This window comes from Magnolia sinica, chromosome 4 (assembly GCF_029962835.1).
Source record: "Magnolia sinica isolate HGM2019 chromosome 4, MsV1, whole genome shotgun sequence".
NCBI classification, from domain to species: domain Eukaryota; kingdom Viridiplantae; phylum Streptophyta; class Magnoliopsida; order Magnoliales; family Magnoliaceae; genus Magnolia; species Magnolia sinica.
This window is the reverse complement of record NC_080576.1, coordinates 1202474-1253971: the sequence shown is the minus strand read 5'-3', so window position 1 is coordinate 1253971 and position 51498 is coordinate 1202474. Positions and strand designations below refer to the sequence as shown.

The window sequence follows — 51498 nt, the reverse complement described above, 5'->3', positions numbered from 1 at the left end:
CTGGCCTGAATGTTAGGCCCAATAAATAAATGGGATGGGCGTGTGCTCGAGTCTTCCCAAAGCCCAGATAGTTCGACCCAACCCAAACCGACTTATTTATGCAATTAGACCAACTATTCCACGAGTAGATCCATAATAACCTGGACAGCTCATTGGATTGAAAGCTAGGTTGGCCTGAACTCAGGGCCTTAGATCATGATTTGGGCATGGACAAATTTCAGCCCATTCCGAGATTGTCCTGTTGCAAATCTACTACTTGCAGGCAAAGTTGTTAATGGCCAGGTCCAACGATGACTGACAGGTTTAGCCTGCCATTGATTGAGATCAAGATTTATGATCGTCCGCAGGCCAGGCACAGGCCTAAAAGTATATATGTTGTGCTCTAGCAATGCTTCTTGTAGCTAGGCTCGCCTGAGCATGAATCCGTGCTTGTTTATAGTTGTCATACATTGGCCTGAATTTTAGGCCGAGAGCCAGGCCCCAAAATCATTCCAGTACAAAAAAGTAAACAGGCTTGCCTGATCACAGTCCTACTGATGCAGGGAGGGATGTGATGACGCCAATCACCATCTTTCTCAGGGAATAACTACTCCGAATCCACGGAGCTCTCTAGACTCCTCATCAAGATTTCTCGAACCCACGAGAGATAAAAATAAAAATAATTTCTAATAAATTCGAAATAAATTAATTGAAGAATAAAAAATGAAATTACAATCCTTTAAATAATGAGTTCAAACCTAGGACTAAGTTTTAGACTCAAACTCCCTAAAAATGTGACTTACTATAAATAGTAAACTTACTCTTTATAGTAAAAACGAAAATAAAACAGACTTTTGACCATCGATCTATGGGATGTCGCAAATCCGGCATGGGTAACCCGGCATAGCAGTTGGTTGGCTAAAATAGCTTCTCCTAGCCCAAAATCATATATGATATGTCCAAAAGCTCATTCCAGTTTGCGAGATATGACTATTTTAATGTTCTGATGGTCATGATCATTTCCGCATCCGATCAGGCCTTTTCTAGTTCATCTTTGCCATGAAAGTGTTCGCAACCTTCTCTACATCACCTACTAATTAAGTGCAAGTAAACAGGCTTGCCCGATCAAGCTCACCTTTGCCAACCAAGACAGTTCTACCAAGAGGTGCTATGGAGGCCACGCTCTAGCGAACTGGCTCAAATGGATGCTACTTATTCATGGTGGACATCATGACAATCCACATGCATTGGTGTTTCGCTTACCTCAATGTAATGGAGCGAACACTCCAAGAGGCTGTACCAGCTGCTACTCAGCTAATTATTGCAACACTAGAGGTTTATGAATGGCATATAGCCAAGTTTAGAAAGCAATAGAATAATGTAGACCTTCATGAAGTTTTTAAATTTATCCAGTGGAGTCGTGCAAAAGGAGTTTATTAGAATCATTTAGAAGGCTTCTAGAGTATTTTTGACTGATGGATGATCACTATATGGTTTCATCATAGTCATCATTGTCATCATTCTAAAGTGAGTAGATTGTTTGGATTTCACAGAATCCCAATTTCTGCTTTGACTTACATGATGGATGGCCTAGGTTAATGACTGGACTAAGTTTGTAGTATGACAAATGCCATGTATAGTTTTCAAGTTCCAATTAAACCAAATTCAGGGGTCACAGGTTTCGGGAATCACAATAGCCAACCCCGATTAGGTGATGTTGCCCACACCACCCCTAACAGTGGTGTGGTGATGTGTTAGGCGTTAGGGGGCCACCATGATGCGTGTACCATCCATCCATTTTGCCAACTCATCTTAGGGCATGAAACAAAAACTGAAGCAGATCCAAAGCTCAAGTGGACCACACCACAAGAAACAATGAGAATAATGGCACCCAGTGTTGAAACTGTCCTAGGATCCACCATAATGTTCATTTGCCATCCTAACCTGTTGATAAGCTCACACAGACCTAGATGAAGGGAAAACACAAATATCATCATGATCTAAAACTTTTGTCACCCCCAAGAATCTTTAATGGTGGGCATTCAATCACCATTACTTCTTGTGGTGTGGTCCCCTTAAGCTTCCGATCTACTTGATTTTGAGTTCATTCCCTAAAATGAGTTGTCCAAAGTATAGATAGTGTGGATATAAAAACATACATCACAGTGTGCTTCACAGTGCCTAACACATCACTACATGATGCTGGAAATGACGTGTTGAGTTCATCTTCCTCAAGGGAATAACTACTCCAAATCCATGAAGCTTCTCTAGACTTCTCGTAGAGATATCTCGAATCTACAAGGAAATATAAGAAAATAGAAATAAATTTTAAAAAATTTGAAATTTCATTGGTAGATAATAAAAACAAATTTATAACCTTTTAAATAGTGATACCAAAGTTTCAGAATCAAACTCCAACTCAAACTCCCTAAAATTCATAACTTATTATAAATAGTAAATTAAGTGTCCTATGTGGCTTAACCACGTTATTCTCATATTTTTCTAAGAACTTTTTATGTTGGACACAACTCCTAAAGATCAAAGGATGAAGAGTTATAATCAAATTAAAACTAACTATAAATAGTTAAAATAGAAATAAAATGAATTTTCGCCTGTTAATCTGATGGAATCTCGTAGCTTGTCCTACCACAAAATCATATGTGGTACGTCATGTAACTCATTCTAGTTTGCAAAATATGCCTATTGTAAGGTTCCGGCGGTCCGGATCATCTTTGCCTTCAATCGGGCCTTCTCCGGTCCATCTTGAATATGAAAGTGTTCGCGACCCACTTTGCATCAGTTCCCTTCACTTCAAAAGAACTTGTCCTCAAGTTCTCATCTTGCTTCGGATCATGATACTTAGTCAGGTCTGCGACGTTAAAAGTACGTAAGATCTACATGTCATCCGAAGATCAACAATATAAGCGTTTTCATTGATCTTTCGAGGATTAATACCGGTCAAATCTTCTTGTTCTTCAACTTATTGTAAGTCTTGGTCAAAAAAATTTTCTTGCATAGATAGATCATAGCTTGGTCACCTATCTTGAATACCTTTTGTCCCTAATAGGTTGGGTGCCCCGTAACGATACCCATATCAAAAGTTACGGTCAATTTACTTGTGCGCCGCATAATGATTCCCAAATAAAAAGTTATGGCCAATTTAGGATTCACTTTCTTTTAATCCAACCATGTTAAGAATGTAAGTGCCACTTCCTACATCACTACACCAACAGTGGTGGTGTAGGCACATCACAACAACACCTAATTTGCGTCCCATGGTAATATACTCGAAGATGTCATCCTAGCATAGTAGCAATAATTCCGGCAATTACAATACTCAAGCATTATGATACCTGATTATCAAAATATTTACGTCATCCACATGCCCGTAATAGGAATTCGGCCTAGTTTAAATGAGGGAGAAGTCATCCCGTTTGAGACGTAATTTAGAAAGTAGTGAACTCTTGCGTTCTCTTTTACGGTAAAAGTCTTATCCAAAAACTCTTTATTCTCTCATCTTCAAAGTAAACATGGCTACAGTTATGGTGACAGGCTGACTCATCCACATGGACGGTGGGTGAACATTCAGACAATGACACCAAGCTCTAGACGGTAACGGATTGGCTACTCCCCTGCCACCAGCCCGGTGGCTGATGCTCGGTGATTTGTGGACCCCACCATGATGTATGTGTTTCATCCATTCCGTTTCTCCATTTTTAAAGATCATTTTATGTGTTGATACCAAAAATTATATGGATATAAATCTCAGGTGGACCACACCACAGGAAAACAATAGTGATTCGATATCCACCATTAAAATACTCCTAAGGCCCACTGTACTGTTTATTTGAAATCAAATCTGTTGATTAGGTCATACAGGCCCATATAAAGGGAAAAAACAAAGATCAGCTTGATCCAAAACTTTTATGGCCCCCAAAAGGTTTTTAATGGTCGACGCTCATTCAACACTGTTTCCTGTAATGTGATACACTTGAGATTTGGATATACCTAATTTTTTGTCTCATACCATAAAATGATCTAGAAAAATAGATGGACGGCATGGATGAAGTACATACATCATGTTGGGGCCCACAGAGCACCGACCACAGCCATTGGCTGGTGTCAGGGGGAGTAGCCAATCCGTTCCCGCTCTAGACCATAAGCAAAGGTTCAAACGCTTCAATTTCAATGGTGTGTACGCGGAGGGCCGATCCAAAGTTTCCAATGTGAAAGCACCTTGCTCCCGAAAATAAATAAATAAATAATAAGACAAAACATCAACATCCATCTCACCAACTGGATCCAAACGGTATCCATTTAAAAATCCATTGTGAGTTTTATTTGCGTGTTCCCATTTCTCACCCAAACCTCATACCACATCCAAAACACAATTCAAACGGATATAGAAAAGGTGGTCCACAGGTCCCCGCCCGTCCATCCTGTCTATCTACATTTTTTATTTTTTATTTTTTCAGCAAAGGGTCCACTTTAAAATAATCTGCACTTGGAAACATGTACGCTGCAATATTCACATGATTGGACGGTGCGCGTGAGATGACGTAGAAGTCCACGCCGTGAACTGCCACGGCAACTCGCGGAGAAGACATTGAAACGATGCTCCGAAGTGCAGGTGCCCATATCCATGCCATTCATCAGGTGGTGCCCAACATGAACAAGAGCTGACACAAAAATCAGGCTTGTTCAATTATCAGATTAGGTACATGTAGCTACGTGTGGATGAGAGAAAAAACAAATGATGGTTAGGGAAAAAGATTACCTAAACATTTGCCGGATCTCATGAGTGGATATTCTTCTTTTTTGCTATTTTCTTTTGGCCAGGATATGGTGTTGTTGGGCCCCAGCTGATGAGTGGTCAGACCAGCACAGATGCACCGATTCTTTAGCACGTATGCTGCGAGTTGCCTCTTGCATCTCTCATCCCGCGAATGCCCTCAGTACCACTCAGTTATTTCTCCTCCCCGACCTAAAGAGGATGAAAACTGAAATGAAAGGGAAGAAAAAAAAAAAAAAGAAGCATCCACGCAAGTGCTTCGAATTCGGGACCACCAAATATTAAAAAACAAAATGAGGAAAACTAGTGTACGTCGTCGGACTGCAAAATCAGACAATATTAGCCCTCTATTCTATGCCCACGACTAACATCTCTCCATATTTCTTCGCATCGATGAATGGTCCAACTTACATCAGCTTCGCTGATTAAACGATACGTATGCAAATACAACCTTTTAATCATCACGCCGGCCCACCACCACACGTCGTAGAAATGCGGCCTACCAACTAAGTACACTGAATATGCCCTCCTTGAGTATCCGAGTAAATGGCAAACAGCTCCCCTCATTTCTTCACATAGATGAATGATACACTGCACATCGGCTGAAATTTGCTATATGATGGTGTCGACGTGAACGCCTTGGATGTCATATGGTTTGTCTCAATTGAAAGAATTAGGGATCGTTTGGCACCGTGGATTGGAGAGAATTGGAGGGGGGTTTTAAATCCCCCTAGTTGTTTGGCAACATAAAATAACCCGGGGTTTCAAAACTAGGGATTTCCAATCCCCTCTTTGAGGGAGTTTGCAATCCACGGTGAGAGGTTGGATTACGCCTAAAATCATTTCAATAGATGCAGGTGTGACATGTGTGTCATTGTACACTATCATTCTATTGGGTACATAGCCCACTAATGATGATCAACACCGTCCAAACATTGTTCATGTAAATCAGCACCATCCAAACATTGTCCATATTAATCAATGATTAAAAATCGTTGGTTAGTCACTCTGACATGATCTTGTGCTCGCGGTCCATCCGTAGACTTGGAATTTCGGCATTTTCAAGCAAAGCATATATTTCAGGGGCTATCACAACCATAGTGTCAAAAATTATATATCTCACTAATTAGGAATATTAAAGTTGATTTAATAATTAAATTCAAACACCTGTAAATATACCATGTATGTACAGGTATTTTTGAATTAGTTAATTCACACTCCACGTGCTAAACACACGGGGAGGATTGCCAATCCCGGGGTTCCGAATCCAGGGCCCTTAGGCCAAGTCAGGTAGCCCTGGACGAATCGTGGTGTTGGGTCGGCCCATGTCCAATCAAGTCCCGTTCGACTTAGACAGGTGGTGAGCCTTCAAACCGCGATTAAAGCGACTATTGTCTTACCTAAAACAGCCGTACACATGGGATACATGTTAATCAGACTTTCCAAATCGTGGACCCATGATAAACCAGGCATGAGACAAGAGCCGCTTTCATCATATGATCCAAGCCATCTAATTAATGGCCATTAGACAGACGGTTGAGGACAAGTTCAGTCATCCTAGAATTTGTATAGAATTTTTGGTAACGAACCGTCGGACGCAGACCCGCTAGGAACGAACAGGGTCTTTGAGGGCTACGGTAATGTGTGGGTTTTATCCACACCGGGCATCTATTTTGCCATATTATTTTGGGTAATTTTTTACTATAGACACCACCTTTTATCCACCTTACCATTTACAACCGACCCTAAACTTTCATAACTAAAATAGACCTCCATTTCGGACAAAAATAACCCTAACTTTTCACCTGCTTCTTCCTTAAGAGGAGAGGTATCTTCGTCCGTCCGTACCCTAAAAGACTCGTTGAGTGTTCAAACTTTGCGGCCCTCAAAAAAGGGCGTTGCACAGACTCATCTACAGTGCTAATTTTTTCTATCATTTTAGTTTATAAGCCTAAAAATGAGGTAGATTCAAGAATCAAGTGGACCATAGCACAGGAAGCAGCGGTGATAATAACACCCACCGTTGAAAGCTCCCTAGGGTCGATCATGGTGGTTAATTGTAATCCAAACAGTTCATGAGCCATCCAAACTGGTCATAAGGTCACACGGATCTTAATGAAAGGACAACATAAATATCGACTTCATCCAAAACTTTCATGCCCCCAAAAAATTTTCAATGGTAATTGTTTGATCCCCTAAAGTGGGCCATTGCCTTCGATCTCCCTATTTTTTAGCTTAAAGGACGTGGATTAGCTACTGAACTCAATGTTAGCGGGTTATCCATTCATTTGGAGTGATCAACTCAAGGCAACCAAAAAAATGAAGCATATACATAGCTCAACTAGTTCCCATGCGGAAAGCAGTTGGGATTGAATGTCTACTATTAAAAACTTCTATGGTATAATCAAGCTGATATTGTGTTTTCCCTCATTCTAATGTAGGTGTTAACTTATAAATAAGTTGGATCTCAAATAAACATTATATTGGGCATTAGTAAGGTTTCAACAGTGGTTGTCACTGTTCTTATCGTATTCTACGGTTGATACGCTTGAACTTAGGATATGCTTCGTTGTTTGCTTTTTTCCCTAAATTGATCTCTCTCCAAATGGATGAATGGTGGGGATAGAACATGTACACCATCGTGGGCCCAAAGAACATGGTGACGTCACTTCAGCAGATACTTGCTACTGCTGTGTTTAGTAGCCAATCCGCGTCCGTGGCTTAGGAACCTTAAATAATAGGACGCGGATTAGATACTTAGAAGGTCAGTATACACGTCACTAAGCTCAGTGGGTCCTGACATGATGCATGTGTTAGATCCATACCGTCCATCCATTTGGAGAGATCATTTTATGGCATGATAAAAATAATGAGATAGATGTAAAGTTCAAGTGGACCCAACCATAGAAAACAGTGGGGACAGTGACATCCACCGTTCAAAACTTCTTAGGGGCCATGGAAGTTTTCAATCAAGCTTATATTTTTGTTTTCACTTCATCTATCTCTATGTTAATTTATGAATAGGTTGGATCTAAAAAATACATCATGGTGGACCCTATAAATATTTCAACGGTGGGTGTGACTGATCCCACGGTTTCCTGTGGTGGGACCACTTGAACCTTAGATCTATATCATTCTTTTTCTAATGCAATAAAACAATTTCTACGAATGGTTGGACGGTATGGATACAACACTTGCATCATGGTGGGGTCCACAAAGCTTGGTGACGTCACTTCAGTAGCGATTTCGCTACTGACATTGTCAGTATCTAATATTCCGCGCCCAAAATAATATCGCAAAAATGGATGCAACGTGTGGATGGAACTTATATATTGCGGTGTCCCCCATAAACCCTTCCGTTCGTAGCGAGGGATGAGCGGGGTAGTACCCAATCCGCGTCCAGAACCGTCGACAATGGCCCACTATTAAGGTGGTCTGATCTACGTATTGCCTCTTGACACGTGTATGGTGGAGGTTCACTGGAGCAGTGACTCCTAATTAAATCCCCCGCTACGGTCAGAAACGACTCCCCGGGTAACTCTTACGCCAAAATTTCCACATAAATAGAAAAAGGCAAGGCGACATTCACCGAATGTTCAGCAATACGGCAACATGCATGATAATAACAAAATTCCCTTCAATACTCAGATCCACAGTATGTGCAAGTCAATCCAAACCATTCAACTTGTGGGCCCAATGGTAAATGGGGCACGATCTCAGAATCAGATTGATTAAGCAACCTCATAGTTTGAATTGTGCACATTTTTTTATTGAATTTGGAAATTTTAAAAACAAAAACGTTTTTAGCCGATCAGTTTGATGACCACCCATCTGTTTAGTGGGGATTTTGGGTAATGAAAAGATAGGCAGTGGGCCCATGATTTGGACAGTTTCGATTGAGGTACGTTAATGCAATGTGTAGATTGCCTCCGCTCATACTCTGCCTCTGTATGTACAATAACTCCTCCATGCATACAACGAATATACGGAACAAATCTAGAAATGCCTATAAATACGGCTATTGAGATGGCAACTCCAACCCATCAAAACCCACCCAAAAAAAAAAAAAAAAATCCCAATTCCAAGAGTAAGAAACCATGAAATCCACTGTTGCAATCCCTCTTCGTGTTTTAGTAGCAACCCTTCTTGTATTTCTGTCCAAAGCCCAAGATTTTGATTTCTTCTACTTGGTTCAGCAGGTGATTATTTCCCCTCTGCATTGCATCTTTCCGTATATATATATTAGCTCTCTCTCTCTGCTAGTTCTGTTTTGAATTCTACTGAATACAATGATTTCTCTATTTTTTTTCATTCAGTGGCCTGGATCCTACTGTGACACCCAGCAAAGTTGTTGCTATCCCGCAACCGGAAAACCCGCAGCGGATTTCGGCATTCATGGGCTTTGGCCAAATTACAATGACGGATCATACCCGTCCAATTGCGACCCTGACAGCCCTTTCAATCCATCAGAGGTAATTTTCTAATAAGATCAATTGAAGTAAACATTTTCATTGAGCAAACAGATTCATTATAGAGAGAGAGAGAGAGAGAGAGAGAGAGAGAGAGAGAGAGCTAGCTCATGTCATACAAGATCTCAATATAGATTAATAAACATTTTTCTGTAACTTAAATAAATTTCCAAGGCACTTGGATTCTAAATTTTATCATCCAATATATTTTGAAAAATGTTAGGTGATTTCTTCTTTTGTATTTTTTCTTTTCTTTTCTTTTTTTCCATTTCATCCGAAGTCTAGAAGGATGGTTTTATAGTGAGAGGATGGATTTTTTTATTTTTATTTTTTAATATTAAAATATTGGGAGGAATGATGAGATACAGATATTTTTCCATTTAGTGCGTCGTATGCGAGTAATATGACATCTCTGAAAACCATAGGCCATACCATAACGATCAGCTTATATGAAAATTAGACCGATCCACTCATGGATTGATAAACAACATCAAAATCAGTGGACAGAATGGAATTGCTCAGAACTGGTGTGGCCTGCCCATGAGCCGATCGGCCTGACTTTGGTATCATGTGCCGGCCGCCTGTATGATTCCATATCCTAGATGTGACATGTTGGGGGAGAAAGAAAAGGTTATGCGGAACCTAATTGTTTGAGACGGTTGTGCTGAATCTTGTCATTTCTCGTTTGTTATATAGTGGAAGGAAAACACTTCGTAATTTGCACTAGGTATCACGGCTCCTCCTTACCTCTTTATTTTATTTTACTCATTGAAGGGCTGGTTTTCTAGAGAGGCAATGGAAACGTTGGTTTCCTTCTCCTGAAATGGTGGAGAAAAGTGTCTAAAAATAAAACAGAACCCTTATAAAAAAGGCTTACCACAAAGGCAGGAAAGGATTCCAGTGCCGGGATCTCTGGCCTTCCTTGGCTCGAATTGCTCCTACCGTTGTCACAAAGCGGACTACAGCTTTCATCCAATTCAATCCATCCATATGACCCGTGTTCGGGCCACTTTTGCGCCTGATTCAAACCCTTCCTCTATGCAAAGCTGACTTCAGGTTTACCTCAATCCACTCCGTCCATGAGACACATGTGACACACACGCATGAGATCTAGATTGTTCATGTTTGCCTCCAATCCACTGGGCGCGGATTAGCTACTGACAGGTTGAGTAGCGAGACTCGCTCCTGGAGTGACGTCACTTAGTTCTGTGGGCCCCACCATGATGTATGTTTTGTATCCACACGTTCCATCCATTTGGAGAGATCATTTCAGTGCAATATACAAAGAATCAGTTAAATCCAAAGCTCCTGTGGACCAGCACAGTGGCGTCCACCATTAAAAACTTCTAAAGGCCACAAAAGTTTTAGATCAAGCTGATATTTGTGTTTTCTTTTATTTCATGTCTTTTTTAACTTTTGAATAGGTTGGATTTCAAATAAACATTATGGTGGGCCTTAGGATAGTTTCAACGGTAGGAATCACTCTCCCCACTGTTTTCTGTGGTGGGGTCCATCACAGATTTTTATCTGCCTCATTCTTTGGCTCATGATTTAAAATGATATCTCAAAATGGATGGACGGTGTGGATATAACACATACATCATAGTGGGGCCCACAGAACTTAGTGACGTCACTTCAGTAGCCGACTCGCTACTCAACCTGTCAGTGTCTAATCCGCGTCCCAATCCACTCGTGTCACGACATGAGATTGGTCCACCACACGTGCCCAAGATCCAATTGGAGCATTTATTGAGTTGTGGTCCATCCATCCTCGACGGACAAACACGAGTCCCGACACTCCGGTATATCTGGCTTGTGCCGTGATTGACGGATTGGGCATTCATGCACGCGGTATTGGCACTCGCCAAAATTAGAATTACAGCTGTTTGCCGTTTACGTTCTCTGAATTACCAAAACACCCCCACCCAGCAGCTCTTTAAATTCAGAAAGAAGCGGAATATCCGTTTTCGGGAGAGAATCCAAAGCGACACGGAAAAGGATGCAGATTTTCTGGTGAACCCAACACACCATATCCACTGCGGACGAACCATGCGCAAAGAATCTCACAGATTGGAAAATCGTAGCCACCCATCTTAATTATGTTTTTAAACATTTTTTTAAACATTTTAAATATTTCAGTAGAATGAATAATCTTTGAACTCTTAGATAAGTCTCACCTTAAAATTGCAATAAATTCAAAAGATATTTCGGAAATATAGCAATGATATTCCAATACGACTCACTTGAGTTAACTCAATGACTTGGATGGCTCGACGCTATTAGCCGTAATTCGACAAAGCTTTTGGGTTTTTGAACTATGGGAATAGATACTTTTGTAGTATATACCTGACACACTGACCTGTGGCAACTGATGCTTTCACTGCTGCCTTTTGACCGTAGATCAACGACCTGACTAGTAAGATGCAAACCAACTGGCCCACCCTTGCTTGTCCGAGTGGCAACGGGCTCAAGTTCTGGGAACACGAATGGGAGAAGCATGGAACGTGCTCGGAGTCCGTCCTCGACCAACACGGATACTTCCAGGCAGCACTCACCCTCAAGAAACAAGTGAATCTCCTCCAAATACTAGAGAATGCAGGTAACTTAAGGCCAGACCCGAATTTACCAATATCCGGATCCGACGCAGATTAGATTCTTCCTTCTTAATGATTTCCACTGCTTTTTTCTGACTATCTATACGTCCGTTGTTCAGGGATTCAACCGAACGGTGGATTTTACAGCCTAAGCAGCATAAGCACGGCGATAAGAGAAGCGACTGGTTACACACCAGGGATCGAGTGCAACGTGGATGAAAATCGTAACAGTCAGTTGTATCAGATCTACATGTGTGTGAACACTTCAGCATCGAACTTCATCCAGTGCCCTGTGCTGCCGAATAGCAGGTGTTCCTCACAACGGATCGAATTCCCTTCTTTTTAAGGGGGAAAAATGAAGAACAGATGGAGATGGTCCGCCCATCATAGTTCTCGAACTCTTTACTGTTTTTCTCCTTCGACTTTGTGAAATTGATTAAAAGCATTCGTGTTGCTAATAATAAAAATGAAATTGAAATGCATACAATGTATTGATGCAGTTTTTTGGTCATCCCTTCTAGACCATAGTTTACCAGCAAAACCTAACCACAATGGGGACCGTGGCTGCTAGAGGGGACCATCCAATGCCAAAGTTAGAGTAGACACTCTGCGTCTAGTAGAATTAGGTTTTTTATCCATTTGGTGCTCGTTACGTATATGACAATGCATCTAATTGGTAAATATGTATTATAAAAGGGATTGTCTCCAAGACTTAATGCGTCGTCCTCCTTGGCATGATTCTCAATGAAGATCTCGGGGAGCTGATCCTCCTTGTATAGAAAGGAGATCTCCTGGTGGTCGACCGGCCCCCGAGGATACCATGGTTGACAGTCGAGGCCGACCTCCGAGTTGGGGTGGTTGGCTTCCGAGGATGTCGCGGTCGATAGTTAATGCCGACCTCTAAGTTTGGTAAGTCGAGGCCCTACAAACCGAGACGAACTTTTGGTCGTTGGTTGCGATAATTAGATCTCAGCCAGAACCAAGATCGATGCTTGTAGTTAATGCTCGGGCGGGTTGTGGAGATCGTGCCCAGTGGTTTAAACCAAGCTTCTTATCCAACCTCCTTTTCTAAGCTATTGGCCTTATGTCACTTCCATGCCATCCCAGTTGTCTGGTAAGTCCCTTTTTACCCATAACACAATGTAATTGAGAATGCATTGTAAAAGCAATGATCGTCGACTGTTAAATATTCCTGGTGTACTTGGTTTTCTGTTTGAAAATACTTGGCTCACATGGTTCGTTAATCCAGATAACCATTCCCCCCCAAAAAATAAAATCTCGACAGGACAAACCTAGCCCTCTAGTTTACTTACTGACAAGTGCAGACGAGCAGTTCAGAAATTAAATACTGAAATAAACAGGTTTCACTGTACATGCGGCCCACCTGATAAACAGACCAGTTGTGTTTTTGGGCTTAAGAACATTCGCCGTGAGATTGCCTTACGAATGGCCTGGATCTTGCAAATATGACCAGTTAGCAAATGTGGCTCACATGCATATCGACTTAGAATGTACAGGCATTGGAGCTCAATGCAGACAAACCAAACCATGGAATCGGTAGTTGTCTAATTAATGGTGGAAAACAATTATTATGGTTCAAATTAAACAAGCAAAATTAGTAGCTTAAGAGCATTCTATGGGTCTGCATTCTGGGCTCTGCTTCATCCATGACAAGGCCCATAATTTGGACGGTCGAGACATACTTTTATGTATGATATTTGTGCAGTAGGTCCAGCACCACAAACCATGGAATGGTAGTGAAAAAGCACCCAACTGTATAATTTTATAAATAAAGAAATAAATAAAATCGCACATTGAAATTGTACGAGTGGCATATGTATAATACAATTAGCATGGTCCAAATAGTGGGACCTACATGTGATCCAGCGTGCTTATCTGGGGTCTACTTCGGCATATGTGTTGTCATATAAAAAAGAGGCCCAAGATGTAACGTTTCACCGAGCGGCTCTATACTAGGTGTTCACTAGCACAAAATCAAGGTGGTCCATTTATCAGGTTGGTCGCCTGCACAATGGAATGAAGGTTTGGTAAGATTTAAAATTTAAATTTAAAAATTTTAAAAAAAAAAAAAAAAACAAAAACAAAAACAAAAACAAATGCTATACATTTTTGTTGGCCCCCTGAAGAGTAGAGCTGTACACAAACCAACTCCATACTTCCAAACCAGGTTGGGTTTCTTCGACTTATTACCTCAGATGTGATCGGGGCTAGTACATGATTCAGCAAAGCCCAGCCTGGCCTGGTTAGCACACTAGATCTGCACGAAGGCCACTGGGGCTTGGGCTGACAAGGACCGTGGACCTACTAGACTGGGTTTAATATGAGGCACGTGTATCTCTGCCCAATTCTAAATTTAGGGATGGAATTAACAGGTCACGTGGATTTGCGCTGAAGGTTGATGATAGCAACAGCAACGCATTTTGATGGAACGGAGGCTGTAGGAGTGTCAATGGGCCGGGATCGAGCCTGAAAATTAGAATTTTTGAATAGGCGAGACCCAAAACAGTTCAAAATCCAGGGCGATATCTACCCCAGACTGGCCCATTGACATCCTGCAGGCTGTATGATAGCAACAGCGGCGCCTTTTTGGGTACATCCTTTATGGGAAAACGAGGTGGACTCTGTGAGCTCCATCATAATTTATATGTTTTATCCATGCTGTCCATTCATTTTTTTGAACCATTCCAGAGCATGAACCCAAAAACTGAGGTAGATCCAAAGACAAAGCGGACCACATTGCAAGAAAAAGGTTTCAATGGTTATCTTTCAATTCCCACTGTTTTTCGTGGTGTGGTCCACTTAGAACTTTCAATATACCTCATTTTTTTTTGTGCTCATGCCTTAAAATGATCTAAACTAATGAATGGACGGCAAGGATATAACACATACATCATGGTTGGGCCAATGGAGTTTTGGCTTGGAATCCTGGGATATTATTGAAATAGGTCCGATTTTTCGACGTGGAACTCCTTAGGCCATTTGTCAGCTTCGTCCGAGTCAGCCTCTAACTATCCTTGAAAGATGAGGTTTACAATTCCCGCCAGTAGCTATTCCACCACATTTTTAGAATAAAAATATAAGAAGGCTCCATTGGCCCTACGAACACGTAATAGACACGAGGAAAAGATTTTACTATTCCTATGCGCCGAGTACATGTAATTCAATTCAAACCGTTTCACTTTAAATGTCACACAGCCCTACGATCATATTGATTAAACAATCTTATATATCCTCCGATTTATGTTGAATTTTGGACCATTGAGAAATTTCCATTTTAGCAGTGAAGTTGATGAAACACTTACATAGTTTTACCGTGGATTCGTTACGGACTTATGATTCAGACCGTCTGAACTGCGGTACATTAATGCAATGTGTACATGGTTTCTTTGTTTCTTGGCCAATAATCTGTCTAAGCAAGGGCTCTCTGGGTTTCACCAGGATGTATGGGTTTTGTCGCCTCTATCCATTCATTTTTCCATATCATTCTAGGGTTATGAGCTAAAAAATAGGCAGATCCAAAGCTCAAGTGCATCATACAATTGGAAGCAATCCAATAAGAAGCAAGGGTAATAATGACACCCACCGTTAAAACCTTCTTAACGCCCATGTTATGATTATTTGCCATCCAACCAGTTCATATGGTCATATAGACCTTGATGAAGTTAAACCACAAATATCAGCTTGATCCAAAACTTCTACAGCTCCCAAAAAGTTTTTAATGGTGGGCATTCAATCCCCACTGTGTGGTCCACTTGAGCCTTGGATCTGCCTATTTTTGTGTTAATTCCCCGAATGATCTGGAAAAATGGATGGACGGCATGGATAAAACCCATACATCATGGTGGGCCCCATATAGCCCTGCCTGGTGGAATAATCGTCGAGGCGGGGCAGGACGCAATCTGCTTCCTCAATTTGCATCGACTCAATGAACAGGGAATATGCCAACCAATATCCATCTAATTCTACTTATAAATACAGCGACTGAGATATTGACTCCATACCCTTCGAAGCCAGAAGAAAAACCAACAAGAGAGATCATTTCCAAGGGCAAGGAACCATGAAATCCAATGTTGCAATCCCTCTTCATGTTTTAGTCTCATCCCTTCTTGTAATTCTGTCCAAAGCCCAAGATTTTATAATGCTGCCCAAAGCCCAAGATTTTGATTTATTCTACTTTGTTCAGGAGGTAATTCTTGCATCTTTCCATATGTATAAGCACTCCTTTTCTCCTCTATATTAATCTTTAATCCCACTAAATGTAATAGTTCCTGTAATTTTCAATCAGTGGCACGCGTCTTACTGTGACACCAAGCGAAGTTGTTGCTACCCCACGACAGGGAAGCCCCCTGCGGATTTCGGCATTCATGGGCTTTGGCCAAATTACAATGCCGGATCATACCCATCCGATTGCGACCCTGACAGCCCTTTCAAACCATCTGAGTTAGGTTAACCATCAATCAAGTGAAGGAAATACTTCATTGAGAAAACAGATACATGAGAGAGAGAGAGAGAGAGAGAGAGAGAGAGAGAGAGCAACATTCAAGCAAGTTGATTCCATGTCTTGAAAGATCCGAACGTGGGCTAAGAACACTTTTTGTTGACTCGAGAGCTTGTTTTTGCTCGACTGCAGAAATCAGGGCCAGAGAAACAGAAACATGTACTCTCTCTTTTTCTTTTTCTTTTTTGGTACAATTAAATTTGAAGTCGTTGGGAAGATATATTTTAGTATTTTACTCCAATATATAACTATTGTCTTGGTTTTATATTATCTTAGTATTTTACTCCATTATTTTTCATTTTCATCCAACGGAAGGCTTCAAAGATGTTTGTCAAATGAGAGAATGGGTATTTTTGTTAAATATTGGACAGTTTAATTTTATTATTGTTGCTCTTTTATTTTTCATTTTCATTTTTGGATTTTTACCGTGAGACTCCTTACCTTCAAAATGACTTATTTGGGTATTTCCTACCTAAAAAGACATTCACAGGTACTGTTTTTAATTAGAAAAAGAGTTGGAACTGCCTCACCTAAAATCTGTAGGCTACCATAATGTGTTTGTTTCATCCACACCCTTTATTCAATTTGTCAATCATTTTAGGGCATGAGCCAAAAAATGAGGGGCACTTGAAGATTGTTGTCTAGACCTAATGACCTGTTCCCATGATATTTTCGTTTGTCTTTCACCACAGATCGAAGACCTAATCAGTGAGTTGCAAACGAACTGGCCAACGCTTTCATGTCCAAGTGACAACAGGACTAGGTTTTGGAAACCTGAATGGGAAAAGCATGGGACCTGCTCAGAGTCTGTCCTCGACCAACATGCATACTTCCAGGCAGCACTCAATTTGAAGAAACAAGTGGATCTCCTTCAAATACTAACGAACGCAGGTTCTTTGACAGACCCGAATTTAGCAATACCCAACATGAAGTTGGATCTAATACAAAGCTCCGTTAATTAATCTTAACATGCAAAATGAATTATCTCTAAGCTCATGTAACACGGATGGTCCAAATGCACATAAGAGCATTTAAACATACTTAGATGTGTGTTGTATGTTAAGCTTAATGTACTATGCTTTGTATTCAATCGGGTCTTATCCAATGTAGAAATGTTCTTCTTATTAATGATTTCTACCTTTTATGCAATATCTCTATTCAGGAATCGAACCAGATGGTGCATTTTATAGTCCAACTACATATCTGACACTATAAGGGAAGCAACTGGTTTCACACCAGCAATACAGTGTAACAAGGACGAAGAGCGAAACTCTCGATTGTATCAGATCTACCAGTGTGTGGACACTTCTGGAACGAAATTCATCCAGTGCCCTGTGCTGCCAAAGTATAGGTGCCCCAAGTTGATCGAGTTCCCTGCTTTTTAAGGGGGAAAGATGATGAACGGTTCTTGTTGTGATGGACCTTTGATTGTTGTTCTTAGCATTTGTTTGTTTCTCTACTTTCAAAGTAGCGTAAACCATTGCTGGTGCAGATAAAAAACTGGGGAACTTATTCAAATGCACTCGTTTTGTAATCTACTCTCCTAACAAACCTATTCAATGATCGACAGTAACTACTAACCCTTTTGTTGGTCTTGAATTTCGCCACACAGGACGCGTGTGAAATTTCAGGGCATGCCAAAATCAATTGGGTCCAAACTGTGACCATCGACCCCCTCGGTCATAGCTCAATTGATCGTCTATTCAACCAACTGTCGAGTGTGCTATCTAGCTTGCAGAGGTGGGAGCTCTTTTTCCTATGAGTTCTTTTTTATCTTGAAAATCAATGACTTTTGAATGTATTGCAATTGTATGGTTCCATGACTGGAAAAATCGATGGAAGATGGATTTGCATAAATAAGCAATACTTACCATTACAATGGAATCACCAATCTAACGAAGTGCAACAGTGTACTTTATAGAGCAGCATGTTGATGAGCATGGTTTTGGTGATACCGATAATTATAACTATGGTCAACCCAACATATGAGCATAGGTGGACAGTTACTAAGACTAAAATTTTCCTTCAAATCTGGCACACAAGCTTAGATGGAAAGGAATTACGGCTACCAGCTACCATGAAAGTCAGTCCAACATATGCGCAAGGACAAACTGGACTACTCCTAAAGACTAAACATCCAATGGTTGATGAGTAGTGAGGATGGTGGACTAAACTAAGCTAAGATAAACAGCATTATGTTGGTTTGATTGATTGATTAAGGATCATTTTTCTTGGTATATGCCTTCGTTATTTATAGCCTTCCTTGATGGAGCGCCACGATAATCGTCTATCCATATGGCGCATTCGCATGTAACCAACTGAGAAAGAGTGGTTATCTTTTCTCGATCATGTTCTGCTTTTGCATTCGCTCAGAACGTGCTTCCGCGCTGACCACGATTTCTTTTGCTTCAAACACCTAAAAGATATGCCAATGCTCAGAAATTACGTAAATGCCAAGGCTCTTCAAAAATATGCCTAATCCATTGTATCTCCAGCGTATGCCTAAAAGATATTATGCATGTCACATGGCTTATTCTCCGTCGTTAATCTACTTCTACCAGATTTTGGTACAAACACCTTTCATCCTAGTAAAAAAACATCAAATGAATGAATTGGGTGGGACCCCTTACTATAGAATCCGTGAAGTTTTCAATGGTGGGGATTCAATCATGATTTTTTCTTGCAGTGTGGTCCACCTAAGATTTGCATCAGCTTCATTTTTAGGATCATGCCCTAAAATGACCTTTAAAAATGGTTGGAGGCCGTGGATTTAAGACATATACATCACTGTGAGCCACATTCAGGGGTTCCACCCACCTCAATGGATCTTGAGTCTCACCCAATCCACTCCCCTATTATACAATGCATTGTGGCACCACCATGCTGTTTGTGTTTTATCCACATCGTTTACCCAGTTTGGATCATTATTTTAGTATGCGAGTCCAAATTTTAAGCAGATCTAAATTTCAAAGGACTACACACAAAACAGTGGTAATTGAATGCTCGGAATTAAAAGCTACCTAAAGTCCAATGTAATGATTATTTGCCATCCAACCTGTTGATTAGGTCACACAACTCTAGATGCACAAAGGGAAAACAAAAATATTAGCTTGATCCAAAACTTCCGTGGAACATAAGAAGTTTTCAATAGTGGGCATTCAATCACTGATTCTTTACTGTAATGTGGTTCACCTCCTCATTTTTTGGCTCATTTCCTAAAATGATTTGAATATATATATATATAGCATGGATAAAATAATACATCATGGTTTGCCTCACACAGCTTTGTCCAGCAGAGACTCGCTGCCGGCAAATATAACAATGTAATCCACTTATCAGAAAAGGGGAAACCATAGCATGTACTCCAAAATGTGATTTTAGGAAGGGATTTTGACCAAAGTAACCTAGTGGTAATTCCAAATGCCGTAAAAATTGGGACTACTAAAAAAAATGCCCTTTATGGCCCCTGACAGTTTTTTTTTTTTTTTAATTAGGATGAAATTGCCCATGCTTGGAGCATGGTGCCTGTATGGACCTTCTTCTTCCATTTACGGCGTACGATCATTACTGTCTGCTTTTACAGCATATGGGCACCACCAACAACTTATACGGCCCTAAAAATAAGTGTTGCTTTTGTTCCAACAACCACATCTCTTAAAGATGAAAGTCAATTATAGGTGGAAGACATTTTGAATGAATGAATTTTATTTTATTTTTTTGCATAATAGCATTTTTCAGAGATAGAAGCCATTTTTTATTTTGGACAAAGAGGAATGGCTATGGCTGTTATCATGAGGAGAAGTGATTGTCGAAAGGGATTTGATGTGTAGATGAATGGTTGTAGTTATCATGTAGAAGATAATAAAGGAGATAGAATTTGAATTTTATAATATATTGCCCTGGAAGACAATAAACATATATATATATATATATATATATATATATATATATATATATATAGATATATATATATATATATATATATATATATCATTTGTTAAGGGTCGAGATTGTCATGTGTTTAGGATCTGGATCGTGATTGTCATATATTAAGGGTCAAAGTTGTCATGTGTTAAGGGCATGGGTCATAAGGTTTGGGTCATAGTTGTTATGTGTTAAGGGTTGAGGTTGTTATGTATCAAGGATATGAGTCGTAGTTGTCATACGTTAATGGTTGTCCGGCCTAACATGGGATGTGTCGAATCCACAGTCCATTAGATTCATAATTTAATTTAATGTCATGGGTCAAAGAATGAGTTATATCTAAAAATTCTATAGCCTTAAATAAGTTTTCAATGGTAGGTTTTTAATCTCACTGATTTATATGATGTGGTACGCTTAAGCCTTTGAAATGCCTTATTTTTGGGTTCATCTCCTAAAATGATCTTTTTAAATGGATGGACGGCGTGGATAAATACATACATCATAGTGGGCCTCACAGGACCATCAATCTTTTGCTAGGTCCTCCATCTAACATCATGTTAATGCGGATTTTGAGCAAAAGCCTTTTGTAAGAAGTTCATGCCACCTAATGTTATCTTGGGCCCACCATGATGTTTGTGGGAAATTCACTCCATCCATCAATTTTGGAAGATTGTGTTAAAATTTGAGACCAAAAATTGTAGAGATTTAAAACTCAAGTGGCCACCGGAATGAAAATAGTAGAAAGGGGTTGCTAAGCGTTCAAACCTTCTTGGGCTCCACCATGATATTTATATACAATCCAAACTGTTCATAAAGTGGCACAAATGCTCATAAGGTCTTTATCACGGGGATATACTAAAAGAATAAAAATATTAGCCTGATCAAAAGCTTACACAGCCCTATGAATATTTCAACCATAGGCATATTATCTCCACTATTTTCTATTGCGTGACCCACATAAGCTTTGAATCTACCTTATTCTTGGGCTTATGTCATAAAATAATTTGGCAAAGCATGTAAATGGTGTAGATTTCTCACAAACACCATAGTGGCCCCACAATTTTTATCCTATCTGAATCCCTCCCGTCGTCATATCGAGTGGACACCCGCTCAATGCAAATGCACTTTCATCCCTCTAAAATGTTCAAAAGGTTCTCAGAGACGAGGGAATAAAACAATTAAAAATGATAATTTTTGGTGCGTTTAACAATACCACATGGCCATTTGGGTCAAAATCTCTTTTACGAGCTTATATCTTGAATCATTTTGTATTCATTACCCATCTTCTTTGGATAGCGGGAGAAATGACTAATCGCGGTGCGGGTGGCTTATTGGGATTGTAGCCATATTTTAATAGAGGTCTGCTGGCAATGCCCATATTCAATCAGGTCCGATTTGATGCCGACACGTCTTCCTGTCAACCTGATTATTTGAGATATGGTTCATCTTCGTATATACATGACTCCGACGGCCCTAAATGATTGCCACGTGTACAACCCAGATGCAAGAGATGAGCCACGCACCATCCTTGCTACTGAACCTCATAGGTAAAGAAGGCTAAAAGGTCTTGCACATCAATTAAATCATAATTCTATAATAATCTCTTGCGGTGGCCACATACAAAAATACGTCTCTTCGTTAGATGTAACGGTGATGCTCATTCCTCCACGACAACATCAAACGTTCAGATGAAACATTGCACGGACCTAATCGATTCTTCGAGTGGACCACCGATTTCAGGTTTTTGAATTATGATTCTAACCATCCAAGTAATAGCTATCAAATGCATTGGTAAATGTAAAATAGTGAGTTGTCCGAATTCCAAGAGAAAAGAAAATAGTTAAATAAATATAATCTTCACAGTGCAGTTTTCCCTCCCAGAAAAGAGTGATGATTTCCGGGAGCAAGAAATTCCAAAAAATCCTTCTATTCCTTCCTATAAATCGAACTAATGAGATAGCAACTCCGAATCATCCAAACCCAAAAAGAGAACCCCAGCGAAAGACTCCAAAATCCTTCTATTTCTTTCTGTTAAATAGAGCTATTGAGACAGAAAACTCTGTGACATCCAAACCCAAAGATCATCTCCAAGGGCAAGAAACTTTGAAATCCAATGCTGCAATCCCCCTTCATCTCTTTGTAGCATTACTCCTTGTAATTCTGTCCAAATCCCAAGCTTTCAATTTCTTCTGCTTTGTTCAGCAGGTGATTCATTTCCCTCTACATTACATCTTTCCATGTACAAGTATTCTTTTATGCCTCTAAATTTATCTTGATTTCACTAAATATAATGTCTCCTCTATTTTATTTTATTTTTTTTAATCAGTGGCCTGGTTCCTCCTGTGACACCAAGCAAGGTTGTTGCTACCCCACGTCGGGAAAGCCCACAGCAGATTTCGGCATCCGTGGGCTTTGGCCAAATAACAATAACGGATCCTCTCCCTCAAATTGTAACCCAAACAGCCCTTTCAATCCATCACAGGTATTATTTGTCTAGGATTTGTAATAGTCACCGGATTACAATATAAATGGGCACCACAAATCATCTAAAAATCACCAAATCAAGGGCCCTTCCCTGGGCTTTGAAACCAAAGTATCAAGTGAAAATAAAAATAAAACACATGCTCGGGATCCGACACATTGCACACATGTACGCGGTCTGGGCTATTCTTTCAGTGAGCTCTGCTGATATTTCACACATTGTATTTAAAAACTACATGTGAAGTCAGGAATTGAGGAGAGAGATGCAAGCGAAGTGGCCAATCCTCGCTTGTCCAAGCAGCAATGGGCTCAATTTGTGGTCATATGAATGGAAGAAGCAGGGGACCTGCTCCGAGTCTGTCCTCAGCCAACACGCATACTTCCAGGCTGCGCTCAACCTGAAAAAACAAGCAAATCTCCCCCAAAAACTTAAAAATGCCGGTGAGAAGTAGGCAGACCTGAATTTTGCAATATGGGGCATCAAGAGATTCTTCATTGTCATTGATTTCTTCCATTTGTTGTTCAGGAATCAAGCCGGACGGTAGATTTTACAGTCTAAGCAACATATCTGAGGCCATAAGAATGGCAACCGGTTACCAGCCAGGAATACAGTGCCACGTCGACAAAGGACGAAACCTTCAATTGTATCGGATCTATCAGTGTGGACACTTCTGGATCGAAATTCATTGATTGCCCTGGAATGCCATTGTTTAGGTGTGCCTCGAAGATCAAGTTCCCTTCTTTCTAAGGGTAGAAAAGGAAGAAGAAGGCAACAACCATCCATCCGTCCTCATAAAATTCGTTTCGACTTCTTATTTAGATACTCTGAAATTGAGAAAAAAAAAAAAAAAACTTCTATTCAGCATTTGCTTAAAATCCATTTACTCATTAGAAAAGTATTTGAACTTTTGGTTTGCACCATAGTTCTAAAACCCAAAAATAATTAGAATTAAAAATACAACACAGACCAGGGACGTTTGCTATCAGACCCAATGGATTGCATCTTTTTTCACATGTGGCATCGCACACACTACCTTAGCATTTCTATAGAGAATCTTTGGTACTCTCACAGCATGACAGATAATACACAGGCACTCTGAATTACAAATTGCACATTGGCATACAAGTATTTCAAATTAAACTGTCCAAATTACAAGTCCCAGTTTGAATGTATCATGAACCAAAAATTACTCTTCTTTGATAATCTGAATAGTGCATTGGCAGACATCTATTGGGCCGTAAAAATTGAAAAACATCCGATGGTCCTGTTTCAACAAACAACTCTCTACAACACAGAGGTTAGGATTGCTCAACCAATCTTATTTTGGGACAGAGACTTGGCTACAGTAGGTTCCACAACTTGGTTTGAGTTAATATTTGCCACATGTACAATTTCTGAGTGCCTGCCCACCAACAAACACACTCCGCAGAAATAGGGGGAGCTTGGATACTTGCACTAGAGTTTTCAGTTTTTTCAAGTGGGGCCCGTTATGCAGTAATCCAAACTGTTGACAGTATGGGCTTCAGGTCCATGCACCAAAAATATTGCCAAATGAAAATTCTTCAGCTCTGGCTTCAGGGCCTCTGGAGTCCTTGAACATCAGCTGATAATGATATCACAGCTTCAACACATGGCTTCCCAAGCTTCACCCATGACACAAAGGGGAAGCTCAGTCAGCTCCGACTAGGAGAGGCCACCCTACAAATCTTGCTGCTGCATTTGACATAGACACTGTTGCTGACCCAGCACCTGATTTTGCTGCAACAACCTCTGTCACAGGATTTTGAACTCTCACTGTCAGCTTTTCTAGCACTATATCTGAAAACCTTACCAATAGTTGTCTTCAACAGCAACGCTAAGATAAAGATTCCAGCATTCTCCCCAAAAACTAGGACATCAACATCAACATATTCTTCTGTGCAACAAACGTGTTTGCTCTGGCAATCACTCAGGGTTGTTAACACCAAAAAGCTTCTTTGTACACGCTCTTCTGCTTGAGAACCTCTGTAGTAATTGGAACAGTAGAATTGACTGGGTTACTGATGATGTGGATGAAAGCATCTGGGCAGTTATGTATCTGCAACAGCCTCAAGCAGGGTTCAGACGATGTTTGCATCAATGTTGATGTTGTAATTGATTTTGAAGAGATCGTCATGGGTCATGACTGGCTTTCTCGGAACCCCTGCAGGGATGACGACAACCACAACAAGAGATCATCACAGATCATGAATGGCTTTCTCAAAGCGTGAGAGGAAGAAAATTGATCAACGTATCAGTGCTAGTGATATGTTGATCAAAAAGCAGCAAAATTTGGCTAATGAGATGAAAAGGGATTACAGGTAAGGTTTGGGTTGGGTTCCTATTAATGTAAAAATACTAGTACTTGACCATCTCCCTCTCAGACCATCTTTTAATGGTGCATGTGCACGACGACTGCAGCACTCTTACGCACTGCAGCCGTGCTCTTAGTTAAAATACTCTTTGATAAGGCTTAAATATCTATTTTGCACAAATGGAAGTTCTATGTTCACAAAGTTAATGCCTTTGGCTCGTGATTTGGTGATCCAAACCATTGACCTGATGAAACACAACAAGGATGGAAGATCCAAGGCATACTGGATCTGATTGGCATCACCATGGGTTCACATTCGGTTTATTGTGCATCACTCGCAGATTTTTCTCCTAAATGGCTATTTGCAGACCAACAATTACAGCGTCCTTACAGTTCCATCAGCAATAAGGAGGATTTTTGGGTCATGGTACTTACCATAATGGGGCCCACCAGATGGGAAGTCCGGATCATCAAACCAAAATTACTTGAAATGTGTTCTGTTTGGATTTAAGTGCAAGGTTGGAATCATGGTCAAAGCTTCAAAAAATAGTTCAGGAGTAGACAAAAAGTTGTAATGTGCATGATATTAGGTATATTTATCATACCAGGGATTTCAAAATCTAAACCTAGCATGTTGTCATCTTAGCCTTCTACCAGCAATTTAGGGTTTTAGGACTGGCTGCTGACCAGACTTTAATCTTCCTCTTTTATGCAGGTTCCTGCAAAAATGCCCATTGTTGTCTTGGAAAATTCCTCAACAGTCATGTATCTATCATGGATCGATGACTCGGATAGTTGACTTGTACATAGTTGGAACCGATCCCACTTGACACAACAAGTCGGTTCAGCCAATTCACCACTGACTCGGTTGAGTTGCAACTTGACTCCAAACCGAAAGAGTAGGGATGGGTCACTGGGTCTGAAATCCACAGTTGATATTGATTGCCAGATTATGGTCTTGAGCATCCTCAACCCCTAAAATTTAATATTTTTTAAGAAGATGTTTCAGTTTACACAACATGAAAAATGTTAAACTCAAGTGCATTTAAGAAACTAGTGCCGGCATGCATTTTGATAGATAGTTATGAATTTTTAACAATAATAAGATAGTGAGAATGCGCAGACACGTCATGTTACCAGTTTTTATCGAGTCTAGTGCTTCTCCAATGTCAGTTTTTCTTGATATGTCCAAACCCTAAGATCCCACCTACTATAAATAAAAAAGAGTTTTGGATAGTGATGGAATGAGAAAGAAGATGAACAAGACCGTAGCCATCTTGATGTTTTCCGTTGCAATGACCCTTTCCTTATTTGCTTCTGAGGCCTTGCCTAATACCATTCTCTTTTTTTTCTTTTCTTCTTCTTCTTCTTTTCTTTTCTTTTCTTTTTCTTTCTGTTGCAATGACCCTTTCCTTATTTGCTTCTGACAACAACACAAATCTTGAGTCTGAATTACAACAAAAGATTGCTCACAGAGCAAATTAAATGGAAATAGAGGTCGCGTTCTGTGTGGCTCAAAGAGGGGGACCGGAACACCAAGTTCTTTCATGGTATAGCCCATTCTCGAGCCAGGTGCAATAGGATCTCTTCCTTATGCGTTCATGGTAAGTTCATTGAGAAAAAGGAGCAAATTTGTGCGGCTGCTATAGACTAATTCTTCGGTCTTCTCTCTAAGGTATGTGAGGCTGTGGTTGGATCTTTCGAATTTCGATAAGATCTCTGAAGAAGATGCTCGAGGCCTTGAATTGCCAATCTCAGAAGAGGATGTCAAAGTCGCAGTTATGGATGTTGGGCACAATAAAGCTCTGGACCAGTGTTTTAAATAGTTGCGCTATGTAGCGTGTATCTCATGCCACGTAGCATAACTAAGCCTAAACACTATTTAGCTCATGAAAATAGCTTAAGTTGCGCATAGCCTACGCTGCATGATTAATTTGCATACACTACATGCTACATTGACTACACTACACGCTGTGTAACTCACATTACAAGTTGTTTTTCACTATAACATCAAAATCAATAATGTTTTTAATAATTTGTTACATTTTTCTATTTCAATGAAAATTTGTTAGTCTTTTCAATGCTTTTAGTAAAATAATATAAGAAACAGTTTTAAATCAATTTTTTTGCTCTTTCTTCACTTTTATACTAAATCATTACCCCTTGCTATTACTTTAAGTTGTGTTTGGTTGCACCAAATATCATGAAATTTTGTTAAATTTTATTATTAATAATCTAATTTTATGCAAAATATCATGAAATTGGTGCAACCAAGTGCAACCTTGATTAAACATCTAGAAGTAGCATGTAGCGTAAGCTACATGCTGTGTAGCTTATGACTCATGCTTTAGAGGAGTGAAGGCTACGCTACACGCTATTCGATATTTAAAACACTGCTCCAGGCCTAGATGGTTTCCCGATGGCATTCTTTTAAGTCTTTTGGGAAGCTCTTAAAAGGGATTTGTTGGATTTTGTCTGAATTCCAAGAATCTGGCCTACTGCTGAAAGAAATGGGCAGCTCTTTCATTGTCCTGATTCCTAAGGTGAAGGGAGCTGCTTCTTTTAAAGACTTCAGGCCGATCAGCCTTATTATGGCCCTTAGAAGATGCTGGCAAAGATTTTCTCTCTTCAGCTTCGCTCAGTGCTACCCAAGGCCATCTCCCCTTCCTTAATGCATTCATTGCTCAATAGGAAGATCGTTGATTGTTCTCTCTTGGCTCAAGAGTATATCAACTCTTGTAGCATGTCTAGAGCCAAGGATGTGGTTTGTACGCTAGATTAGGCAAAAGCTTATGGCCACATAGATTGGGATTTCTTAGACTTTATATTGAGCAAATTGGGGTTTAGGGCCAAATGGTGCATGGACGTGAGCTTGCATTTCTGCTATTCACTTACCGGTTATTCTGAACGGGTCTCCCTTTGGGTATTCTCGGGCTTCCGGGGGTCTCCACCAGGGGGATCCCCTCTCCCCTTTTTTGTTCATTGTTGTTTCTAGAGCGCTTAGCAGGATGATGGTTAAAGGTCAAGAAGTGTCCTTTTTAGGGCTTCAAAGTTTCCAATTCCTCATCTACTATTTCCCATCTCCAATTCGCACACGATGCTCATCTTCTGTGAGGCGAAGGTAGACAAGCTTATCAATTTGAATCTCATCTTTCAATGCTTTCAGCTTCTCTGGTCTCAAAGTCAATCTATCCAAAAGTGAACTGCTTGGAGTCAACATGGAAGATGGTATCCTTGCTGGCAGAGGTATTGGGGTGTCGGGCTGGCTCGTTTCCTACAACATATTTGGGTCTACCGTTGTGTCTTGGTAAGTCGGCCTCTTTCCTTTGGGACAGGGTCATAGAAAGAATGGAAAGAAAGATGGACCCTTAGAAAGGAAAACTACTTTCTGTAGGTGGAGGATTACTTTGATCAAATTCGCCCTTTCCAATCAGCCCATCTATTATATGTCCCTCTTTCGTTGCCCCAAGGTCGCCCTATTGAGGATTGATAGACTACGTAGGAATTTTTTATGGCAAGGGGGAGCCTAGAAGTTCAAGTTTCACCTCCTTACGTGGGAAGAGGTCTGCAAACCTTTCAAAGAGGGTGGGGCAGGTATTTAAAAATAAAAAATAAAAATTCCTTGAGCAAGTAAACTATACCTCATTGGGCAAATGGGTGTGGAGGTTTGTCACCAGGGAGAACAGCTTGTGGTGAAAAATCATAGCAAGCAAAAACGGTGTTTCTTTGGGAAGATGGACCAGGAATTCTTCTTTTTATAGGGCATCCTATTGCTGGAAATCTAACTCTTGTATGGCAAGTAAGATACTCTCTCATATTGGCTTTTCTATAGGCAGTGGGGACAAAGTGTTGTTTTGGGACGATATATGGTTGGAGACTCTAGCCTTAGATCCCGATTCCCGCTGGTTGCTGCTTTATGCCTGTGTCGGGAGTTATCGGTTGAGGATCGCCTCTCTTCTTCAGGAGAGGGGGCTCATGGGTTCCCGCTTGTCGCCGCAATCTCCGAAGCTGAAAAAATGATCAGGTTGCTTGCTCTTTTGGAGGGAGTGTCTCCTTTGGATGCTCAATTTTGGCGAGCCAACTAATCAGGATGCTTCTTAGTTTGCTCTTTCCTGAAGGTGATCAAAGGGGCTGAATCCAAGTCTAATTTCCGGGTCTCATTTGGCACTATCAAGCCGCGCCGAAGGTGTTGGTTTTTGTGTGGCTTGTAGGTAGGAAGAAAATTCTGACTGTGGATAACCTGAGGTGTGATCTTACCCAATGTATGACTCCTATGCTATCAAAACGAAGAATCGGTGGACCAGCAATTGGGCTTTCACTCTCTCTTTATTCAAGATTTCCTAGGTCATGCCTTCTTCTATTAGAGAGATGCTTCTTTCTTGGCATGGGGGCTGCCCCTCCTCGAATGTCAGAAAGAAATGACAGCAGTTGTTGCTGGCTGTCCTCTGTGCATAAGGCGGGAAAGAAATGATCGTTGTTCTAGGGACATTGGCGATCCCTTGGGCCATACTTCCTCCAAAGTCTCTTCGATGATTTCATTATGGAACCTTTGACCAGTGAGCTGGTTTGTTGTATTCCTAGCTTTTGCTAGCTCTTTTCTTTTGCTTTTTCTCTCTGGTTGTCTCTCTTCTTTTGGCTTTGTGGCTTTTAGTAAAGCTTATCTTAACAACAAAAAAAAAGTTCACATCAAAGCCATCCACTGTTTCAAAGTGAGAAATGCAAAGGTTACTCTATTTATGTCTATTCACAGACGACGCTCACCCCACTTGTGTGAGATAACTGTCATTTATAAGGCTAGCCCAATGAATATGCACCCAGGCCAAAAACTCATCCCAGTCTCTCCACTCATCAGGTGGGACACATTTTTAAATTAATTGTGATCCATAGGTGTTTTTTTCTCCAGCCCTCTATTTTGTTGGTGAAGTGACTTAGTCAATGAGCAGAGTCAAACACACCACATTGGCACATGTGGGGCATGAAAACAGTTGCCAACATGATGAATGGCCTGGATATCACATCCCTTTGGTGATGAAACCTAAGAAGTAAGTAATCTGCTTGGCCCAGCCTTTGGTGATCCAAAACATTAATATGGCCAGAAATACTCTGAAGTCCCCATCCATCAGATAATTCCAAAAATCCAATAGATGCCCGTCTAACATGGACCATTCAGCAGCAAATGTTCATCCGTAGGTATCATTTGAATGTCGGGGTCTTCTGATAAGGGACAAATTTCACCATGGGCCATCGCCCACCCCGAAACTGGCCCCAAGAGTCGGGCCCCACCTAGGACATCGCTGGGCTGGAAATACAAACCCCAACAGTAAAAATACGGCATGAAGAATTCGTACTGACGCGTAGCAGACGAAGCAGAGAAAGGAAACCCTCGTCGGCACTCTTGAAAAGGGATTGCCGTGGTAGAAGCAGAATTCCTATAAAACAGAATGAGAGAGAGAGAGAGAGAGAGAGAGAACCTGTAGACGTTGAAGTGCTGCCACGTGTAGGGATTGAACTAGGTGATTGCAGAGAAGGCGAACGCTCTAATCCATATGTTAACGAAACGGTCCGAGTCGACGTGCCGAACGCCCGGGTCGCCCCTGTACGGATTCCCGATATACTTCTCCATCTCTCTCCCTCTCTGTCTCTCTCTCTCTCTCTCTCTTTTTCCTCCCCTCCTTCGAGACGGTTCCTTCTCGATTCCTTTTCCTTCTCTAGCATCCTGTGATTTTTGATAGTGTACGGTGGCCAGTACCACAGTTACGATACGAGGCGAGTATTCAGTCATTTGGGGCCTGGCTTGTTCGGTCAAGCCGTGACCGTGGGCCCACCTTGATTCATGTGTCGTACATCCATACCGTCCGTCCATTTTTCCAGTTCATTTGAGGACGTGGCCGAAACTTAAGCAGATCCAAATCTCAAGTAGACCACACCATAGGAAACAGTGGTGATTGACTATTGAAAACTTACTTCGGGCCAAAAGTTTTGGATCAAGTTAATATTTGTGCTTCCCTTCATTCGTTCGAATAAGTTTGAACTTATCAACGAGTTGGACAGAAAATAAACATTACGTGGGCCTTATGAAGTTTTAATTGTAGGTTTTCAATCACTACTATTTTCTGTAGCGTGATCTATCTAAATTTTGGATATGATTCCAATTTGAGGACATGTTCTCAAATGAACTGAAAAAATGGACGGACAACAAGATACATAAGACATGCATCAATTGGCCCATTGTCATGGCCGACATGCCTGAATGCGCTCCGGAGGCAGATTCACACTATAGCCCATAAAGTAAACTTCAAAATTAAAGCTGCCCAAAAGTTCTTCTAAAGTGTATGTTACAATCTTGAGCTCCTGTTTAAAATGAGCTGACGAAAGGGATAGATAGCACGGATAAGATGCGTACATCAGGGTGGTGGGCTCCACAAAGTTTATTCCGTACTCAATCTGCATCCCCTTTGACCCTAGCCCTAGTACTCAATTCACATGGCCCTCTGACGCCTAGCCCTATGGGGTAGTGTGATGTTCCCGTTGTATTCACTTCAGTACATCTGTTTCAGTGGCTTCTAAGTTCCTCCGTTGAGCAGCTACGTGGAGTCCTATGTTTGTGAGAAATTCATTCCATTCATCTGTTCTGCTAGCTCATTTTAGAATATGAGAAAAAATAAATGAGAAGGGTTCATTGAAAAGAAATACACTCACAATTTGGCTTTAGCTCCTAAGACAAATCATCAATGATGCATAGTTGAAAATTTACAAGGAGATAATTTTAGCCATCTGATTTTTCCAGAAACCTTGCTGTTTTACTTCAATTATTCATTTGATGGCTGTTAATTGAATGGTCAGTGTTATAGGAAAATTCGAGCCGTACCCGACAGAGGTCGACTTGGAGAAGTCGACAAGCAGAGCCTTGGACTGATAGTAGTTCATCCGCACCGGCTTAGTCATAACAGTATAGGTTGGGCTGCCAAGTTCTTTTGTAGAGTTTTGGCACCAACCTGGAACCTAGAAGAAACCATTACACACCCAGAAGAAGCCATTACACATCCGATTCGTTGGCTCCGACCAAGATCAGCTTACCAATGAGCTCGGACGGTCGTGAGTGAAGCTTAGATTTCAGGGTCGGCTCGGATGAGAACATGGCCGATGATTACGCTAAGGAGTTAACTCCAGTAATGAATGTCTTGAGCAACATCCTGCACACAATCTCCGGATAACGACCGACATCAGTGCATACGTAGCTCTCGCCTAATGGCAGAAATCGTGCCGAGATTGACGGGCACGTTCACTCCAATCAAAAGGTATAAATAGGGAACATATCGACAGGAACAGGTACGTAATATCTGATACCCTAAGCCTCAGCTACACTGCTTAGACCTAGATTCCTATCCTGACTTTGGCATCGGAGGGTCCCCTGCTCTAGCCAGGGTCTCCTTTGTCTTTCTCCTGTGCATGCTACGGGGCTCAGCTTGAGTGTTCGGAGCTCAGCAAAGGGTAAACCAGATTTTAGCATCAACAGTTAGCATCTCATGGTTGCTGTTGTTTTGGATGCATGGTACATCTGGAACCCACAACTTGGTGGTCTTGATATTTGTACATTAGCATCGCATGTGAGAAGGATGAATCACCACTAATTTTTAAAGAGAAGATTTCAAGTCCAATTGGTTGGACCACAAGTTATGGTCCACTCAAAGGATAACTTCCAACTTATTGACTGACTATGACATCAAATCCTTTGAATTGGTCGGCCGATCATCTGGTGCAAAAATCAGTCACATTCGCTCATCAGGTGGGACACACCATGGAGAACAATATCTATACATTGATAAATAAATAAAAAATTATAAGTTTGGTTGACTCAATGAATGGATGGAGCTGATTTTTACATATAAAAATTATCACATTGGACGGATTAGATGTTGCACAGATGAAAGATTGGAAGTTATTTAGTGGGTGATCAGCAACTTGTGGTCAACCGGTTAGACCTTAGATCTTCACTTTCTTAAATGGTGTGAAACTAACGTGGATCCAGCCTAGTTAGTATTTAAATATTAATCCATTGATAACTTTACAAAACAAGTAATTGTTAGTAGATTAACGATCTACTATAATTCACGGTCGGACTAAATATATCCGGCTGTAATTTCATGGGACTGTAATACATTGGAAGCTTGCAACTAATGGTACACAATCTTTTACGTGGCAAGTAGGCAACTGAGGGAATTTCAGATGTAGCATGTAGGTGATTGAAAATAAACCTCCAAAAATGGATTTTTAAAAATATAGGATAACAGTGGTATGGTATAACCATCTCTCCACAAGGCATGTCACCCGTTTGTTTTTTTGTTTTTATTTATTTATTTATTTACACACACACACACCCATGCCGTAGTGGGATTTCACCACCTATGAATATCGAGCCCAAGAACTTGTGTTGAAACTCCTCAGAATCTACCATTGAGATAAGGACTCGAACCCAAAATAATAGCCCTATGTCACCCGGTTGATTATTCATCGAGTTCACACATATGCTTGCACAAATGATGGCTTATACTTTAAAAATAAAACCCATGAGGCAATCCCATCCATCTACTGTATATTTGACAATTACTTCATCTTCTTATTTTTTTCAATCGTTCACTTTGATGCCCACAAATTGGATAGTTGTCTAATATTAGTGATTTTTTAGACTTAAACAATCTATACTAGAGCCCTACATATGGACAGACCTAATTTGCACATCACCTCATGTCACGCCCCAGACTCGGTAACCGAACTCACAAGGAACCCGATAGCCGGTTCTGACCGTAACAGCCTCTGTAGTACCCCATTCTCGGCTCCTAAGGCAAGTTCCGATCCTGGGATCCCACAAGAAGAATTTCTGTAACCGAATAGTCATTTCCAATACGAGCATACCCAAGATCACAGCAAGTATATCTGAGAATAACAAAATCACACATCGCAAAATCCACTATGAATTTGAACTTTTACAAGCTTTCATAAGGTCCAAAATGGCATACATAAGATAATAGAAGGAGAAGAGAAAAGTCTGCAATACTGGGGTCCTCAAGCTCAACTCTAATCCAAGCTCTGCCGCTACGACGCCTGCCTAGGATCTCCTGCACGCATCAATTGTGCATAAGCTTATAGAAGCTTAGAGGGTGGTGAAAGTGTGTGACAATAGTGCGTAGAAGAATAACAGGAGGTACATGAATGGAAACATACTCAATGACAATATCACCAGCCTTACCAAGGCTTATCATGAATACGATACAATGAGTACTGAGCACTTTACCAAGGCGATGCATAAAGGGGCTTAAGTAGCCGATGCGAATGCAATGCGAAGTAATGTCAGTGCTCATAATCAATCCACATATCAAGTACATTTCCAATCTTAAGGAAATCACCAGGGTCCATTACACTGCTGGGTGACTGTCACTCTACAGACCCCGCACAGTTAAACAAGCATAAGAGGCCTCACTACTCGCCTATGAACAACCAATCACCAACAAAACTTGACGGTAGCGGATCCATTTATGAGCTGGTCAGACTCTGCCTAGTAATGCCTCCTTACATCAGGCAAGTAAGGCCACACCCCTACCCAACTGACTACATGACAGTGGGAGTCACGGCCTAATGGTATAAGGCCATCGTGCGCTCATAGTTTCCACTAGGTCACAATATTGGGACAGATCTTTGGTACTATGAAAGTTTTGAGAATTTCACTTATTGGCATCCTATACACCCGGTATGCTCAAGTAATATTTCCGGTGTCCACACATACGATCATCCACGAACATCCCTGTGGAAGTAAGGCCCTGGTGAAGCAAGGGCGGTATCATCATGAAATGCGATGCCAATGCATGAGTCACACATACAGATCATGCACAAGCTTCAGGCACTCAATGTGCACAATGGGAGAAACTCCATGCCTCTATGACCACCACACGATGCAATCAATTTACACAGATGATGCATATGGGTCACAATGATGTAAGTGCACTACCTGTAAAATATATTTCTCCTTTCTAAGGAGGGAAAAGGTCTAGATATATAGACAGGTATTCTAAGGAGAAGTGAAGTCTTCTAGTGGGGGCCCAATACTTTGGGATGACTCGCAAGCTAAGAGAGTCATAAAGCCTCAAGGAGGAAACAATCCTAAAAAGGTCCAAGGTGGGCCTTCAACCACCTATGAGGACCCTATGGGCCTACCTTAGAGCCACCAAGGAGGACATTCAACCTCGATTGAGTCCCAAAAGGTAGCCCACTACGCATATAAAGTAAAGTCCAAGGCCCAAGCAATCCATGGCCTAGTGAGCCATAGACTAAGCCCAATACATAAGCAACATGGTGGGCCCTCAAATAAGGTTTGGGCCCAACCATAAAGATCATGAGTCTATTCATTGTGGTGGGCCTAATGGGCAGTCCATTATTCCAACATATGGGTAATTCTTATATTTAAAACAAGTAAGTTGGGCCTTACATCTCGACTTAAGTATGGGTTTATTTTAATGGGCAAGCAAGCACCCAACTTCTTGAATATTTTGGCCCATAAAACTCATCACAATGGCAAGATAAATATAGGCCCCAAGGGTCCAATGGGCCTATCAAAAGTTTCAAAACAATGGGCCTCGAAAAACCCAACAAATAACTAAGAAGATTAGTCCAATAAAAACTCAATTGGAATAGGCCTTAAGTATGCACTAATTAAGCCCAAAATCTAATTAAAAAAATAGGGCAAGATATGTGTAATAATATCTCCAAATTTGGTGAACCATGCAGCCCCAAAACATTCATTTATGGGCAGCAACCATGGGCCTACTGCTGAAATTCCAACCCACCCACAATTTGACATTGCTGGAAATTCAAAAATTAATTAAATTATATGTTTATTTTAGTTCCTGGTGACCCATACATGTCACAGGGGGGTCTACCAGATGAAGGGAGTGGATTTAACACATAAATCAGATGGGCCGTGCTGCTGGACTGGACGTCGAGCAGCAGCCCAATGGGTTGGGCGTCCCATGTATAGGCAGCTCTATGGGCCTGGGTATTTAGCCCAAAAACTCATCTAATGGGCCCTAATTGAATGCTACTGAAGGGGAGAATGATCAAGTCCCCTATGGATCCCACGTGGATGAACGGTGGGATATAAAATACACTAAGGTGGGCCCATAAAGTGGCCTGGACAGCCAGCCAAGGCTGAACGCCCCATCATGGGCGTCCCAGCCTGGTGGGCCACTCCAGGCCGCACCACGGACGGTACAGGGGCCAGTTGACCCTGAAAGTTTACAGGGTGGTCCCTCCATGGGTGGGCCACACCTCTACAAAATTTCATGATTTTTGGATGCTCAGAAGTATTTTAATTAAATTCAGAATTACAATCTGTCAAGAAAATTCTACTGTATTAAAATATTGTTGTCCATACAATGTACACCCCAAAATGTGGGCCCAAACTTCACCTAAGAGGGTAAGGATGAGTGATTAAGATTTTTTCCATAAAATACAACAAGTTAGGGTCCACAAAAGTGGCCCACCACTCAGAAAATCATGCTGAAAATTGTGTTTTCCCTTCGATGTACAAGGCTGGACGGTCCAACAAGGTGGACCGCCCACCCCCTTTAGGCCTCATCTTTGGGTGCCTTTGCATGGACATTCTGAGGTGTGATCTACCATACCTTAAGGTGGGGTTCACACCTTCATATTACACCTCATAATTATAAGAAAAATAGTGAAAATCATGATCCAAAATCCATGCCAAACATTGACTAAAACAGTCCATGTAACAGTCCAGATTTTTGGACAACAATACATGGCTAGATATATCAGCCTATATCTCAATAATCTCAGCAGTTAAAAGGGTGTGTGGCTTTCCTTAGTGGGCCCCACACATGTCCAAATTATGAACTGAGGTTAGGACACTTGCATGCATTGATTAAGGTGCCCAAGAATCATGGGATTTGGTGGTAGGGGCGTCCCACCTTGCTGGAATTTTGGGACATCCTAGGCCCACCAAGTGGGCCACACACACACATCATCATCCACACATCAGAGAAAAGAGAAGAAGAAAAAGGCAATCCGGCCATGAGGTAGGGCCCCGCCACTAATGGGACCTCCCAAGAATTAATCTCATCCATACAACTATATAAATTGTACATGCAACAATAAACCAATGCATGCATGATCTATAACTAAAATGGGTGGTTGAGATGCCATCCTAACATGACTTTTAGGGTCTAAATGCCCTTAGAATGAAGTAGATAATACAATACATCATGATGGGGTCCATGGAGAATGACCCCATCATATATTGTGATATGCATGTAGGATGGGCCAAAGGGCCACATCCATGGGGTCAAATGGGATCCCCACCATGGTTTGATGGGTCCCATATAATCTATATATGAAGAAAAGAGAAGATTAAAGGTCAGAAAAAAAAATTAGAAATTATATTCACCCACTTGCAAATCAAGCCTCCAAACTCCTATACCATGAAGGTCTTGAGCCTAAGAAGAAGTTTTAATGGTGGAGATTTACTTTTAATGGTGGGATTTGGAGTATGTTGGGGATTAGGGGGCTGGAGAAAAGAGGGAGGGATGGACGTTGGGAGAGGGAGAAGTTGCTAGCAATGGAGGGAAATGAGAAAAATAAAGATAGAGAAAGGGTTATGATGAGTTTGTAAGAGAAGTCATCATTGCATAGGAGGAGTTTACAATACTTAGGCTTTAGGCTAGGCTTGGGTAGTGTTTGTTGAGGTGGGTGGTGTTTCCATAGAATTTATGTGGTGTGTGTAGTGTGTATGGGGACTTGTGCCAAAGAGGTGGTCCACATGCATTGCATAAAAGTTGGGCCACACAATTAAGGGTCATACTATGTAATGTTCATAACTTTTGATTCGTAAGTCGGATAGATACACAAGATACGCCGTTGGAACCGCAACGACGATGCAAACAAGATGACATATGTCTCAGGTTGATCCGAGTCGAGTTTACGTGATCGGACTCAAGCATGACCGCAAACACAATTCGAGGGTCGCGAGTCGCCGAAATTCAACCGGTCGGACTGCGGGACCACGAGAAATGAAATGCATACTGACACACACACACATGCACATGCAGGAACTCGGGTCGAGTCTTACACCTCGACACCCATCCTATCGAGGGATGGATATACTTAGATTGTGTTTGTTCCAAACTGACCATATCATCTTACATGTTTAAATTATGAGACCTAACTCGGGTAGATCATGAATAAAAATTTCACACCAACTTGGTTGATAAAATATCTTCTTGGTGAAAAATTAATAGTTGAAATGAAAAACATCCAATGGTCATAATATAGCAAGCATGGATCCATGATTAAAGAGTATGATAGATGGATTAATTTGATTTGGGTAAATGTATCATCATCCCACAAACAAGAATGGCTTGCTCATATTAAATTTGAAGTGTCATGCTGTTGATGCAGAAATATGGTTAGCCCTCCCTGGGCTCGTAAACTTGCACAAATAACAGATAAGAAAGACCTTGATTCATACCGGGACCCTCCAATGCCTAAGTCAGGAATCTGGGTCTAATTAAGTATCGAGAGTTTAGGACTAGAGATTATGCGTACCTTTCACCATTAGGGGTACTCTTATTTATATATAGAGAGGGGTGGTGGCATGAAGGATCTTTCTTTGATTTGGTAAGAATGAATTATAATAGAATTCAAACTCTTTGTTCCGCAAGAGAATCTTTCTAGATTTTATGGGTCTTGTTTGGTTAACAATTTAAATCTAAATAAAGGGTTGGTAAAAGTCACATCATATTTTGTGTATGACTAGAAAACTAGTGTTTTGTGAATTATATTAAACCAGTAAGCAAAATTTGACTATGATATTTGGATAATGACTATATTTTTACATATAATGTTTCATTCACTATTTTAATAGGCTGAAACTTCTCACAAGAAAAATTCCAATTAATTGATATGGCCTTGCCATTAAGTCCACATCATTTTTTAAAAAGATGCCATGCAAAAGACTGTAATGATGGGGTGATCCTATTCATCCTTGATTGGGACTTATTTTTCTACTATTCCCTTTTTCAGGATAGGATGGGATGGCCTTGTTTCCCAACAAAACTAATTTTTTATAATCATAAGAAATCAATGATGGGCTCTATAATAAATAAATGGATCAAATTGTTTATTAGACCTATTTTCATTTAAATGATTTTGACTATTTACGCTAAAGACCTTGATCCAATGACTAACATTTGTATAGCTCTTGCCAAATAGACCATTAAGCGTGAGTTAGACCCAATGGTCCAAATCAATGGATTGGACAACCCAAGGCTCCTAATGCAGGAAAATGCAACCAGGAGCACTGTAACTTATTGTGCTCTCTGGAGCATCTCTCATAGTTGTATGGATGTGATTATAATATAATTCTAGAGTAATTAACTGTAAATTTTCTAATTTCCCAACCATAAAATTAGCTGGCAGGTCACTTATGGAAGTTACTAAACTTTTTAGCAAACTTGATGAATAGCTCAAATTCAAAATAATGATGAATGACTCAAATTGAGAAAAGTCAATGGAGGTATGATACGTAGTATTACATGAGAAATAGAATGTGTATGAAATTTTTTTCTAAGATATTTGGAGCACTTTTTGTAATGTCATAGTTGACACCAATACAATATTACACATCATTAAGATAATTGACACAGTAATGCGGCTGAGAAGACATAAACAAGATGCGTGACTGAGCTACAAGGTGTGACCGAGATGCACCAAAAATTAGAATGCCTTCAAGAGAAGAGGAATAATCAGGAAGGAAACATATATAGGGAATGATCTAAATGGTGATACCTCAGTTGCAATAACCATCCAATAAAGAAGAGAAACACTTGAAGAATAGATACAAAAGAAATCTATAAATAAAATGAAGATTAGCGAAGCAAGAACACATGCACATTAAAAAAAATCATAAACCAAACCAACTCAAATTTATCTTAGCTTTATCCTAGGAGCAATAATGATCTAGTAGTGATCATCCTTGGTTGTTATACAAGTTTATGCTCATACACTGAAGTTGATCCTTATCCAATACAAGCAGTTCTTTTAGAATAAGCATTCTTGCGATTATTCTTAATGACCAATTGTAAATATTTCGTTTTGTTCAATTGCACCAATATATCAAAAGTCATTTTCTGTGAAAGGCGAGGCACAATCCATCTTTGGAGGAAGAACCCCACCCTTCGACTATCGCTTAATCATTACAAATATTCTACAAGTGGTTGAGTAGGCGACCGATCTTCTCAGATCTCAATCATATACTGTTAAGTTTGATGTATTTACTTATTTCAACGCTTGGGGTCAAGTTGTTCGGTTTGAATCAAGCAGCTATATCGATTCTGGCACGCCTGCATACATTGCACGTGACAGAAAGCAAATCGAGTGTCAACATAAGGTAAGGGCCATCTCATCACGCTCTAAGTCTCCTACCACCATGCGAAAGTGGTAGAAAGGGGTTGTGCTCACGCGAGACGTTAAAAGTTCAACTCCAATTACACAGGCACTCCCATCTTGCCTCGTTGTTGGAGTGGATTAGGCAATGAGGTCCTTCCCTCATTTGCGGTGTGGTAATGTGGTGAGACTTGATCCATGGGTCATATGCAACAGTGATGATGCTTGACCTAAAAATCCTGAAAAAAAGCCTGGTTACATCTCTGATTGCTTTCAACTCCACCAATCTAATTTCGCCACATCACTGCACTACTGCACTAAGATGAGGCGCTCCTTGTTAGCTTTTGGTTTGTTTTGGTCATGCGTGATGTGTGTGGGCATGCTAGAAATCGATTGTACGGTTCAATTCAAACCAAACAACTTGACCCCAAGAGTTCAGACAGGCAGATGCGTCAAGTACTATCGTATATGACTAAGACCTGAGAAGATCAATCACATTTTCAACAACTCGCAAGATAATTATAAGATAATCAAGTGATTATAGGGGGGTGAGGTTCTTCCTTTGAAGATGGGTTGCACATTACATTATGTATGAAAGGACTGTTGCATATGGAAACAATCAGATAAAAAGAAAATACTTATAGTTGATTAGAGGGAATAACTGCAAGTCGCATTTCTGAAAGAAGAACTAAGTATATTGCAAATGAGAATAGTTCAGCATATAAGTACAAACTTGGATTACAACTACTTAATTATAACTAAGGATTACCGCTACTGGATTAACGCTACTCATAGGATAAAGCTAAGCGATAATAAGGAAAGATAATTTGATTGGTTTGATTGGATTAGTATAATACGTTTTGCTTTGTTGAATTCCTTTTCATTTATAAATCTCTTTCATGGTTATCTTTCAAACATTTACCTCTTCATTTCATGAGCATGACAATTGATTCATTGCCACATTGGTACTATATATTATTCATTCTCTTTTTGATTTGTATACTTTTAATCATTCTTTCTTTTTTTGGACTATGTTCCACTATTAGGCTTTTCCAATTAATGTAAAAAGTGAGGAAATAGATTGTCTACTCCTTTGCCACCACCCCGTTGACTAGTGGTTGGTGCTCCATGGCCCCCACTATGATGTATGTGCTTCATCCATGCTGTCTATCTACTTTTCTAGATCATTCAATGTTACGAGACTAAAAAGAGGTACATCCCAATTTGAATGAAGGTCAACAATTAAAAACTTCTTGGGGCATAAAAGTTTTGGATTGATTTTTGTTTTTCTTCCTTCATTTGGATCTGGATGACATAATCAACAGATTGGATGTCAAATAAACAGTACAGTGGGCCTTAGTAGGATTTTAACGGTGGATACCCAATTACTATTGTTTTCTCGTGGTGTGGTCCACCTGCGATTTATATCCCTCTCATTTTAAGATTAAGCCTTAGAATGATATGTAAAAATGGATGAATGAAGTGGATGAAGCACATCCATCATGGTGGGCCCACAGAGCACCGACCACCAGCCAACGGGCTGGTGGCAGGGGGAGTAGCCAATCCGTTTCCATTCCAAGACCGGCCAAAAATAGGATGCGACACTCCTCACGAGATAATCCACGTCTGTCATTCGATAACACGTGACGTAAAGATTCAGGCCGACCTGATAATCTAGTGATTATGAGAATTTGGTCAACGATCGTCCAAGTACAACGTACAAGTGTGATCTATATGGTGATCAAATGGGCCCACTTTATGAGACATGCCATCTAAACGGTGGGATCTGCCCGATGAGTGGCTTCGATCTTTCAAACGTGCTCCAAGTTCAAGGAACAAAAGAGGTGTACTCGGCCGAGTTCAATCAGTATTCCTCGGACCATGTGTTGCCTTAGCTGCTAGCCTGAGATGGACAGGGACTTCCTCTCACCAGCGGAAACATTCCATGGGTCTGTGAATCCATACCATTCATCACGCAGGCCATGTTGTGGACATTTAAAGAATAATCATACAGGTCCCTTATCATGTTGAATACGGATCGTTAGATACATTTTTTTTTCTAACAGTCCATTTTCGACACAGAAGAACTGAATATAAGACAGACGATATCGTTTTATCTATAGTTAGATAATGCACACCGTGCTCCTACCTGACGAACAGTCGGTCTAGATCTCCCATTCGTGTACGATTCTGGCACACATGCTGCGAATTCCCGTCGATGTCACGCGAGAGTGTAATACTTTTCATCGCGAGCAAATAATCTGCCTTCAGTCATCTGCATCGCTCAGCTCAGAGAGATCTTATACTCCACCTGTCCACCAGTCTGATGGTTTTAAGAGAGATCTTTTCAGGCTCTCGCGAATAGTACATGCGGCATATGAATAATTCCATCCAAATCGTACAGATAACAGGTCCGCATTGCATCAGTCGCAAATCAACAACTAAAAAACCGAAATAATTCCTCATAAATCTGATCATTGGCCATCCAAACGCGGTTAAAACGGTAAACGGTCAACGTCCAAAATAAAGAAATAAATATACACTGATAAAAGTTTACGGTGGTCTAATAAATTTATTCACATATACTTTACGCAATTTGGACAGTTTGATCTGAGTTAAATTCACGACACCTGTACAATTTGCTGCGAATGCGCATGAACGAAGATACTCTACTGGAGTATTAAATAACTCCTACCCTTCTATAAATATCAAACTCCTTCCCCCCCTTCTCGACTCATCTCGCTTGCTCGCGATCTCGATTTGATTCGATAATTTCTAGGGTTTTACGAGGGTTTTTCAAAATCCCCTCCAAAATCCCACCAAAACCACTCATTTCCTCAAAAACAAAATCCTCCTATATTCCCTTCCAAAACCCTATAAAAATCCAAAAATCCTTATCCAGGGATTCCTCTTTCTTCCGCCATGGCAGAAATCCTCTCTCGAACGGCAGCCGATCCCATTCCCAGACTCTAGAACGTCTGTCCTGGATCCAAATGTCTTTCCTCCGAAAGAGCTGGTTTTTACGGGAACGCTGAGAAGGCGGACGCGACCTGGCTTAAAACCCTAGCAAGGGTTTCATATGAAGGAATTTGATGTGATTCATTGAAATATGAGCGATGGCGGTGGGGAGAGTGGAAGAGATATCGACAACAGCGGCATCACTCACAACAACAGCTACAACAACAGCAACGAGAGCGGCACCAAGAGTAGGGAGGCCCCCTCTGGCAGTGACGATTTCGGCCGTGCAGTCACTCGTATCGCTGTCGCGCAGGTCTGTGAGGTTGCAGGGTTCCAGAGTTTCCAGCAGTCTGCGCTTGACGCCCTCTCTGACATTGCGGTGAGGTATTTGAGGGATCTGGGGAAGACGGCCCGCTTCTATGCGAATTCATCAGGAAGGACAGAATGCAATGTGTTTGATGTCATCCAAGGGTTGGAAGACTTGTGCTTGTTGCAGGGTTTCTCTGGTGCGTCAGATGTCAACCGGTGTCTTGCTGGTTCCGGCACGGTCCGTGAGATCATGCAGTATGTGAGCTTGTCAGAGGAGATACCGTTTGTGCGGCCCCTCCCACGGTTCCCCGTCATTAAGGCCCGGAAGCCGACACCGAGCTTTGCTCAGGTTGGGGAAGTGCCGCCTGGCAAGCATATACCTGATTGGCTGCCGGCCTTCCCTGACCCCCACACTTATGTTCGCACGCCTGTTTGGAATGAGCGTGCCAAAGATCCCTCCACAGATAAGATGGAGCAGGCAAGGCAGCAGGCAAGGCAGCGGAGGAAGGCAGAGAGGTCACTATTGAGTTTGCAGCAGCGGTTGGCATGCAATGGTACAGCAGGGCCGTCCTGGGCAGATGCTGGTGATGCTGGGAAGGAAAAAGGGGCATTGGATGCTAACCCTTTTCTTGCCCCACCATTGCAGTTTGGGGAGAAGGATGTGTCTGTGGTCAATATTCCTGCTCGGCTTTCAAATGAAGCGGCTGTAGAGAATCAGGTTTCTGTGCTTGAGACCTTTGCACCAGCCATTGAAGCAGCGAAGAGCGGATTTTCTGATTCTGGAGAGGGGGAGAGGAAGGTTCTTCCGAACAAGCGACCTGCTGTGCGTTTCGGGTTTGGGATTGACAAAAAATCTGTCTCTGTCCCTTTGGGTATGGGTGCTAAAAACATGGGTGTTGAGAGATCAACTTATTGGTTTGGGAGGGATGACGAGAAGGATGACAAGAAAAGGAGAGCGGAGCAGATATTAAAGGAAGCAATGGAAAGCCCACAAGAACTTGCTCAATTGTAAACTAATTGGTTGACTTGCCTACGCGATGAGGAAGTTGTATTTTTATCCGGGAATTGGGTAGCGGTAGTGGGACGTGGCATCTTGTTGTAATGGTATGGAATTCAACCAGACCGCTGTTCGCGTGTTCGGTATGGTTTAGTCTTAACGGGTTTCAAGGTATGTGAATATCAATTCCCATCGCACAGTAGGATTTGTCTACAATCCATTCTTTTCTAAAGAAATTCTTGCTTCCCCATCCTTCCATTGTCTGTTTTGATGTTTTCATACCAATTGCAGTTGAGAAAATTAATCCCTCAACACTAACAAAAGTATGTCCACGGGAAAAAAGAAGGGATCACGACTTGTATGCATCCTATTCTCTAGAATTATGAAACACTGATAAAAGTATTGTTGTGGAAAATTTTTAGTTCAGCCACAAGGAAAAAAAGGATATAGCTTTGTATATATATTTTTGGACTCATAGCACCTGTTCGAGAAATAGGCTTCCGCATGTAATATTGAGGCTTCACTTTCAACTTTCCAAAAAAAAAAAGTAGTAATATAGAGGTTTCTTGTCTGTATGAAGAGTGAGTAGTACCAAAGAATGGTTGTAGGAGAATTGTTTTAATTTTGGCATCTGGCTTTGCTGAAATCCTTCATCTAGTTGTATTTCTAATCATTGGTGTTTTAGCCCTGTCTGTGACAACTATGCCCCCTTATGTGGTTCTTTGTTATATTCAACTTGTTAGACATTTAGTGTTGCATCATTCATTTACTCAATCCCCTGACTGGATGAAGTCATGGTTTGAACACCAGATGAATTAGGAGCTAGCAGTCTAGATATTGCTTCTTAGGTGTTGAAAGAAGTTGTTGAAATCCTTCATGTAATTGTATGTTTTTTTTTTGAAAGATGATTTTTTATTAAGAGAGAAAACAGAAACAAAAGAGGAACAAAAAAGGGAAAAAAAAGCAGAAAACATGAAGAACAAAACAGAAAACAGAAAAAAAAAACCCTAGAAAAAGACTACAACAGCCCTAAGCTAAAGTACAACAACAGAAGAAGAGCAACCCCCTGCTGCTCCAAAAACAAAACCTAGGAAGCTCAATCCTGAAACAGCATGACCACAGAGCTAAGGACCCTGGAGCTCCCTTTGCTTTTGCTACGAAAGCAACACTCATTTCTTTCACACCTAACTGCCCCAAAGGAGAGCCAGCAGCACCATCCTCCATCTTTTCTTGCCCAGACATTGCTTCGTGTCAGTGGTACTATGTAGAAGTTTTGTTATGTTGAAGGTGTTAGACCTTTACTGCCAGCTCAATTACATATTTTTTCTTGAAGAATGGCAACATTATTTTCACTTGCACCTCTCCTTTAGGAAGTGTTTAACAACAGGGTATTGAACTAGATGAAATAATATCTGAAATACTATATGAAACTATGAAGCTGTGATCTAGACGTGGCTTGTCAGCAGTTGGATGAAGCATCATAGCTGAAAATACAAATTATATTTCGTGAAACACAGTAAGATCACATATGGAGGTTGATTTAGTTGATTCGGATGCTGACGTGCTTTGAAGGCATAAATTTTTTTTCCCGCATTTGAGCTTTGCCATCATGTTTGAACTGGTGTCTTGTGCTAGGGCTCTTATACTTGCATTTTATGAGAACCAAACACAAACTTTTGCCAAATGCTTTGGTTCTGTAAGTCACATTATCGGTGAGGATTTTGTTGGAGGTTTGAACTTGCAACTGCTGTGTCCTTTATATGATGTTTGATATATGCCGAGGCTATTTTTGACATTATTGAACAGGATATGTGAAGCCTACCCTAAGTTGCTGGGACAAGGCTATGATGATGATGATGAATTCTTATTTATAGAAGGACTTTGCATGTGAGCGGCTTCTTACTTCCTCCATATTGATTTTATTTTCAAGTTTGTAGTGGTCATTTCCTTAATATCAGTTTCACTTCCTATTATTGGGCTTTCCATGAAGTACTTTTAACTTAGCATTCTTCTAGTTGATCAAGGTGAGGCAGCTTCATGTTTCAATTTGATGTCCACATTAGCGGATAGTGGTGTATTTTCTCTTTGTCACAACAATTGCTGATTATTACCCAGGTACGGGTGTGTTCTAGAAGAACGAGGCTACTTCAGTCAGATTAAGTTCAGAGTTGTCAGACTCACAAGAGGTGACAAGGTGCTTTCGACAATATATTCATACCAGGGTTTCCCAAGCGCAATTGCTTTTTGTTGGTTATGTGGGAAAGGCAATAGGCTCATTCTCAGTCACCTGAGTAGATGGTGATTACACAGATGTGTCTTTTGCCTTTGGAACACGGAGACTGTACCGTTTGTTTCTGCATTTTGACTTTACAGGACAGTTTGACGGCAGTACTTCTTACTTATCGGGCTAGTTGGGTGATGACTAGGTTGATTGAGGATTTTTTGAGGTTTGAATTGGGGTTCGCTTGGGTTCGAGAAAGTTCTTGTGGAGACTTTCTTTGCTGTGCTCTGGACAGTCTGTAGGATCATAATAATTTTTGTAACAAAGCAATTTAACGGGAAGATGTTCACTAGATTGCCTAGTGATTGATCTTCTTGGTTGTAGAACGACTTGGAAAGTTTGCACTGATATTTGTGAAAGCAGGTGTAGGCGAGGACTTGAATAATCAGTATGTGGCTTAAAAATCTGTACCTGAACTTGAAAAGTGATGGAGTCGCTCAGTTTTCCAACAAGTGCCTATATAGAACAAGTTAGTGATTACTTTTCTTCCCTATTTCTAGCAAGAAGTGGAATAGTAACTTAAATCCTTTTCCACCTGGAGGGATATAGAGAGGGAGATCATTTTGGATTTGAAGTCTTCCATGTTGAGACATTTTTTAGTTACCAAAATGAGGGTTTCAAATGTCGGAGATTTTCAACTTTGGATGGAGAGGGTTTCCTGTTAGAGATGGAGAGATGGTTTCCATTCATCTCCGTGAGGCTGAGAGGGCATACAATATGGCAAGAGATAAAAGGGTGATGAGGTTATTCAAAGCTAAAAAATTCCTCAGTCTTGTAGATAATTTTCTATTTTTTCAATACGTTAAACCGCCTGCCCTAATTAGGACAATATTTTGACAACGATGATAGTCATCACCATCATCATCTCAGCCTTATCCCAATTAGTTGGGGTTGACGGTGAAGCAGTGATTTCAATATTTTTATGACGATGACAACAATGATTTCAATATTTAAAACTCCCTTACAATGTTATGACAATGATGGTGAGTTCATATTTGAAACCCTCATATATTCCCATTTACATTTTGCTGATGATGCGACTCTTTTTGGTGATGCAAATTTAACTCAGGTGGCTACTTTTAGAAATATCTTGACATTTTCGAAGCAGTATCTAGAAAAATATTAAATCTTTAGAAGATTGGGTAGTTTTTGAGATTGTTGGATGCTTCGAATGCAAAGTAAGGAAACTTCCCTCAAGCCATTTCGGTTTTCCTTTAGTTTTGGCAAATCGACCAAAAGGCTTTGCTCGCATTGGAGAGTGGAAAGGAAAGCATTTGGCATGGACAAGCAGGTATATTTTCTTTGGTGTAGGGTTACTATGATCAAATGGGCAATTGTTGATATGCTAATTAATTTCATTCTGTATTTCAATGCCCGATTAGTGTGCCAAGCAAATTGGAGAAATTTTGTATCGGCTTTATGGAGAGGCATTGGGGGAAAAGCATAAAATTTCATCTGATGGAGTGGGGATTAAGGAGAAGTATGTAAGTCGCAAACAAGGTGGGGCAGGTGTGGGATCACTAGAAGCTATGAATATTGGATTGCTTGATAAAATGGTTGTGAAGATATGAGGCAGTGGGAAACAACTTACGGAAGTAGGTGATCATGAACAAACATGGTGTTAGGGAAGGGTGGTAGTTTGTAAAAATTTCATTGCAATTTAGGGCAACATGCTTGTGAAAAAAAGGGGCAATGGAAAATGCGGAAGCGATTATTGTATGTGGTTTTGGGAAGATACATGGTGTGTAAATACTTCATTGTGCCAACAGGGGAGACTGTTTGGACTCCTGAGTGATATCATGGACCTCTCATGGTAATTGCTTCTAGGTGGCTTGTGTAGAAAGATGATTATAATGAATTAATCACTTAAGAAGCAAGAAGATGGTGATTACTGATGTTCGCTTTGTCTCTAGGTTGTCGAATCGGCGGAGCACTATATTGCTATTTGTTGTCGTCTTGTAAGTGGAGGTTCTTCAATCTTTTTGGGTCAGATTGGACGATGCTAAGTTGGGGCATTCTTTAGCTTGGGCATACTTTTTGGTAATAGGGATGATTTGCTAGGGTGTGTGAGGAATCCTTTATGGAAGCTTGCATTTTTAGCAGGGTTGTAGGTAACATGGAATGAACTCGGCTACCAAATTATTTAAAAAAGTCAAGAGGTAAGAAGAGTTTTTTCTCTACGGGCCTGTAGAAATGTCTTAGCATAGGTGAAAGAAGGTATACATTTTTTTAAAATTTAAAATTTTTTTCTTCTGAAAGATGCCTAGTTGAGAGATGTTTTGGCTTACACAAGAATGCAAACCAGAGGAGTTACATAATTTGTATTGTTGATGATCGATTTTGTTAGCATTGAGGTCTTGTCATTTGCTTCCGTCTCTTGTTTAGGGTGTTTTTTGTGTACTTGTTTTTCCACAAGAGATTACATTGGGGAAATTGTATATTGTTTATTTCATTGAGAATGACAAGAATTTATAAAAGAGGCGGGAGATTTGTAGAAGTCTATATGGATGCTTTGGAAAAAAAAAATAAAAATGAAAGAAAAAGAAAAACGAGATTCTTACCTAATTCCTCTTTGCCATCTTCTCTAAGCAACGTCCTTCCTAGTTTCTTTGGTCTTTGCTCTCTTAAATTATCGACCTAAGATTCCAACACGGTCATTTTTTAGTACTACCTAGTCATCAATCTTTCCTAATTCCTCTTTTCCACCTTTATTGTAACTAAAATTGCATTCCATATGCTAGGTTTTAGCCCGACTAAGATTCTAGAGCACCCCTCCATTGTTCAAGCCTTGCGTTTACCTCACTTCTCATCAGTCAAACTATACAATTTGCAAACAACATACACCATGGGACCTCTTCTGTAAATTCCTCATTAACTTGCCCATAATCAATGCAAAAAGGTACGGGTTCCTTGCCAACCCTTGGTGTAAGCCTACATTAATTGGAAACTCACTTGCCTCTCAAGAAGTGGTCGTGGCATTTGTTACTGCTTCCTTGTGCATATCCTTAATCTGGTCAATATATCAGCTTGAGACCCCTTTATTTCCCAACACCCACTCACTAGCTTAGCTCCCAACACCATTTGTTGAAAAAATGATTATGGAGCTTCAACTCTGGCACATGCCTTGATAGAATAACACTCCTTAAGGATTATGCTCACATGAACTACAAAATGTGGAAGCAGCCCCCCCCCCCCCCCAAAGCGTAACTATTAAGTTTTTGAAGGAAACTTCCATGCCTTGAAATACAAAATAAGGAATGGAATAAGTCGCCTTTTGGAAGGAAGAAAGATGTGATTTTGGCAGGATTGATTCCCTTTGGTGAAGAGGAGTGGAGTGTTTTGAAGTTTCTAAACTTGTCGACAAAAAAACTTTTTAAATGCTCGGTAGAAATAGATTTAGCTAAAGGGAAAGCTTTTACCGCTGCCCAATATCCCTGTTTCTTCCAAATAGTTATACAAATACACTTCTTTGATATCGAATTATGTTTCATTGGGCCTAGGGAGCCTATGATAGTCATAAGTGTTTTGAAGCAAGCAAGGAATGGCTTCAAAGCCATTGTGCGTTAGCATGCTCATACATTTTTTAGCTTCAAAACAACTATAAATTTAGGCTTTAGCACAATGGAAGTCAATTGGGAGAGACAAAGGGGACACCTGATCGACTGGAAGCGCAATGGAAGTCAATTGGGAGAGACAAAGGGGGACACCTAATCGACTAGCGCGCTCATACATTACGATTAGAGGCTAGTTAAAAGGCAACTTGATCGACTATGGGCCTCGGATGTCCATACAATTATCAACAAATGTCCAAAATACTCATGTGTTGATTATGTATACTTCAACTGTATAACACCCATGCTCCTTTATCAACATGTCTGCTGACCAATAGAAGCCAATTGGGAGAGGCAAAGGGGGACGTGTCATTTCGTATGTGAGTGTAAGCCAATTAAAAGGCAACTAGATAGACTGTGGGCCCCACATTTCTTTACGATTATGATGTAGGCCATGAGCCACCAAGGCCCACGACCATCTAGGCCCGCTATAGGGTGGTTCATTAAAGATTCATTTAGGGTCTATAAAAGAGGGGGTGGTGTGGGAGTTAGTCATCCTAATATTTTTTAAGTTGAGTTTTTCTCAAAGTATGCAAGAGAAGAAGTTTAACATCAATAAAGTTCATTCCTTAAAAAAACAAGAATCAATAAAGTTCTCTCCCTCTCTACTCGGTTATTCTTGTGAATTTTAATTCTTGCCACTTCTTTGCTGTTTAGTGTTGATATCTCATTGATTTGATAACTGAATTGCACCATTTTGGTATTAGAGCTGGTCGTCTTTTGGGATTTTTTGACTTTATGTCATCTCTTAATGGCATTGAAAGGAGTGGCACAGGAAGAGTTTGTGCGAGTAGCTTACTT

At 40.7% G+C, this 51498-nt stretch overlaps 2 protein-coding genes, 1 long non-coding RNA gene and 2 pseudogenes across 7 annotated transcripts; 4 read left to right on the top strand and 1 right to left on the bottom strand.

Moving 5' to 3' along the window:
* Positions 1–8800: 8800 nt before the first annotated feature.
* Positions 8801–12345, top strand: LOC131242083 (extracellular ribonuclease LE-like). The gene is made up of 4 exons (XM_058240483.1): positions 8801–8970; positions 9088–9243; positions 11641–11839; positions 11954–12345. The coding sequence occupies exons 1-4, from the start codon at positions 8869–8871 to the stop codon at positions 12178–12180; spliced, it is 684 nt and encodes a 227-aa protein (XP_058096466.1). The 5' UTR covers positions 8801–8868; the 3' UTR covers positions 12181–12345.
* A 3486-nt stretch (positions 12346–15831) lies between these two features.
* LOC131242082 (extracellular ribonuclease LE-like) lies at positions 15832–17875 on the top strand (annotated as a pseudogene).
* Positions 17876–22349: 4474 nt separating this feature from the next.
* Positions 22350–23589, top strand: LOC131242080 (ribonuclease 3-like; annotated as a pseudogene).
* A 284-nt stretch (positions 23590–23873) lies between these two features.
* LOC131242081 (uncharacterized) lies at positions 23874–31047 on the bottom strand. The gene is made up of 2 exons (XR_009169503.1): positions 30563–31047; positions 23874–24941 (listed from the first exon to the last, which is right to left on the bottom strand). It is a non-coding gene; the product is annotated as an uncharacterized LOC131242081 (long non-coding RNA).
* A 12225-nt stretch (positions 31048–43272) lies between these two features.
* LOC131242076 (transcription initiation factor TFIID subunit 8) lies at positions 43273–49584 on the top strand. 5 transcript variants are annotated; one of them, XM_058240473.1, is made up of 3 exons: positions 43273–44976; positions 46743–46829; positions 46921–49584. In XM_058240473.1, the coding sequence occupies exon 1, from the start codon at positions 43651–43653 to the stop codon at positions 44818–44820; it is 1170 nt and encodes a 389-aa protein (XP_058096456.1). In that variant the 5' UTR covers positions 43273–43650; the 3' UTR covers positions 44821–44976; positions 46743–46829; positions 46921–49584. The 5 variants fall into 5 exon arrangements, with proteins under 5 accessions (XP_058096456.1, XP_058096452.1, XP_058096451.1 ...); XM_058240469.1 differs by having other exon boundaries at positions 46736–46829; XM_058240468.1 differs by lacking the exon at positions 46743–46829 and adding an exon at positions 46612–46692.
* The last annotated feature ends 1914 nt before the right edge of the window (positions 49585–51498 follow it).

What these genes read in the sequence shown, in the direction of transcription:
- LOC131242083 (XM_058240483.1), top strand. Translation starts at nt 8,869, where the DNA reads ATGAAATCCACTGTTGCAATCCCTCTTCGTGTTTTAGTAGCAACCCTT. An exon ending in TCTTCTACTTGGTTCAGCAG is followed by an intron (nt 8,971 to 9,087) that starts GTGATTATTTCC and finishes TTTTTCATTCAG; the next exon opens with TGGCCTGGATCCTACTGTGA. An exon ending in GCCCTTTCAATCCATCAGAG is followed by an intron (nt 9,244 to 11,640) that starts GTAATTTTCTAA and finishes TTTTGACCGTAG; the next exon opens with ATCAACGACCTGACTAGTAA.
- LOC131242076 (XM_058240473.1), top strand. Translation starts at nt 43,651, where the DNA reads ATGAGCGATGGCGGTGGGGAGAGTGGAAGAGATATCGACAACAGCGGC.